The sequence below is a fragment of the Phocoena sinus genome, chromosome 20, assembly GCF_008692025.1.
Source record: "Phocoena sinus isolate mPhoSin1 chromosome 20, mPhoSin1.pri, whole genome shotgun sequence".
NCBI lineage: Eukaryota > Metazoa > Chordata > Mammalia > Artiodactyla > Phocoenidae > Phocoena > Phocoena sinus.
This window is the reverse complement of record NC_045782.1, coordinates 25,948,145-26,020,233: the sequence shown is the minus strand read 5'-3', so window position 1 is coordinate 26,020,233 and position 72,089 is coordinate 25,948,145. Positions and strand designations below refer to the sequence as shown.

At 40.4% G+C, this 72,089-nt stretch overlaps 1 protein-coding gene across 1 annotated transcript; it reads right to left on the bottom strand.

The window, feature by feature from the left end:
• Positions 1 to 25,287: 25,287 nt before the first annotated feature.
• Positions 25,288 to 52,719, bottom strand: LOC116745858 (phosphatidylcholine transfer protein-like). The gene is given in 7 exon segments (XM_032616950.1): positions 25,288 to 25,923; positions 26,907 to 26,974; positions 27,856 to 27,984; positions 27,987 to 28,026; positions 30,507 to 30,586; positions 33,285 to 33,396; positions 52,579 to 52,719. Coding segments are annotated over 7 exon segments (636 nt in total). The 3' UTR covers positions 25,288 to 25,857.
• Positions 52,720 to 72,089: the final 19,370 nt, after the last annotated feature.

The window sequence follows — 72,089 nt, the reverse complement described above, 5'->3', positions numbered from 1 at the left end:
AATACTAAATCTATCCTAAAAGAAAGATTAAAGGGTCTTCTCTAAGTAGAAAAGAAATAAGAATCTATAGGAAAGAGAAAATCAAAATTGGAAATTAAATCATTTAGATATGCCAGTACACAGATTTTTTAAAAATAAAAAAAATTCCATGACAGCAGTGATAATCACATGAATAGCAAAGTGATAAACATGAAGATGTAAAAGAGGATATCAAAATCGTAAAGTATGGGAGAGGAGAGTAAGAAAACGTAGATTTTTTTTTTTTTTTTTTTTTTTTTTAGAATGTGTTTGAACCTATATGACCATCAGTCAAAAACAAGTAGATATAGTAAGGAGTTAATATACTTGGAAAAAGGGTAACTACAAATCAAAAACATACAATAGATTCACAAGAAACAAAAAGAAGAGAACACAGCATAATACAAAAGAAAACCACAAAAGGAAAAACAAAAAGAAAAAGAAACTAACAAAGAAGAAATACAAAATCCACTGGAAAGCAAGCTTTAAAATGGCAATAAATACGTATCTGTCGATAATTACTTTAAATGTCAGTGGATTAAATGCTCCAATGAAAAGACATAGAGTGACAGATTGGATAATAAACCAAGAGCCTACAATATGCCTTCTACAAGAGACTCACATTAGGGTGAAAGACATCCATAGATTGAAAGGGGATGGAAAAAGATATTTCATGCAAATGCAAATGACAAGAAAGTGGGGGTAGCAATACTCATATCAGACAAAATAAACTTTAAAACAAAGTCTATAAAGAAAGATAAAGAAGAGGACTATATAATGAGAAAAGGATCAATACAAGAAGAGGATATTACACTTGTTAACATATATGCACCCAATATAGGAGCACCCAAATACGTAAAACAAATACTAAGAGACATAAAGGGAGACATTGGTGGGAATACAATAATAGTAAGAGACTTTAACACCACACTGACATCAACAGACAGATCTTCCAGAAAGAAAATCAATAAGGCAAAAGAGATCCTAAATGAAGCAATAGAACAGTTAGGTTTAGTTGATATTTTCAGGATATTATATCCAAAAAATACAAAAAAACAAGAAAAAACAGAATACACATTCCTTTGAAGTACACATGGAACATTCTCTAAGATTGACCACATACTAGGATACAAAACAAGCCTCAACAAATTTAAGAGTATAAAAATTATTTTAAGCATCTTTTCTGACCACAAGGACATGAAACTAGAAATCAACAACTGAAAGAGAAATGAGAAAAAAATGATTACATGGAGACTAAACAACATGCTGCTAAAATACCAATGGGTCAGTGATGAAATCAGAGAGGAAATTAAGAAAATACTTTGAAACAGATGACAATGAAAACATACAAAATCTATGGGATGTAAAAAAGCAGTTCTTAGAGGGAAGTTCATGGAGACACAGGCCTTCCTCAAAAATCAAGAAAAATGTCAAATAAACAACCTAACCTAACACCTAAAAGAATTAGAAAGAAAAAACGACAAACAAAACCTAAAGTCAGCAGAAGGAAAGAAATAATAAGGATTAGAGAGGAAATTAATAAAATAGAGATTTTAAAACAATAGAAAAATTAATAAAACCAAGAGCTTGTTCTTTGAAGGGGTAAAAAAATTGACAAAGGGGGGACCTTGAAGATGGCGGAAGAGTAAGACGCGGAGATCGCCTTCCTCCCCACGGATACACCAGAAATACATCCACACGTGGAACAACTCCTACAGAACTCCTACTGAAGGCTGGCAGAAGACCTCAGACCTCCCAAAAGGCAAGAAACTCCCCACGTAACTGGGTAGGGCAAAAGAAAAAACAGAGACAAAAGAATAAGGACGGCACCTGCACCAGTGGGAGGGAGCTGTGAAGGAGGAAAAGTTTCCACACACTAGGAAGCCCCTCCGCGGGCGGAGACTGCGGGAGGCAGAGGGGGTTGTTTCGGGACCGCGGAGTAGTGCACAGCGACGGGTGCGGAGGGCAAAGCGGGGAGATTCCTGCACAGACGATCGGTGCCGACCAGCACTCACCAACCCGAGAGGCTTGCTGCTCACCCACCGGGGCGGGCGGGGCTGCGAGCTGAGGCTCGGGTTTTGGTTTTGGACGGAGCTCAGGGAGAGGACTGGGGTTGGCGGCTTGAACATAGCCTGAAGGGGTTAGTGCACCACGACTAGCCGGGAGGGAGTTCGGGGAAAAGCCTGCACCGGCCGAAGAGGCAAGAGACTTTTTCTTCCCTCTTTGTCTCCTGGTGCGCGAGGAGAGGGGTTTAAGAGCGCTGCTTAAAGGAACTCCAGAGACGGGCGCGAGCCGCGGCTGAGGGCGCGAGCCCCCGAGACGGGCGCGAGCCGCGGCTGAAAGCGCAAACCCCAGAGACGGGCGCGAGCCGCGGCTGAGGGCGCGAGCCCCCGAGACGGGCGCAAGCCGCGGCTGAAAGCGCAAACCCCAGAGACGGGCGCGAGCCGCGGCTAAAACCGCGGACCCCAGAGACGGGCGGGAGACGCTAAGGCTGCTGCTGCCGCCACCAAGGGGCCTGTGTGCGAGCACAGGTCACTCTCCACACCCCTCTTCCGCGGAGCCTGTGCAGCCCGCCACTGCCAGGTTCCCGGGATCCAGGGACAACTTCCCCGGGAGTACGCACGGCGGGTCTCAGGCTGGTGCAACGTCACGCCGGCCTCTGCCGCAACGTCACGCTGCCTCTGCAGCTGCAGGCCCGCCCCGCACGTAGTGCCCCTCCTACCCCCATCCCCCAACCCCCGGCCTGAGTGAGCCGGAGGCCCCGAATCAGCGGCTCCTTTAACCCCGTCCTGGCTGAGCGAAAAAACAGACGCCCTCCAGCGACCTACACGCAGAGGCAGGGCCAAATCCAAAGCTGAGCTCCTGTGAGCTGTGAAAACAAAGAAGAGAAAGGGAAATCTCTCCCAGCAGCCACAGAAGCAGCGGATTAAAGCTCCACAATCAACTTGATATACCCTGCATCTGTGGAATACCTGAATAGACAAGGAATGATCCCAAATTGAAGAGGTGGAATTTAGGAGCGAAATCTATGATTTTTTTCCCTTTTCCTCTTTTTGTGAAGGTGTACGTGTATGCTCCTGTGTGACATCTAGTCTGTATACTCTAGCTTCCACCATTTGTCCTAGGGCTCTATCCGTCCATGACTTTTTTTTAAAAATTCTTTTTCTTAATAATTAAGTTTAATTGTAATAACTTTATTATACTTTACCTTCGTTCTTTCTTTCTTTCCTTCCTTCCCTCCCTCCTTTAGACAACGAATCACCCCAAATTGAGGAGGTGGTCTCAGGGAGCAGGATTTATGATTTTTCCCCCTTTACCTCTTTTTGTGAAGGTGTATGTGTATGCTTCTGTGTAAGATTTTCTCTGTATAGCTTTGCTTCCAACATTTGTCCTAAGGTTCTATCCGTCCCTTTTTTTTTTTTTCTAAATATTTTTTAATTCAATAACTATATTATACTTTATTTTATTTTTACTGTATCATCTTTCTTTCTGTCTTTTTTTCCTTCTTTCCCTCCTTCCTTCCTTCCTCCCTCCCTCCCTCCCTCCCTTTCTTTCCTTCTTTGCTTCTTTCTTCCTTCCTTCCTTTCCTCCTTTCCTTCTTTCTTTCCTCATACTTCTACTAATTCTCTCTACTTTTTCTCCCTTTTATTCTGAGCCGTGTGGATGAAAGGCTCTTGGTGCTCCAGCCAGGAGTCAGGGCTCTGCCTCTGAGGTAGGAGAGCCAACTTCAGGTCACTGGTCAACAAGAGACCTCCCAGCTCCACATAATATTAAACAGCGGAAATCTCCCAGAGACCTCCATCTTAACACCAGCACCCAGCTTCACTCAACGACCAGCAAGCCACAGTGCTGGACAACCTATGCCAAACAACTAGCAAAACAGGAACACAACCCCACCCATTAGCAGAGAGGCTGCCTAAAATCATAATAAGGCCACAGACACCCCAAAACACACCACCAGACGTGAACCTGCCCACTAGAGAGACAAGATCCAGCCTCATCCAGCACAACACAGGCACTAGTCCCCTCCACCAGGAAGCCTACACAACCCACTGAAACAACCTTAGCCACTGGAGACAGACATCAAAAACAACGGGAACTACGAAAGTGCAGCCTGCAAAAAGGAGACCCCAAACACAGTAAGATAAGCAAAATGAGAAGACAGAAAAACACACAGCAGATGAAGGAGCAAGATAAAAACCCACCAGACCTAACAAATGAAGAGGAAATAGGCAATCTACCTGAAAAAGAATTCAGAATAATGATAGTAAGGATGATCCGAAATCTTGTAAGTAGAATGGACAAAATGCAAGAAACAGTTAACAAGGACCTACAAGAACTAAAGATGAAACAAGCAACGATGAACAATGCAATAAATGAAATTAAAATCACTCTAGATAGGATCAATAGCAGAATAACTGAGGCAGAAGAACGGATAAGTGACCTGGAAGATAAAGTAGTGGAAATAACTACTGCAGAGCAGAATAAAGAAAAAAGAATGAAAAGAACTGAGGACAGTCTCAGAGACCTCTGGGACAACATGAAACGCACCAACATTCGAATTATAGGGGTTCCAGAAGAAGAAGAAAGAAAGAAAGGGACTGAGAAAATATTTGAAGAGATTATAGTTGAAAACTTCCCTAATATGGGAAAGGAAATAGTTAATCAAGTCCAGGAAGCACAGAGGGTCCCATACAGGATAAATACAAGGAGAAACACTCCAAGACACATATTAATCAAACTGTCAAAAATTAAATACAAAGAAAGCATATTAAAAGCAGCAAGGGAAAAACAACAAATAACACACAAGGGAATCCCCATAAGGTTAACAGCGGACCTCTCAGCAGAAACCCTACAAGCCAGAAGGGAGTGGCAGGACATACTGAAAGTGATGAAGGAGAATAGCCTGAAACCAAGACTACTCTACCCAGCAAGGATCTCATTCACATTTGATGGAGAAATTAAAACCTTTACAGACAAGCAAAAGCTGAGAGAGTTCAGCACCACCAAACCAGCTTTACAACAAATGCTAAAGGAACTTCTCTAGACACGAAACACAAGAGAAGGAAATGACCTATAGTAGCGAACCCAAAACAATATATAAAATGGAAATAGGAACATACATATCAATAATTACCTTAAATGTAAATGGACTAAATGCTCCCACCAAAAGACACAGATTGGCTGAATGGATACAAAAACAAGACCCTTACATATGCTGTCTACAAGAGACCCACTTCAGAACTAGAGACACATACAGACTGAAAGTAAGGGGATGGAAAAAGATATTCCATGCAAATGGAAACCAAAAGAAAGCTGGAGTAGCAATTCTCATATCAGACAAAATAGACTTTAAAATAAGGACTATTAAAAGGGACAAAGAAGGACACTACATAATGATCAAGGGATCGATCCAAGAAGAAGATATAACAATTGTAAATATTTATGCACCCAACATAGGAGCACCTCAATACATAAGGCAAATACTAACAACCATAAAAGGGGAGATCAACAGTAACACATTCATAGTAGGGGACTTTAACACCCCACTTTCACCCATGGACAGATCATCCAAAATGAAAATAAATAAGGAAACACAAGCTTTAAATGATACATTAAACAAGATGGACTTAATTGATATTTATAGGACACTCCATCCAAAAACAACAGAATACACATTTTTCTCAAGTGCTCATGGAACATTCTCCAGGATAGATCATATCTTGGGTCACAAATCAAGCCTTGGTAAATTTAAGAAAACTGAAATTGTATCAAGTATCTTTTCCGACCACAACGCCATGAGACTAGATATCAATTACAGGAAAAGATCTGTAAAAAATACAAACACATGGAGGCTAAACAATACACTACTTAATAATGAAGTGATCACTGAAGAAATCAAAGAGGAAATAAAAAAATACCTAGAAACAAATGACAATGGAGACACAACGACCCAAAACCTATGGGATGCAGCAAAAGCAGTTCTAAGGGGGAAGTTTATAGCAATACAAGCCCACCTTAAGAAGCAGGAAACATCTCGAATAAACAACCTAACCTTGCACCTCAAGCAATTAGAGAAAGAAGAACAAAAAAACCCCAAAGCTAGCAAAAGGAAAGAAATCATAAAAATCAGATCAGAAATAAATGAAAAAGAAATGAAGGAAACAATAGCAAAGATCAATAAAACTAAAAGCTGGTTCTTTGAGAAGATAAACAAAATAGATAAACCACTAGCCAGACTCATCAAGAAAAAAAGGGAGAAGACTCAAATCAATAGAATTAGAAATGAAAAAGGAGAAGTAACAACTGACACTGCAGAAATAAAAAAAATCATGAGAGATTACTACAAGCAACTCTATGCCAATAAAATGGACAATCTGGAAGAAATGGACAAATTTTTAGAAATGCACAACCTGCCAAGACTGAATCAGGAAGAAATAGAAAATATTAACAGACCAATCACAAGCACTGAAATTGAAACTGTGATTAAAAACCTTCCAACAAACAAAAGCCCAGGACCAGATGGCTTCACAGGTGAATTCTATCAAACGTTTAGAGAAGAGCTAACACCTATCCTTCTCAAACTCTTCCAAAATATAGCAGAGGGAGGAACACTCCCAAATTCCTTCTACGAAGCCACCATCACCTTGATACCAAAACCAGACAAGGATGTCACAAAGAAAGAAAACTACAGGCCAATATCACTGATGAACATAGATGCAAAAATCCTCAACAAAATACTAGCAAACAGAATCCAACAGCACATTAAAAGGGTCATACACCATGATCAAGTGGGGTTTATTCCAGGAATGCAAGGATTCTTCAATATACGCAAATCTATCAATGTGATAAACTATATTAACAAATTGAAGGAGAAAAACCATATGATCATCTCAATAGATGCAGAGAAAGCTTTCGACAAAATTCAACACCCATTTATGATAAAAACCCTCCAGAAAGTAGGCATAGAGGGAACTTTCCTAAACATAATAAAAGCCATATATGACAAGCCCACAGCAAACATCATCCTCAATGGTGAAAAACTGAAAGCATTTCCACTAAAATCAGGAACAAGACAAGGTTGCCCACTCTCACCACTCTTATTCAACATAGTTTTGGAAGTTTTAGCCACAGCAATCAGAGAAGAAAAGGAAATAAAAGGAATCCAAATTGGAAAAGAAGAAGTAAAGCTGTCACTGTTTGCAGATGACATGATACTATACATAGAGAATCCTAAAGATGCTACCAGAAAACTACTAGAGCTAATCAATGAATTTGGTAAAGTAGCAGGATACAAAATTAATGCACAGAAATCTCTGGCATTCCTATATACTAATGATGAAAAATCTGAAAGTGAAATCAAGAAAACACTCCCATTTACCATTGCAACAAAAAGAATAAAATATCTAGGAATAAACCTACCTAAGGATACGAAAGACCTGTATGCAGAAAATTATAAGACACTGATGAAAGAAATTAAAGATGATACAAATAGATGGAGAGATATACCATGTTCTTGGATGGGAAGAATCAACATTGTGAAAATGACTCTACTACCCAAAGCAATCTACAGATTCAATGCAATCCCTATCAAACTACCACTGACATTTTTCACAGAACTAGAACAAAAAATTTTGCAATTTGTATGGAAACACAAAAGACCCCGAATAGCCAAAGCAATCTTTAGAACGAAAAAAGGAGCTGGAGGAATAAGGCTCCCTGACTTCAGACTATATTACAAAGCAACAGTAATCAAGACAGTATGGTACTGGCACAAAAACAGAAAGATAGATCAGTGGAACAGGATAGAAAGCCCAGAGATAAACCCACGCACATATGGACACCTTATCTTTGATAAAGGAGGCAGGAATGTACAGTGGAGAAAGGACAGCCTCTTCAATAAATGGTGCTGGGAAAACTGGACAGGTACATGTAAAAGTATGAGATTAGATCACTCCCTAACACCATACACAAAAATAAGCTCAAAATGGATTAAAGACCTAAATGTAAGGCCAGAAACTATCAAACTCTTAGAAGAAAACATAGGAAGAACACTCTATGACATAAATCACAGCAAGATCCTTTCTGACCCACCTCCTAGAGTAATGGAAATAAAAACAAAAATAAACAAATGGGACCTAATGAAACTTCAAAGCTTTTGCACAGCAAAGGAAACCATAACCAAGACCAAAAGACAACCCTCAGAATGGGAGAAAACATTTGCAAATGAAGCAACTGACAAAGGATTAATCTCCAAAATTTACAAGCAGCTCATGCAGCTCAATAACAAAAATACAAACAACCCCATCCAAAAATGGGCAGAAGACCTAAATAGACATTTCTCCAAAGAAGATATACAGAATGCCAACAAACACATGAAAGAATGCTCAACATCATTAATCATTAGAGAAATGCAAATCAAAACTACAATGAGATATCATCTCACACCAGTCAGAATGGCCATCATCAAAAAATCAAGAAACAATAAATGCTGGAGAGGGTGTGGAGAAAAGGGGACACTCTTGCACTGCTGGTGGGAATGTGAATTGGTTCAGCCACTGTGGAGAACAGTATGGAGGTTCCTTAAAAAACTACAAATAGAATTACCATATGACCCAGCAATCCCACTACTTGGCATATACCCTGAGAAAACCAAAATTCAAAGAGAGTCATGTACCAAAATGTTCATTGCAGCTCTATTTACAATAGCCAGGACATGGAAACAACCTAAGCGCCCATCATCGGATGAATGGATAAAGAAGATGTGGCACATATACACAATGGAATATTACTCAGCCTTAAAAAGAAATGAAATTGAGCTATTTGTAATGAGATGGATAGACCTAGAATCTGTCATACAGAGTGAAGTAAGTCAGAAAGAAAAAGACAAATACCGTATGCTAACACATATATATGGAATTTAAGGGGAAAAAATGTCATGAAGAACCTAGGGGTAAGATAGGAATAAAGACGCAGACCTACTGGAGAACGGACTTAAGGATATGGGGAGGGGGAAGGGTGAGTTTTGACAGGGCGAGAGAGAGTCATGGACATATACACACTAACAAACGTAGTAAGGTAGATAGCTGGGGGGAAGCAGCCGCAAGGCACAGGGATATTAGCTCGGTGCTTTGTGACAGCCTGGAAGGGTGGGAAGGGGAGAGTGGGAGGGAGGGAGACGCAAGAGGGAAGACATATGGGAACATATGTATATGTATAGCTGATTCACTTTGTTGTGAATCAGAAACTAACACACCATTGTAAAGCAATTATACCCCAATAAAGATGTTTAAAAAAAAAAAAAAAAAATTGACAAAGATCTGACCAGGCTCACCAGGAAGAAGAGAGAGAGGACCCAAATAAACAAAATAAGAAACAAGAGAAGAGAAATAATAACCAATATTGCAGAAAGATAAAAACAATAAAACAATACTATGAAAAATTATATGCCAACAAATTGGACAACCTAGAAGAAATGGACAAGTTTCTAGAAGCATACACCTCACCAAAACTGAATCAAGCATAAAGAGATAATTTGAATAGACAGATCACTAGAAGTGAAATAGGATCTGTAATAAAAAATAATAATAATAATCCCTACAAATGAAAGTCCAGGACTAGATGACTTCACTTGGGAATTCTACCAAACATACAAAGAAGAACTTATACCAATTCTTCTCAAACTCTTTCAAAAGACTGAAGATGAGGGAACACTCCCAAAGACATTCTATGAAGCCACTATCACCCTGATACCAAAACCAGACAAAGACACTATCATAAAAGAAAATGACAGGCCAATATCTTTGATGAATATAAATGCAGAAATTCTCAACAAAATATTAGGAAACTGAATCAAACAATACATTAAAAAGTTCATACACCACGACCATGCTGGATTGGATCAAGTGTCACAAGAATGGTCCAACATATCCAAGTCAATCAATGTGATACACTACATCAACAAAAGGAAAAACAAAACTGACATGATCATGTCTAAGTTGTAGTTCTCCACCTCATAAGGTTGTTGGAAGGATTAAATAATGTAGTATATGTCAAGAAACTATCACAAAACCTAGAACCCAGGAAGCATTATCAGGATCATCATTATAAATCCATTACTCTAACCAACAATGTATGTATCATTATCACTAATATCTACTTTATTTACTATTAACATTTTAAGAGTTTGCAATAAGATAATGGATATGAGAATGATTCTTGCCAAAAAAATAGTTATAAATAGCTTAAAAGTGTTGACATTTATTTTACTCTGAGTTGAAAAATATATTTTTAAATGGAATAAATTGAATTTAAGGTAATTGTACATTTCACAAATTTCTTGAAAATCATCTCTTCCAGGGTCTTAACTCCTGAGAATGCTGAAAGATGATTTCAAGTGAAAAAACAAAGACATTTCACCAATCTCTCCAGGCCATAATGTTTGTCTTTATAAAGTTCAGCTGTATACTTATTGCTCAGTTAATCACTGGTTTCATGCAGAAGCTTAGTTCAATCTCCTACACTGCATTTTATCAACATGGATGGGGTAGCAGGAGGAGATTTACTATCTTATACAAGACAGGGTTTTCTTAAACTTACAAATAGGGATAAAAGTCATAAGTATCCAAGGATTTTCTTTGTGTCCAGAGGAGATGGGAAGGAAAAGAAGAGAGCCCATCTTCAACCAAAATTGTAGATACAGTTCTGATACTTATGTCAGTCCTTCCAGGCTCCAAGTGAGAAAAGAATAGAGAGACTAGGACACCCCAGAATGCTGATGACTAGTTTCTTCCAGTAGAAATCTCTGAGTTGTATTAGTTCTATGAACATGTGAAAGCTCAGCACTTCATGAACACAGCTACTGTAAACCTAGTGGTTTCCAAGTAACAGTCATGGTGATGATGATACTGATGATTAAACAAATCATCATAACCCATCAGCATGATTTTATTGCCCTAAAGCTTTGTTCACAGCTCATTGTTGTAGACTCCATTATGGCCTAACTCCAACATCAAAGGGAATTTCTGGAAAAGAATGAAAGACTACCATCATCAAAATCACTCTCCCCCTCATGGCTATTCTTCACATGTTCTGATATACCTTGTTTTCCTATACATGTATGTAAATTTAATTTTAAACACAGGGAAAAGTGTACCAAATGCCTCCTGAGTCATTAACAGAGTAATGTTCATCCCTGACCTGTGTGGAACGTAAGAATATACGTTCTGCAAATGTCACTACTTCTGGGACTCAACTTGGGAATCCCTGTCTCTTCCACAAACCTATTTTTTTATGATGAAGATGAAAATATTTTCATGTTCCTTAAAATATACAAAATGGAAGGGACTATTCATATTATTTATATAAATATATATATTTATATTATTTATATTATTTCTACAAACAAAAACGTTGTAGCGGAATATTAACACTGCCATCCAAAACTTAGAGTATTGGGACTTCCCTGGAGGGCCAGTGGTTAAGACTTCACCTTCCAATGCAGGCAATGCGGGTTCGATCCCTGGTCAGGGTACTAAGATCCTGCATACCTCATGGTCAAAAAACCAAAACATAAAACAGTAGCAATATTGTAACAAATTCAGTAAAGACTTTTAAAACGGTCCACATCAAAAAAAAAAAATCTTTAAAAAAAGTGTGAAAGAGGCTGCTCTAAAGAATTTGCCCACCCATCAAAAAACAAACAAAAAAATAAACCTCAGAGTATCTTCACAGGTTCCTGTCCATCCTCAGACTTAGGTAGGAGCCTTGCTTTCTTATTCCTCACTGCCCTCAGTAGGTGTACAGTGATCCTCCTGAGACATGAGAGAATTTTCAAGTACTGAAGGGATTTATCTCCATAGGGTTGGGTGTTGTTTCCTACCCTTTTGCAGACAGAATAATAGATTGGGGTCCACTGTGGGCACAGATAGAATGATGTTTCCAATTACACAATGACTGAATAAAATAGTGGCTGAATTTCAGTAATGGAGTCAGGTTCCCCAGTGGGTTGTGTCTCCAATAGGCAATCTACCTTGGCAAACAGTCATGTGACTGAGAGGATGGAGTTTTTTTCCTGATCCTGTGTAGTCCCTGGGCATCAGACAGTATTCCTCAGGTAGTGGTATAGTGGTAGCTATAAAATAGCTTCCCTCAAAAATGTCCTGATTTGTAACATTTGCTAATTTCTGTGGTGTGAATAATCTTAACACAGGTGATTTTAACCTACTAATGTGATGTTACTGAACTTAGAGTTGGGAAGAGATGCACACAAAAGGCTCTTGGGAGCCAGAATGAACCAGTAGCTCCAGCATAATCCTGTGATAATATCCTTCTCCTGGTATGCTACGTCTGCACTCGCCGTAGGGGGTCCCCTCTCAGGTATGGCATCCAGGTATCCAGATGTTTGAGTTCCAGTCCCTTATTTCTCCTTTCTCACTTGGCTTTCTGAATGCAAAATCTCTCTTTGTGCTTCTATTTTCTAATAATAGGACTCAGTGGTCCATTTTAAAGAAGTTAATGGCACTTTGAAAAAGAATCCAAGCACTTGGTTTCTTATTTATCCTTCTAGAATGAAAAGGAGAACCCCTTGCCTAGAAACACTGTAGCCTGCTTGCCTTTATTTAGAGGAGAATAAAAATGTTTTCATTCTTCCAGATGTATTACTCTCCGATAAGACCAAAGAGATTTCTGTAAAATCAACAGAACAAAACAACAAATGCACCTGGACTTATGCTGTCTCAAAAACAAAATCAAACACAGTCAAATCTGGTACCAAAAGAACACAAATTTCCTGATTGTAGAGCGCAGACCTATATTATTCTTGAACATGTCTGCTTGTTTTTTTTGGTTTTTTTTTTTGTGGTACGTGGGCCTCTCACTGCTGTGGCCTCTCCCGTTGCGGAGCACAGGCTCCGGATGCGAAGGCTCAGTGGCCATGGCTCACGGGCCCAGCGGCTCCGCGGCATGTGGGATCCTCCCAGACCAGGGCACGAACCTGCGTCCCCTGCATCGGCAGGCGGACTCTCAACCACTGCGCCACCAGGGAGGCCCTGTCTGCTTGTTTTACATGTCCTGAAAGAGGTATATTAAAGTTTCCCACTATGATGCCAGGTCTCCTTCTATTTCTGTCAATTTTTTCGTTATAAATTTTGAAGTGATATTACTGGGTGCATGAAAATTTATGATTGTGCTATCTTTCTGGTGGATTGACCCCTTTATCACTACGAAATGTTTTTTAAAAATCAAAATTAGCGATTTTGCCTTAAGGTCTATTTTGTATGATATTCCTTGCCATCTCTCTTTATCTAGGTTTTTACTTTCAACCTTTCTATATTTAAACTGTGCTTCTTGTAAGCAGCATATTGTTAGTTTTTATTTTTCTACTCTGAAAATCTTTATGTATTAGTTTGAATATTTAATCCATGTACATTTCAAGTGTTATACACATACCTGTGATTAACTAATTATCTATGTATTTTTTCATTTCACTCATTATTATTCCAATTCTACCATCTATTATCTTATTAATTATACATTCTTTAAGAAATTCTTTAATGTGTTTCCTTTATAATAAAACATGAATGCCTGATTTATTAGTCTAATATAAATATAACATTTTATCACTTTAAGACAATGCAAAAAAATTAAAACAGTTTACCTCCTGCTCTCTTTTGTGCTAGTTTTATAATTTATTTTAATTATACACGTATTTTAAATCCCATGTGGCATTGTTATTATTGTTTTATCCAGTCAACATTCACTGAGATTTAAACACAAATTTAATCTTTCTGTTGCTGTTCATTCTTTTCTGCATTTTCCTTTGTTAATCTGCAATCATTTTACCTCTATGCAAATATATCCTTTTAATATTCTATCTACTATGAGTTTGATGAACTCCCTAGGATTGTGCTTTTGAAAATGCTTTTAATATAACAAATTTATGAAGAATATTTTTCAGTGTACAAAGTTCTAGATTGGCAGGTTTTAATTTTTATTCTTATAATATTTTGAAAATGACTATCAGTTATCTCTGGCTTCCATAATTTCAGTTAAGTATTTCTTTTTTCCCTTTGACAGCTTTTAGTACTTTATTTCATCAGTTAATACTGTGATGAATTGAAATGTGGTTTTATTTGTATTATTTTCCTGTGTGTAACACTTTTCAAATCTATAGCTTGATGTCCTTCAGCAATTTTAAAAGATTTTCCATGACTATCTCTTTAACTATTGCCTCTGCCTTACCATCTCTTTCCATCCTTATTGTATCACACTTACATGTATTTTAGATGTTTTCTTCTTGTTCCATATCTTTCTTAGACTATTCAGTATTTCCCATTCTTCTGTTATCTCAGTGATTCTGTATATTTTCACATTCTTTAATTCTCCTCTTACTTGTGTGTAATCCGTTGTTATGTTCCTATATTGAGTCCTTAATTTAAGTTTTATTTTTTAATTTCCATGATTTTATTTGATTTTTAAAAATATATTCTAGTCTCAGCTAAAATTTTTCATCTCATCTAATATTTTGAACATACAAACCCCCATTTAAAAAAAAAGTCTAAGTCTTATAAAAGAAGATCTGAATATCATACAGACCTTCTACTCTTATCTGATTTTATTCTTCTTTTTCAGTCATTAGGTCTTATATCCTTGCAGAGCTGGTAAATTATTTTGAAAGGTATTTTGTCAGAAAAAGATGTAGTGATAATATGAGTTTCTGGGTGATATGCTTTTACTCCAGAGAGGATAAAATTTTGCTTCTATCTATAGTAGAGGTAGGTCACAATACAATTCTGGATTGATCTATTTTAAAGCTGGAATTTGTGAAGGATGATCTAGTTCCAGATTTATTTTACTGTTTGTAGATAACTCTTCAAGTGTCCTAAAAGAGTCAGGAGTAGCGTGAGCCAAATGAGGCAAGTAAAGCCCATGATTTAATAAGTGGGTGCCTCCTAACATTTTGCACAATACACACCAAATTTGCTTCATCCTAGTCCTGGCTTTGGTACGAACTGAAAATCTGTGGTATTTACCAAGCATTTTTTCCTTGACATGTTCTAAATTCCAGATTTAGCTTCTCAGATGCCTTAAGACTTCCTAAGCTCTGCTTAGCTTCTCAATTTCTTTGCCTTGACTTATAAATAAGCAAAAACCTCAAGAGGAAATATAAAGTTTTTTTATTTTTAATTTTTTTTTCTGTGGCTGTGCCATGGGCATGCGGAATCTTAGTTCCCCAATCAGGGATGGAACCCATGCCCCCTGCAGTGGAAGCTGGGAGTCTTAACTACTGGAACACCAGGGAATATGAAAACCTTTAATATCAGGTTCATCTACCCGTACTTCTCCCTGGATTTTTCCCTCGTAAGTCACCACTTTCTCTGTAGTTCTCCCATGCTTTCAAGCAGAGTTTTAAAAATTTAATCTACCTTTTCCAGTTATTCCCTGAAGAATGGCTGGTGGAAACAAGCTAGTCTATCATGGCCAGAAATGGAAATCCTTTCTGTTTTTCTATATGTGTGTGATAATGACAGGTTGAGAGACAATTTCACATTTTTCTCAAATTGTAAATATTCTTGTGGATGTTTTAAATCATCCACATGGATCTTCATTTTCTTCTGACCATTATTTAAATGTTGGTGTTCCTCAGCTTTTCTGCTTGAGTGGTACTATACATACAAGGCATGAAATGCTGCCCATATTCTGATGAATCTCAAGTTTATAAATCCATCCCAGAACATTCATCAGGACTTCAACCCCAGACTTCAAATACTTCATGGAATACCTCTCTCTGGATATCTTCTGTGCTCCTAGAACTCAATATGGCCAATAATGAAATCATCATCTTCCTTTCTACCTCCTTATTCTCTCAACGTATCTTTCTTCTTCTATTTCCTGTCTTAATTAATGATGGTTGTTTCCCCAGGATCTTATCTTACACTACAAACTTTATAAAGTCATTCTCTATTCTTTTATATTAAACCTCACATGTTTCATCAAGTCGTCTATATGCAGAAGTATATATGATATATGATATAATAGCATATTTAACATATTTAGTATATATAGTATAAAATATTTAAATATGATCCCCTCACCTACCACGTACACACTGAGATTGCCCTAAGTTAGGATTTTGATTTCCACCTAGGCTCTCCCAACATCCTGCTAATTCAGGGATGGCAAAAGCTTAAGTCGTGCCTGCTGCCGCTCTCTCTTATTTCTCTTCTTACATTAATGACAAGCATCACTTCCTTATTATTGGATATGTTCCTGCTGAGTCCAGGTACAGTTCTGAAGTCCTTCTCAAAGCAGCATTCCATACAGACACTAGTAGACTTGATAAGAGAGTGGAGTCTCATTTGTCATCATCTTTCTATCTTTCTCATACATACAGATGGTATGTAGCTAGTATAGCTAGTGCCACCAGAGATACATCATTAAGGGAGAACTGATCATGCCACTTCCATGTTTAAAAAATCAATGAGGGTCTCCTCTTGCTTATAAAAGAAGGTAACAGCTCACTGTTTGTGTGTATAAAGCCATTTACAATCCAATTCTAATGGAAAAGTTCAGACTTACTTGTTACTGACACAAGTATTCTACACTTTCATGGAAACACATCTCATTTTTGTAATCTGAAGGTCATTTATGTTTCTTTTTTTTAAACATCTTTATTGGAGTATAATTGCTTTACAATGGTGTGTTAGTTTCTGCTTTATAACAAAGTGAATCAGTTATACATATACATGTGTCCCCATATCTCTTCCCTCTTACATCTCGTTCCCTCCCACCCTCCCTATCCCACCTTTCTAGGTGGTCATGAAGCACTGAGCTGATCTCCCTGTGCTATGTGGCTGCTTCATACTAGCTATCTATTTTACGTTTGCTAGTGTATATACGTACATGCCACTCTCTCACTTTGTCCCAGCTTACCCTTCCCCCTCCCTGTATCCTCAGGTCCATTCTCTAGTAAGTCTGCGTCTTTATTCCCATCTTGCCCCTAGGTTCTTCATGACCATTTTTTTGTTTGTTTGATTTAGATTCCATATATATGTGTTAGCATATGGTATTTGTTTTTCTTTTTCTGACTTACTTCACTCTGTATGACAGACTCTAGGTCCATCCACCTCACTACAAATAACTCACTTTCACTTCTTTTTATGGCTGAGTAATATTCCATTGTATATATGTGCCACATCTTCTTTATCCAGTCATCTGTCAATGGACATTTAGGTTGCTTCCATGTCCTGGCTATTGTAAATAGACCTGCAATGAACATTTTGGTACATGAGTCTTTTTGAATTATGGTTTTCTCAGGGTATATGCCCAGCAGTGGGATTGCTAGGTCGTATGGTAGTTCTATTTTTAGTTTTTTAAGGAACCTCCATACTGTTCTCCATAGCGGCTGTATCCATTTACATTCCCACCAACAGTGCAAGAGAGTTCCCTTTTCTCCACACCCTCTCCAGCATTTATTGTTGGTAGATTTTTTGATGATGGTCATCCTGACTGGTGAGAGATGATATCTCACTGTAGTTTTGATTTGCATTTCTCTAATGATTAATGATGTTGAGCATTCTTGCATGTGTTTGTTGGCAATCTGTATATCTTCTTTGGAGAAATGTCTGTTTAGGTCTTCTGCCCATTTTTGGATTGTGTTGTTTGTTTTTTTGATATTGAGTCACATGAGCTGCTTGTAAATTTTGGAGATTAAACCTTTGTCAGTTGCTTCATCTGCAAATATTTTCTCCCATTCTGAGGGTTGTCTTTTGGTCTTGTTTATGTTTCCTTTGTTGTGCAAAAGCTTTTGAGTTTCATTAGGTCCCATTTGTTTTTTTTTGTTTGTTTGTTTTTATTTCCATTTCTCTAGGAGGTGGGTCATAAAGGAATAATTTATGTTTCTTTTGTTCATGCCATAATTTTTTCCTAAAATTATCTTCCCTATTCATTACAAGCCTGTTTAACTCCTATAGTCTTATTCTTTCCTAAATTTCTCTGAGCATAATTAGTTGATCGTTTCTCTGGATCTCCAGAACACTTTTAAAATCTTTAATAGTGAACATAGCACTTTTCATTATTATGTTTTTTTATTAGTTATACATATGTCTGGGAGAGCATTCCCTTTAACAACTGTGTCCTCACTCAACACAAATTGCCTAGCAGGTGCTCAATCAATATATGTTAAAATAGTAAATTCAATGGGCAACCCTCTTTTTTCTTTAGGAACAGTGTCAACAGTGTTTGCTTATTTCTCTTTACTCATTTATTCAACAAATACATTTTTGAATATCTACTATGTGTTATTCATTGAGCCACATACATAACAGAAATCTGCCTTTTCAAGCAAAGCATCACACTGCACCTAAAGCAACAGGAACCAATTGAGAAACTACTAAGTAGTTTTTAAACTAACATTTCAATCTGTTGTGCTCCTTTCCATGGATGAAGGAACTGAAATGAAGTATTTGGCTTTCACAGAGTTATGGCACAATTCTTGACTCAGTTTGATAAATATTGATCTTGTATAAATTACTCAGGAGAGGCGGTCAATGGTTCCCTGAACAACACACACACACAGCCCCCACTCCCTTCTACGCAAAGACATAAATCATTAATGAATAGAGCCCCACATGCTCTATGAATAAGTCCCTTGGATTCAAAGATGACTGATACTCAAGCATTTTCTCATTTGAGTGCAGACCTAAATTTAAGTAGGCAGTCAGAGTACATGAAATTACAATGCCCATTTGTTCACTGTAAGGTAGAAGATGCATAATATGTTTTCAAGGGTAAACATGCACACTTCCAAGTAAACACCATTAAGCACAACTGCACATTTGTGCCTTTAATAAAATTGAAAACAAAGGGGATAGCTCTTTAGAAACATCTCATGTCATGATCATTAAGTTTTAAGTTTCAGTTGCTGGTGGAAAGTGGAGGGTTAGTGTATGTACATGTGCGGAATTGTGTAGAATTCCTTTTCTTTGACTACGGTTGAAACAAGGCTTTGGTTTCACCTGCAAAGTGTGAATAGCACAAGGAGTGGTCTGTGTGGGGTAAGGAGTCATTAAGATTGAAAACCAAAGGGCAGAAAACATTGGTTTCTCACAGTTTTTAGTGGTAAGATTACTAATAAAAGTGTTTACCCTCCAGGGACTTCACTGAAGGGACAGGAGGGAGGATAAAGAGAGGGACTGAGAAATACCTTGTAGTCACTTGGCAGGACCTGGAATTTGTCATTCGAACTCACACAAGGGGTCAAAATGGTAAAAACTTCTTGGGAAAAATAAAGGAATGTGACATTTTCTTTTGATACCTTGATTCATGTGACTTTTCCCACCTTGAATGTTTTTTGCCTGGATAATGGCACTATGGGCCCTCCCACTCTCAGTGGAAACTGGGGGACAGTGAGCCTCAGGAGTAGCTCCCACACCTCCTCTAAGGAAGCAGAAAGTTGAATTGGAATCTCAATTGCAAAGGTGAGCACCAAATGAGGAAATACCAAACATCCAAGAAAAGTCTATAGCATAAAAAAGAGACAATAAATTCAATAAACAGACCTTATACCCAAAGAAATAGAGTTAATATTAGTACAATAATTAGAACCAGGTTTGTGGAACAGAATAGTTATGTTCTTTATTATTTCTGAAAGTAAAGGAAAGGTCAATAGATGAAAGTAATAGGAAGTTAGATTTCAGTACAGTGTGAAGTAAGAAATTTTCAAATAATTGTGATCATCCATCATGGGACTTCAAGCGAGCACATACAAGCTCTAGCCTTGACAAAATGTTTGTATTTTACTTAAATACTCAATTAAAGGCATAGAAATGTGCATTATCAAAACAGAGCAATTTAACAACGATAACAAGGAAAAACAATAATTAGCCAAGAGACTAAAATTAAACAGCCCAGACACCAGGGAACAAGAAGAAATAACCCATGGTCACTGGACCTGGTATATAGTAGCCCTAAAATAAGTATTTGTCAAATAGACCTAAGCACCATCAGGGCGAATATATATTCATCTTATTTACCAGCAAAATGACAGACATCGTTTCCATTCAATTTTCATTCTAGTAGGGAAGCTAGCTAATAAATAAATACATAATATATAAGTAAGTAGTGATAATTTCCATAAGGAATAATGCCGATGGGGGTAAGGGGATAGAGAATAATGTGTGATCACTTTTGTTGATTTGCTTAGTTTTGGAGGTGAAACGGGAGACATTTGAGCAGAGACCTGAGTAAAGTGAGATAGAGGATTAGTCACCTAACGCTGTACCAAATTATGTCAGAACTTATTGGCTAAAAATAACATTTCTTATCTCAGGATTTCAGTGTTTGGGGCCTGGGTGTGGTTGAGCTGGTTCCAGTGTTATTTTTTAATTAATTAATTATTTAAAAAAAATTTTTGGCAGCGCCACACGACATATGGCATCTTAGTTCCCTAACCAAGGATCGAACCCATGTCCCCTGCAGTGGAAGTGCAGAGTCCTAGCCATTGGACAGCAAGGGAAGTCCCAGATGTGATTTTAGACATGTTCCTATATTGCTGGGAACTTAGAGTTTTCTGAGCTGTGACAGATTCAGGATGCCACTAGCCATTCTCAAGGTAGTTTCTGCTGGCAGGTGGAAGCTGCAACTTTATGGCTTCAAGGTCTCCCCTTGTAACTATTATATTTTAGACAATATAATTGCTTTAGATTAGCAGAAAAAGAGAGATATATGTGTAGTGGCCAATAGCTCCTGTTACGTGTAATACCACATCAGAAGTTTAGACCTACTTAGATAAAATTAGACAACTGGATACCTGGCTAAAAGTCTCCTTGAAGTGATAGATCCAGACTGGGTTTCAGGCTTATTCTCTTGAATTCATATGGTAATGAGATCTATTTTGTCCATTAACGTTCAGGTTGTCACTCCTCCTACTTCTTATTGGGCCTGTTGCACCAAAATGGCAGATCAAGGGACTGAGATCCTGATCATACAAGATCCCAGGATCTGGAAGTCAAGAATATTTTCAATTTGGTGTCCATTCTCCAAACTGAGGCAGGATTATGCCCCGTTTCAGCAGGAAGTAGCCACAGCAGTTGGCCTGTTGTTCCCTGAAAGATTTGAGTAAGGTTGAAACAGGAGTGGGGCTTGAATCCAAGTCCCACTAAAACTGAGCTTGTCTGCCAAGTTTATGATCAGCCTTTCTATTCAAACGATTATTCCTTCTCTTGACCAGCACCTGTTCTCCTCAAGATTGAGAAGTGTCAAAGAAAAGTCTGGTTCCTTTTGCTCCAGGGGGTCTTCAAGGGCCTCCTTCAGCTCCTTTTTCTGACACCAGAACTGTTAAAAGATAAACTGAGACACATTAAAAATCAATTTGAATCATACAGCACACAACCTGTCAGATGGAAAGGAACTTCAGGGAGCTGTACAAAATGAGAGAGCTTTATAGGCAGAAGGGAGCAAGAATAGAAAGTTATATTTTAAAAAAGTAGGTTGGTTATTGCAAAGTTACTTTCCTTTAGAAGAGGGCAGGGGTCTATCAGGAAGATTAACTAGTGCTGATCAGACAATTCCTGATTGACTGGTTTGAGATTCCATTTCTGGGAGAGCTGAAACTGTATGTAAGTCTGTCTTGCTTTGGATGTGGGGCTTAGCATAAGTGACTCCATCTGGGGCCTGTGGTCTTATTTTTAAGGGCAGTTATCCACAGACTCTTAAAATATTATATATTTTCCATATAAAAGGTGGTAATCTCATTCTCTCATTATAAACTGGGCACATATTCCATGTCCTCTGTAGTCTGCTAATTCCTTAAGGGAAAAATTTGTTCACTTTTATGAACTCCACTGCCTAGCATTGAGCCTGGCACATCATGTAGAGAACTTTCAAAGTTACTCACATAACATGCTGCCTAGTTGTTGTTCCATTATTATATCTTATGAAATGGAGCATATATCATATGTATCCAAGCAGACATACACAAAACTACATATAAATAGATTAGCAATATAAATAATTTTATGAAGCCGTCTTATTTTGTTGGTTCTAAACTCTGAGAACCTCAGAATACAATGTGCTTCTGTGTTCTCAAGAAAAAAATATATATATATACATATATTCTTCCTTGTAGTTGGGGAGGAGTGTAGAAACATAAACTTTGGGGAGGCAGACCTGCTTGCATTTTGTATGTCCTTCCTTTCTCTCTGCCACTTCTGGCTCCTGCAGTGGCTCTGCTCTGACAGGGTGCATGATGCAGTCACACTGAAGGGCATGTTGACAATAGTGTGGGCCAGGAGCATCAGAAGTTGTGTCCATGGGTGTTCCCTGCTCCCCTTTATCTCTGGTCAAACTTCAGAGGCTGATGCTCCACTTTGGAAACTAGGTTTGGGTGTGGGATACTCAGAGCGCTGCCTCAGAGTGAGGAGGATTCAAAGTGACAAGGCTTAGAGCACCTTGGAGAGCACCCCCATGCCATGTTGGAGGGATGTTAGAGATGGTGAAGAACCATGGGGGAAACGAGCTGCTGTTAGGAATGAATATGTCTTATCAGGTCACCGTTCAGCCTAAAATCCTTCAAAGCTTACTGGTTTTCTGGGTATGAAATTCAAAATCCTTGCCATAGTTCTCAGGGTCTCCCACGGCCTCACTGCCTCCTTCTTCAGCCACATGTGAGATGCCTTCCTTCATTTTCATTGCTCAGACCTACTGGACTTTGGTAGTTCTTCAGAGACTGGTTCTCCTGCCTGAGGGGTTTTGTGGAAATGGTTGCTTCCATGCGGAAGTTTTCTTCTCCAACCTTCATCCAGCTAAATCCAACGTGCACTCCCCTGATCCCTCAAATTTGGTTAGTGCCCCCAGGTTTAGATTCTAGCCCCCTCTACTTGCCCTTTCTCACAACTCATCACCTTTCAACAGCTTGTCCATTGTGTTTTCTTCACTGGATAAGCTCCATGAGAGCGAACACCAAGTCTGTCTCACTCATCCCAGGAACTGCCATGCCTGTCCCCTTGTCAGATGGACACCAGACCATTAAGAAATATCTGTGAAGTGAACACACATCTTAAAACTTTTAAAGATAATTCTCTGAGCCGACTGGGTGGTGCTACCAGAAACATGAGAACCAAATGGGCTCTGCCTGCTTTCTTTCTCTTTCAAACCCAGCTGGGAAACAGGAGGATTGAAGGGCAGGCAGTAGAGGTGGGGATTCTGGGTGAGGAATCTCAGCCAGGGAGCCAGGCCAGGACCCTCATTGTGAAATAGGAACATTTTCAAGGAAGTGACCCTCTGCTGGAATTCCTCAGTTCCAAGGTGGTCATTAACTTTGAACTGTTATGCAGCGTGAATAATTTGCCTGTGGAAAAAATTTAGCACCAACAGTAATGCTACGTTCATCATGAGAATCCTGAAATCCTGACTAATCTCAGCTGGACTCAGTCCAGATTGTGCCATTTCCATAACATGTAAGTATAACCCATAGCCACACCAGCAAAGCCACCCCTTAACAAATAAAGGACCTGGTGCTCTCATGGAAAGACCAATGGGAACCTGAGGAATCTTGAACCCCTAAAATGACTTGGGGAAATAATTTGGATTGAATTAAGTTATTAAACATTAAAGTAATATTTAATGTAATGAATTCAAACCTCTATATTTGGATGGGTTGAGCCTTCTGGGTGTGTGTCATTTGGTCAATCTTCTCCAAATCATTAAAGGCACTCATTTAGTTACCATTTGAGTGCCTAAGATACATTCCCTTAGGGAGCAGTAATAAAAGTGAAAGAAGGGTTTCTATCCACAAAGATTTTATTGTCAATTCAGAGAGACAGACATGGGGAAATAAGTGAAACAAAGTGCTAGAATAATGAGAATATATTTATACCTTTCAAATTCCAATGATACTTTCAGCCCCTGTGGAGAGGCAGACCTTGAAGAATTCAGCACAACCTCCAAAGTAACAGTTCTATGTTTTTTGGGCCTCTGACACTTACTATTGACTCATGGGTTCTCAGTTTCCCAGGTAATCTCATATATCAATGCTGTGTAGGACTATTTTCTCCAAATTAGCAAGCGTGAATGTGAAAGGGTCTTAACTCTACTAATTATAGCAAGCTACGTGACTTTGTAAACTGCCTTAGCTAAAAACTCAGAATTCTTATTATTCTCAGTGTTCTTAGCAGATTATCAAACAGTGTTTAAAGGTATGGTTTGCATGACATTATTTTATGTTGGTTCTTTGCTCAAAGACTGTAATCCTAGTGCTTGTGTTTCAATGACTCTATACATAAAATGTCAACATGACCTTTATTACATGAGACATTTAGAGTTAGTTTACCTAAAATTCCAGCTATATTACTGATAGTGATATTTTAATGATAAATTTATGAAGTATTCACTTTTTTGCATAATTCTATACATGTGATCACAATGACTGGGGCAGGGATTGCCACATGGTTTTGAGGGAACCATGGGATAGTTTGGGATCAACTGGAAAGAAATGCTGTCTTTTTTTGACTTGGCATGAACCTGGGAAGATGCAGGCCTACTTTCTTCTCTTAGCAGCCATCCTGCAATCAAACACAGCCTAATATCAAAGATAGCTTGAATAAGAACAGAACTGATTCCTAATGTCAAGTTAAGCACCTGTACCATTCTCTACCTGAGACTACTCTACACCTGGCCTTGCATGTAAGTGAGCCTGAGATTCCTTTTTATGTTCACGTCCATGAGTAAGGCCTTGAGATTCCACTGTTTAGGGCTGAATCCCATCTCTGCCTCTCACCAAACCTGGCCACCTCAGGTGCTGGTGGGAGCAAAGCAGCCACAGGAGAGCACAGGCATCAACATGTCAGCTGAGGTGACTACTGGTGAACAATTTTCCTCCTTGAATCATTTTTTAGAGTAAGAACAGCCAGGAATGATTAGCAATAATTTGAACATGGAGAACCTAGAACAAGCCCATGATGACTGCCAGACCCTATGTAGACAAAGATTCTAACAGGAGAGAACTAAACAAGTAAAAAAAAATACACGCATACCTGTTACTGAAGTAAAACTCAGTTATTATCTTTTGAATAAAAAGTAATATTTTATTTGCTTCTGGTAACTGCCAGAGCAGTCTTGATGCCTCAGTGTCCAGTAAAATGCTGAACTAGTGGGGTACGGACAGACTTCCCCAGGGGCATATGGGAAAGAGAAAAACCCAGACATGGATAATGAGAAAAAAATGTTATCACACTGTGTGCTTGGTCAGGCCTGCAATGTTTTTCAAAATAGTTTCATATCAAAACAACTCATGATCCTCCACAAATAGGAATGGGGAGAGACAGTGGATTATCATCTCAAATCATGCAAATCAAGTCAGCAAAGCATAAGGCAAATGGACATGAGTCTTCCAAGTCTGGGTGCACTGAGAGTCAGCTCTGAAGGCAAAGCAACTTCAGCAGGGACTCACCCTCCTGGGTTACAAGAACTCACATGTGGGAAGGAGCCAGCTTGCTGGGATCAGTCAGTCTTAGGTGGTGTTGCCAGTCCTCCACACATGACCCCCCAAGAATGGCACAATGAAATGACTTTTTTCCCTACTGAGGACTCCCTTTTAAAAAAATAAACAAGCAAAGTTTCCCTATTTTGAGCCACATTCAACATCGGAAGAAGGCAGTGGGTCCTGGGGTGGGGAGAGTGGGAAAGGAAGGCAGGAGTCAGGCAAGCATGCTTGGGGATAAGGTGATGGAGAGTGTGAAGCAGGCCTCTGAGGACTGAAAAGGGAAAGGCAGGCTGAGCATCAGTAGTTGTGGCACTTCCGGAGACATCATTCCATGGACACAGAGCTCCCAATTTTCTCTCTTAGGATCTCCTGGGATAGTTATCACAGGTATTCACCATGTTTTTCAAGTAGGTAGGAACTCCTTTCTGCAAAGGAAAGAAGACTGTCACTTCTATGTCCTCACAGTGATTACTCCTGATTCTTTGGGATGTGGCAAAGGTAAAGGAAGATGGCTTTGGGAATAATACATATGACCATAGGGCCCCTGACAAGATTTCAACAGAATGTTGCTATAGATAGTGACAAAAGGTAAGATGCAGGGCACAGGTAAGGCTGGATGGTAGGGGCCACTGTTATAGGACCTTGTTGTATATTTTGGCTTTTGCTAGTAAAAATCTAAGATATTTTTAAGACACCATTTTTGGAAAAGAAAAAATTAAAAACAGGAAATGAGATTGGCTTGGGCTGTGGGATTCTTCCAAAGAAATGAAAGAAAGGACTTGCTTTACAGATTTAGACAATGGTAAGGACTGGGGGCAAGGGGCAGGATATGTCATCCTTAAATCAGTGTTGAACATTGCCCAAGACTTTCCCCAAACATAGTTCTATTTACTCCTTCTCTACAGGGTGAGAATATCCATCTCCATTTTTAAAAGGGAAAAAATTGATGGCTTCCCTAGATTACCCAGTTAGAAGCAGGGCCAGGATTCAATATATGATGTTTGACTCAAAGCCTATGTGCTTTTCCACTCTCCCAGGGAATTGGTGAGCCTTCCAGCCAGTAAGTAGGACCTTACAAAGCAGAAGGAATGGTCGCCATGATTCCAGGTCCTAGGAAGTCCCTAGTGATCTGAGTACCACTGCTCTGGAGGTTCCAGAGAGTGATCCTGGTAGAGTCTTGGGGCAAAGCAAGGAGGGGCTGGCATTCCTCCTAAAGATTATTTGTCTTTTGTCCCAGCCTCTGTGCTGGGTATTGGCAATCCCAGTCCTAACCATAGTCACTCAACAGAGTAGCTTCATAAAATAGCATCATGAAGCCTAAGACAGTGCATCTCTTCAGGCTGACAGCCCCACAGATTAAGTCAACATTGGTCAAACACACTTCCCCTCCTGCCTCCTGGGATCTCACCTTGGCAGCCCACTTAAAGAGCCAGTTTGGAACTGGGCAATCCAGGTTATCAAGGTAATACATGAAAACTAGAGAGGGAAAAGAAGGACAATTCAGAAGGAAGAAAAATATTAGAAAGATACAGTACAAACACTGCAAACCTTCCATCTTTATATCCAGGCCCAGAAAGTAAGGAGGGAGGTAACATGGAATTCAAGTGAACTCGCCCCTCGCCTTGCCTTATGGGAGACTTACATGTAAACATTTTGGAAAACAGCCAAAGAACATTCTACTGCTATTTATTAAACGCCTGACAAGTACTAGACACTTGGATATATCTCTCATTTAATTATTTCTCTCATTAATCATCTCAATCCTAAGGAGTTGATGAAATTGAACCCCAGTTTATAAATGATAAAATGGAGACTCAGAAGAGTGGGGTGACATGCCCAAGGTGGCAGATCTAACACACGTCACCACTAAGTTCAGATTTTGCTGCAGCCTTAAGGCCACACTGATTCCAGTCCAGCAGGTGGCCACATGGACCCCTCTCAGCCTCTCTCCAGAGGCTGGAACTCAAGGCAGGCAGGTTCTGAGTCCCTGGGTTTTTGCTGAGCAGGAGCTGCCTCCTCAGAGATGGTCCCACCAGCCCTCCTGCCCCGCCTTGGCCAGTGTGTGCATGGACAGGACCAGCCTGAAGTGAGCTTCTAAACCTTCTAGTTCACTTGGATGTTCTGATTTCATCGGAACAATGCAAGAGTCGGTAAAGAATGAATTGATCAGATTTAAACATCCACCTTGCATTGTAGCCAAGCTTCTGGGGTGAATTGAGTCTCCCTTGCTTTTTTGCACCCATGCCCAGTCCCTGACCTCAGGGAATAAAGCATCCTGCATTTTATGTGTCTTGCAGTCAGCCTGGCCTTCACATGGGTGGTCCTGGCTGGTGCGCCAACACGTGCCCCCTTTTTACCTTTGCTTCCCCTCTTGCCATTGCTCTGGATCGCCAGCCTCTGTTTGAACTGCCTCACCTGGATCACACACAACTTCTCTGAACACTGCGGCATGGAGGTGCTCTGGGCCAGGATCACATGGATCTTCTACCCTTAAAGTCCAGCTCCTGCCACTGATGCACATAAACGTACCACACCGCCAGTCAAGGCATGACATTGAGGCCAGCATCTCAGATGGGCAGAAGGAAAGCCCACAAGCCAGAAGCAAAGGGAAATGATTCTGTTCCTCCACTTGGCATTTGCTCCCTTGCACTGTTACTTCACTTCCTGACCTGTCTGCCTACTTGCTCTGCAAAACTGTGGCTCCTCCCACCTGGTGTTCTCATTTGAGAGCATGTGTTACCCAACTGTGAATGGTTCCTTGCTGCTTTAATTATGTGGGGAACCCACTTCTCCTTTCTCCAAGATGGCAATGAGATTTCAGAGGATTGGTAACTTATCAGCTGTGTGATCCTGGGTAAGTTACTCAACTCTTCTGAGACTCAGTCCTTACCCAGGGAAGGGGGCGTCACACTGCCCCAATGGGGCCATTTCTCTCTGTCCTCCCCCTAAGCCCCAGTCACTGACCTCTATGCACAGAGGATGGTCAGGCAAGGTTACTTACACCTGGAGATCACAGGAAGACACATGAATATCTGAATATTTAGTAGGCAGAGATCCTCACTTGTTCTGGGTTACCAAGAATAACAAAGCCATTTCATCTCAATAAATACTCACAGAATGACCACTATGTCTATGGTACTATTATAGGGAAGATAATTCAATCCTGAGAAACGACAGGAGTCACCACTTACTGAGCCCTTACCATGTACATACTTCATGTGTTTAACATGAAGCATCAGTATTGATCCTGAGAAAGTCCCTGTGAATCCTCCATTAAGTATCTCCATCTTACAGATGACAAAATTGAGGCTCTCAGAAGTAAAGAAACTTGCCAAAGATTCCATAACCCAGCTGAGGTGATGTAACCTGAATTTGAACTCAGATCAGGCTCCAAAACCTGGTGAGATTTTCACGGCTGTACAGGGCTCAACTCTTTAATGTGCTCATTAAACTTTTCAATGGCAGAATTTTAGATTTCACAATAGAAGGAATTAAAGCCTAAAATAATCCAAAAACTCACTCTAAGTTTAACACAGTTACACTTACTACAATAGCCGCAACCACAGCCCCAGGCCAGCTCGGAGCCTCTACAGCACCCACGGTGGGCTGCCCCTCCCCCAGGAACTGCAGATAGTCTATTGTGCATATATGTGACATATGTGTATATACAAAGACTAAGAAACTCATTATGGGATTGTGTGGCACTAGAAAGACAATGAAATAGACTTCAAGCAGACCTAAGTGTCCACTGAGAACACCCCCCAGGAGTGTCCCTGTGAGGTCAGAGAGTGGTGTTTCCCTGGTCCAGATCACCTACTCTGGTCACAGCTGGACCTGGGCCCAGGCCTCCCTCTGCCGCCCACTAGTGTTGAGAACCTGATGAGAACCTGAGCAGGGCTCTGAACTTCCCTTTGCCTCAGTTTCCTTCCCTGACTGATGCGGATGATGGCTCCTACCCTGCACAGTTGTTGGCAGGAGGAGAGAAAACCACATAAAATCTACCACAATCTTGAATTACCTACCACCTGTATCTAGCAGTCTGTGGGAACTTGGTCAAAAATAATCCCTTATGGAGTCTGTAATCTAGCTGGGCCAGGGTAGACACATACACACAAAACACACAGAAATAATACCCACAAACCACCCCCATGCCCCTTCTCTATCTAAATAACAATTATTTAGGAACATACAGGCTTACAGAATATTAGAGCTAGAAAAGATTCCGGTGATCACCCAGTTCAGTGGTTTCCAAGCTTTTCTTTTTTAATTCCACAGACCCTTTGTTAAAAGGATCCTTTATGGAAATTCAGTGTGTAGAACATTCAGACGCTAAGACTGAAGAGAACAGTGGAATGGAAATCTCACCTGTCCCCGCCTATATTCTACCCCATCTGCCCCCCCAGCAAATGTCCATCAAACATCTCCAGGCTGGCCCTAAGGGGGCCTCATAGAGCCTTGGAGTGTCAGCTAAGACTCCTCACATCCATTCAACTGCTTCATATCGTAATCAAGGAAACTGAGGGGAAGAAACATACACACAGTGTCCAGATCCAATATTTGAGGAGGAGGGAAGGTGGAGGGAGCTGGAAATGTGGAGCCTGAGTCCCAGCCCCCAGTCTGCTGCTAACCACCTGAGTGTGAGCCTCTGTCACATTGCCCCTCTGGGTCCCTACTTCCTCTCCTATAGATTGAGAGAGTGTATTGAATACTCTTTATGAAAAGTTGCTTTCAGGTCCCCAATTCTGTGTCCCAACAATTTCAATCCCTAGAAAACTTCTCAGGAAGGTATTATCTGCCTTCCCATGACCACAATTACGGATGCTGCACATGGAAATCACACTCTGAGGTCTCTGAAAGCCACACAGGAAGCAACAGCTGTTAGCAGATGCCTCTGAAAGAGTCAAAGACGATATTGTCCACACCTGCTGGACATACACCATTGGGTGATGGTCACAGGGTGCAGAAACACTTTGAAAGCTGAGTAATGGTGCCTCTCTGGAAAGGATACATCTCTGTTGAACTTGGGAGAAGGGCTCTCCACTTCCCAGTAGACCACTGCCTCTCTGCTGCATTCTCTTTCATAAAGTTCTAAGGAGAACAAAAGAAGTTACTGCATCTGGAAACCTATGTGGCTTCAATTAACAAGAAGCTTTGATATGATGATCTCATAGAGAATGATAAACCACTGACTTATAAGGCACAGAATTCTAGAAAAAGACAGATTCATTACCACTGAAAACTTGTTGCCCAGGGACAGGGTCTAGCAGATATAAAAACACAGTAAAAATAAAAGAACACAACAAAAGTTGTTCAACATATAGCACAAACAACACTCTCAAGTAAACTGCAGTGAAATAAAATTAGGCATTAAAAAATAAATTTTCAGGTTTAAAAATCAGAGAAACCACCAGATGTCACTAGAGTACCAATAGTTTTACTGTTGTGTCCTTATGCCCCTCTTTAGACTTCTCTATATATTACAGGTGTCCTGAGACTAAGCCACCCAGCCTAGTGTGTTCAGTTGGGAAAAAAATGTTCCAGAGAAGGCAGTGTCCTTCCTAAACAGCTAGAAAGTGGCTTAACCATGCTAACCCTAAGTTTCTTGCCTTTCTCCAATGTTACATTATATCACAGCTATAGGGACCAAATCTCCTTAATATCCACCATCCTATTGAATGCAAATAGCATTAGCTCTCAAAGGGGGATAGCAAAGAAATTCTAAGAAGTGCGCAGCCTCTGCCCCCCAAGCTGTGTGGGAAGCTTATAACTAACCATTTAGGGAAGGAGCCAAGCTAAGGTTGCTGAAGTAACCAAGGGAGTCCCTTAAGGAGATGCTGACTGTGGAAATGTGTTAATTAATTTAGCTTTTGAAAAAAAAGTCTATTAGAAGCAGACCACGGGGTAAAGAGCTTGCCAGCCCATTGGTACAAGAGGCTGAAGATGCCCTTGAAAGGAAGGAAAGGAGTAGACATCTGTTGCTTTCTCCTGCTCAGCTTTGACTCTCCCCTTCTTGGACCAGCATCTCATTCTTCTCCAAGGCATCACCCTTCGCCTACTTCTCCACTATGTGGTTTATGCAGGACTGACTCAGCATTAATTTCAGGGCTGGGAAATTGAGCCAGACATGGCCACAGTGATTAGTTTAGGGAAGGCACTTGTAGACACTCTTGGCTTGCCACTCTAGCAAGTTTAGCCCAAAAAGTGGTTTAGTAAAGGCTCTCAGGTAGCTTGCAGAAGATCTAGGAGGACCAGAGTTAGGTTAGAACCTCAGGATGGCTCCAGAGAAGCCAAACTACTGCTGTCTCTGGACCATACTCCAGAGTGTGGACTGCTGATGCCAAGTACCACACATCAGAGACTCTGCCAATGTCTGTAGCACACGACTGAACCTGGCTGCTAGGGAGGTGGACAGAGAATGTCTGGCTTCTCCCTTGAATAGGTGGCATCACAATTCCCTCTAGATAGGAAGGGTATTTGAAAACACTAAGTGACCCAAAACCATGATAAACATCCCCAGGAAGTAAATATATGATCCATGTTGAGGCTACGAAAGCCAACCTTGGGACTCTGGCTGCATCAGTAGGAAAGTTCCTATTCCTCTGGGGTTACGTACATGGTTAGAATGTAAGCCTGCCTGGCATCTCTGCCATGACACAAGAATCTGCCTGAGAATGAGATCAACACAGAAGAAAACAGAGTCAAGCTGGAAATGAAGTATTGGATGCAGCCGTCCTGGAAGCCAGACACCCATGGATTCTCAGTGTCATGAACCAAAAACACTTTTTCCTTTTCTTACACTGGCATTTGTTAGTGCTTGGTTACTTGCAACCAAAAGTCCCGACCACAGCAAGGGTCTGTCAGAGTTTCTGTGTCCCTGGGCTAGCTGCTGTGTACCTATTCCACTGTGACTGGGATGGCAGAGGCCACTCCCCACTCTAGGTGGCAGGAAGAGCCCCTATCTAATGCCTCTCATAACACTCCATCACTTCTAGGGAAAATCTAAGAAGTGTAGCTGAGTGGCTAGCCTAGGCCCTTGGGGCTCTGGACCCTCCTCCCACTCTAGTTCCAGATTCTGCTACCCCAGCAACTCAACAGCACCAAACTGATCACAGTTTTTTTGTTTCTTTTTCTTTTTCTTTTTTTTTTTTGCGGTATGCGGGCCTCTCACTGTTGTGGCCTCTCCCGTTGCGGAGCACAGGCTCTGGATGCACAGGCTCAGCGGCCATGACTCACTGGCCCAGCCGCTCCGCGGCATGTGGGATCATCCCAGACCGGGGCACGAACCCGTGTCCCCTGCATCGGCAGGCGGACTCTCAACCCTGCGCCACCAGGGAAGCCCCTGATCACAGTTTTTTAACATTCCATGTTGTTTCATGCCGTCCACACTTTAGTCATATTGTTCCCTGGGTCTGGAATGTCCTTATACCACTCACCCCCTCACCCTCTCACCTCTCCACATGTGTCAAGTCTGTAAAATTTTGATTCAACTTCTAAAACAAAGTTTGGACACCACCTCCTCCAAGAAGACTTCCATGGCCACCCAGGTGCATGAGATGACAATAAACTTACAGTAAGAGCAAAGTAGCCCTCAAAGCAAACTGGCGAGTAAATCTAAGAATATGCAAGGAGCAAGTCACATTTCAGCCCAGAACTCCAGATATTTAAGCCAAAATTTAAAATGAAATATAACACTGTAGAAATTAAGCCTATTGCTTTCTATTGGCTAGAGTAAATACCAATAGATTCTACTCTATAACTGATTTTAAAAATTGTAGGTGTCACTCACCTTTAACAAATTCGTCCCACTCTTTTCTACAGTTGAAGTCCATAGAGACATCTGCAAGTAGATCCGGTGGGAAAGCATCCAGAACACCAAAGGCCTTATAATGTCCAGTTGGCTGTAAAAACAGAGCAGGCAGAAACAATCCATTGATTCCCAAGCTGAGATTACACAGCATATGAAGAAACAGCTGTTCATGCAGCACCACTATTGAGCGCCTCCTCTGTGGTTTTGGTGACACCACGGTGAAAAAACAGATGAGACTACTGCTCTCATGGGTCTTATATTTGTCCTTAGGCTTTGGTGGTGGTGACAGCTCTAAATACTATCCAGGTAATTCAAGTAGGATAAAAGAGGGTTATGTGATAAATGGTGCCTGGGTTTGGAGGGCAGGGGTTCAATACTGTCAGGTGGTGGGGAATGGCCTCTATGAGGGATAATATGTATCAGAACAGTTTGGTCTAAATATTAGAAGGATCCAGCCATGGGAAGATGAGGAAAGCCCATTCCTTGTTGGGAGGGGGTCCTAAGGTTGATGGATGGCTTTACTCACAGAAAAGAAAGTCAGGGAGTCCAGAGAACTGTGTTGGGGGAGAGTGGTAGGGGCTGAGGTCAGAGAGGTAGTAGAAGCCATGCCCAAAGGGCTTTGTAAACCGGGATAAAGATGTAAAAAATGTATTCTAACTGCTATGGAAAACCAATGAATGACTTTAAACAGGAGAATGACTTTTCTAAAGGTGATTCTTGCTGCTTTATAGAAAATAGATCATAAGGGAGCAAGGAGATGGGTTAGAAGACCAGGGCAATGGTGCAGATAAGATATGATGGTGATTGGACAGGGAGGAAACAACAGTGATGGGGAGAAGTCGGTGAATTAGGGACACATTTTAGAAGTAATGTCAAAAGGAATGCTGACAGACTGGCGTGGGGAGACAGAAAGCGAAGAATTGAAGATAACTCTTGGAACCTTTCTTAAACAACCAGGTAGATGGGAGATCCATTTGTGGGATGTGTGGTAACCAAGAGTTCTACCTTGGGCAAGTTGAGTCTCAGGTGCTTATTAAACATCCGTGTGGGGGTGTCATCTAGGCAGCTAGCATTCAGGGTTCAGACTACTGTTTTAGATACACATGGGGCATAACGAAACCCAACACATCATTTTACCAATTCCAAGACAGAATTTTTCACCAGCTGCTTCTTTTTTCTGTAAACAACTTGTATACAAAAGAGTGAAAGGAGGAAGAAACACCAGGTTCAAATCATACTAGTCTCTTTTACTCAGAAAAATATACTTTCTAGATTCCTAAGTACAAGAGATTTTTCCTGTTTGCATGTTAAGCCTTATTCTGTGAGGGTTCTGGGCTTGAGCTGGTGACACTACACACTTTACTCTCCACACAATGGCAGCTAACAATTCCTGACCCTCACCTTGCTTAAAGGCTCTACTGTTAAGACTAAACCAATGGCTCTTAGATTAATTTCAGTGCAAAAGCAAACAAAACCAACAAAAGTGAAGCTTTTGGGTATGCTCATACTGCCATGTGCTAACAGAATCTTATTGGCTAGACATGGGGAATCTTTCTAGAGATCCAGAGGCTTCAAGGGTCTCCTGACTCAAGTGGCATAACCCAGGGATAAGCATATCCCAGTTTAGGAATCTCAGATGTATATGAAAGTACCTGGCAGGAAATGGAAGGTAAAATTGAAACTGAATTCATAAGGATGTTTCAGTTCCAAAAGTATGTGGCTTTATACCAAGGGTTTCCAACCAGCAAATGAAAAGCTGGTAGGTGTGACCCCCTTACGTGCTGTGCCATGGATGCCCCATAGGAAGGGCAGGACTCAAGAGAAACAACTCCCTCCATTCCTGTCTCCTCCCCTCAAGCTCACAGATGGGGAGAGAGTGAGGGATTGTACACACCACACATCTACACCCACACATTTTAATGCCTTAGGAGAGAGACAATTAGCTTCTGTTCAGGAATAGTGGGTCCCCATTTTCTACACATACTGAGTAAAAGGGATAATTATGTATAAAGATAATGATCTCCCTAACTTCAAATGAGTTACTTTTGGTTATCTGGATGAATTAAGACAGTTTTCTGGACCTGGTTCCCATCCCTCTGAATATAGTTTCAGCCCTTCGTGACCTCAGTCCTGTAATATTGCAGAAAAGAAAAACAGTACTCTTTCTCTTCAATTATAGTGTTTATCTGCATTTACATCACTAACTACAAGACAGCCTCGATGAATCACATCTCTCTAATCCTGTAAATTCACCTCGAGTGGGCACTGAGTTTTCTTTGCTTCTCATAGAGGAGGTCATTTCCATTTCTCAGGGGCCAGGAAGCCTCCCCAGTCTATGATTGTGGAAGCTGTCCAACTCCCACACTCTGTGGCAAGTAACAGGCTCAGATGGTATGAAAAGTAAGCATTTTTCACTGAGGAGAATCACACCAAATGGCAGGTGTCAAAGAGGCAGGTGCCACTGGGCTGTGTGTACCAAGACTGTATGAAGAAAGACAGCTGAGTAAATCTGATTTAATATTTGAGGTCTCTCCAAAATCAGATGGCAGGTTTAATCCTGAAGGACTACAGAGAGCTAGGTAAGATAACACTGATAGCTAATGCTTATTGAGTGCTTACTAAATACCAGGCCCTGGGCAGACTGTTTTACAGGGGTCATCCCACTTCATCTACCCAATGGTAATATGAGATATGGACCATTGGTAAACTCACCTTGAGGAATGAAGGATTTGGACATTCTGGATCTTTAGACATAACACCATACCAATACCTGGGTGAACTGGGGACTGAACTGGGCCACATGGAGGACGGTTCTTGCTTGGCCTTCCAACCTGCCTTTAATATCAAAATCACCACCTAAGGGCAGGAGGAGAGCTCTAGCAGGCTCTCCAGTGGGAGACACAAGCTCACCACTCCCTGACACTATTTTGGGAGGCTATTTTACCCTTCATGGAAACGATGCAAATGAATATAGTTTTGAAAGAAAGGGAGAATCCATATGAATACCACTGTTTGAATTTTAGCCTGGGACTTTTAATGTTTTTTTTTTTTTTCTTTCTTTTTTTTTTTTTAAACATCTTTATTGGAATATAATTGCTTTACAATGGTGTGTTAGTTTCTGCTTTATAACAAAGTGAATCAGTTATACATATACATATATCCCCATATCTCTTCCCTCTTGCATCTCCCTCCCTCCCAACCTCCCTATCCCACCCCTCTAAGTGGTCACAAAGCACCGAGCTCTTCCCCCTTTGCTATGCAGCTGCTTCCCACTAGCTATCTATTTTACATTTGGTAGTGTATATATGTCCATGCCACTGTTTCACTTTGTGCCAGCTTACCTTCCCCCTCCCCGTGTCCTCAAGTCCATTCTCTAGTAGGTCTGCATCTTCTAGGTCCATCCACCTCACTACAAATAACTCAATTTCCCTTCTTTTTATGGCTGAGTAATATTCCATTGTATATATGTGCCACATCTTCTTTATCCATTCATCCAATGATTGACACTTAGGTTGCTACCATGTCCAGGCTATTGGAAATAGAGCTGCAGTGAACATTTTTGTACATGAGTCTTTTTGAATTATGGTTTTCTCAGGGTATATGCCCAGTAGCGGGATTGCTGGGTCACATGGTAGTTCTATTTTTAGTTTTTTAAGGAACCTCCATACTGTTCTCCATAGTGGCTGTATCAATTTACATTCCCACCAACGGTGCAAGAAGGTTCCCTTTTCTCCACACCCTCTCCAGCATTTACTATTTCTAGATTTTTTGATGATGGCCATTCTGACTGGTGTGAGATGATATCTCATTGTAGTTTTGATTTGCATTTCTCTAATGATTAATGATGTTGAGCATTCTTGCATGTGTTTGTTGGCAATCTGTATATCTTCTTTGGAGAAATGTCTTTTTAGGTCTGCCCAGTTTTGGATTGTGTTGTTTGTTTTTTTGATATTGAGTCACATGAGCTGCTTGTAAATTTTGGAGATTAATCCTTTGTCAGTTGCTTCATTTGCAAATAATATCTCCCATTTGGAGGGTTGTCTTTTCATCTTGTTTATGGTTTCCTTTGCTGTGCAAAAGGTTTTAAGTTTCATTAGGTCCCATTTGTTTATTTCTGTTTTTATTTCCATTCTCTGGGAGGTGGGTCAAAAAGGATCTTGCTGTGATTTATGTCATAGAGTGTTCTGCCTATGTTTTCCTCTAAGAGTTTTATAGTGTCTGGCCTTATATTTATGCCTGTAATCCATTTTGAGTTTATTTTTGTGTATGGTGTTAGGGAGTGTTCTAATCTCATACTTTTACATGTAGCTGTCCAGTTTTCCCAGCACCACTTATTAAAGAGTCTGTCTTTTCTCCACTGAATATTCCTGCCTCCTTTATCAAAGATAAGCTGAACATATGTGCATGGGTTTATCTCTGGGCTTTCTGTCCTGTTCCATTGATCTATATTTCTGTTTCTGTGGCAGTACCACAGTATCTTGATTACTGTAACTTTGTAGTATAGTCTGAAGTCAGGGAGCCTGATTCCTCCAGCTCCTTTTTTCTTTCTCAAGATGGCTTTGGCATTTGGGGTCCTTTGTGTTTCCATACAAATTGTGAAATTTTTTATTCTAGTTCTGTGAAAAATGTCAGTGGTAGTTTGGTAGGGATTGCATTGAATTTGTAGATTGCTTGGGGTTGTATAGTCATTTTCACACTGTTGATTCTTAAAATCCAAGGACATGGTATATCTCTCCATCTATTTGTATCATCTTTAATTTCTTTCATGAGTGTCTTATAGTTTTATGCATACAGGTCTTTTGTCTCCTTAGGTAGATTTTTCCTAGATATTTTATTCTTTTTGCTGCAATGGTTACTGGGAGTGTTTTCTTAATTTCATTTCAGATTTTTCATCATTAGTGTATAGGAATGCAAGAGATTTCTGTGCATTAATTTTGAATCCTGCTACTTTACCAAATTCATTGATTAGCTCTAGTAGTTTTCTGGTAGCCTCTTTAGGATTCTCTATGTATAGTATCATGTCATCTGCAAACAGTGACAGCTTTACTCCTTCTTTTACGATTTGTTTCCGATTTGTTTTCTTCTGTGATTGCTGTGGCTAAAACTTCCAAAACTATGTTAAATAATAGTGGCGAGAATGGGCAACCATGTCTTGTTCCTGATCTTAGGGGGAATGGTTTTAGTTTTTCACCATTGAGGACGATGTTGGCTGTGGGCTTGTCATATACGGCCTTTATACTGTTGCAGAAAGTTCCCTCTTTGCCTACTTTGTGGAGGGTTTTTATCATAAATTGGTGTTGAATTTTGTCGAAAGCTGTTTCTGCGTCTATTGAGATTATCATATGCTTTTTCTCCTTCAATTTGTTAATATGGTGTATCACATTGATTGATTTGCATATATGGAAGAATCCTTACATTCCTGGGATAAAGCCCACTTACTTGATCATGGTGTATGATCCTTTTAATGTGTTGTTGGATTCTGTTTGCTAGTATTTTGCTGAGGATTTTTGCATCTATGTTCTGCAGTGATATTGGCCTGTAGTTTTCTTTCTTTGTGACATCTTTGTCTGGTTTTGGTATCAGGGTGACGGTGGCCTCTTCAAATGAGTTTTGGAGTGTTTCTCCCTTGGCTATATTTTGGAAGAGTTTGAAAAGGATAGGTGTTAGCTCTTCTCTAAATGTTTGACAGGATTCTCCTGTGAAGCCATCTGGTCATGGGCTTCTGTTTGTTAGAAGGTTTTTAATCACAGTTTCAATTTCAGTGCTTGAGATTTGTCTTTTCATATTTTCTATTTCTTCCTGGTTCAGTCTCAGAAGGTTGTGCTTTTCTAAGAATTTGTCCATTTCTTCCCAGCTGTCCATTTTTTTGGCATATAGTTGTTTGTAGTAATCTCTCATGATCCTTTGTATTTCTGCAGTTTCAATTGTTACTTCCCCTTTTTTATTTCTCATTCTATTGATTTGAGTCTTCTCCCTTTTTTTCTTGATGAGTCTGGCTAATGGATTATCAATTTTATTTGTCTTCTCAAAGAACCAGCTTTCAGTTTTATTGATCTTTGCTTTTGTTTTCTTTGTTTCTTTTTCATGTATTTCTCATCTGATCTTTATGATTTCTTTGCTTCTGCTAACTTTGGGGTTTTTTGTTCTTCTTTCTCTAATTGCTTTAGGTGTAAGGTTAGGTTGTTTATTTGAGGTGTTTCTTGCTTCTTAAGGTAGGATTGTATTGCTATAAACTTCCCTCTTAGAACTGCTTTTGCTGCATCTCATAGGTTTTAGGTCATTATGTTTCCATTGTCATTTGTTTCTAGGTATTTTTTGATGTCCTCTTTGATTTCTGCAGTGATCTCTTGGTTATTAAGTAGTGTATTGTTTAGCCTCCATGTGTTTGAATATTTTACATATTTCTTCCTATAATCGATATCTAGTCTCATGGTGTTGTGGTCAGAAAAGGTACTTGATACGATTCCAATTTTCTTAAATTTACCAAGGCTTGATTTGTGACCCAGGATATGATTTATCCTGGAGAATGTTTCATGATCACTTGAGAAGAATTTATATTCTTTTGTTTTTGGATGGAATGTCCTATAAAGATCAATTAAGTCCATCTTGTTTAATGTACCATTTAAAGCTTCTGTTTCCTTATTTATTTTCATTTTGGATGATCCGTACATTGGCGAAAGTGGGGTGTCAAAGTCCCCTACTATGATTGTGTTACTGCTGATTTCCCCTTTTATGGCTGTTAGTATTTGCCTCATGTATTGAGGCGACCCTATGTTGGGTGCATAAATATTTACAATTGTTATATCTTCTTGGATTGATCCCTTCATCATTATGTAGTATCCTTCTTTGTCTCTTGTAATAGTCTCTGTATAAAAGTCTATTTTCTCTGATATGAGAATTGCTACTCCAGCTTTCTTTTGATTTCCACTTGCATTGAATATCTTTTTCCATCCCCTCACTTTCAGTCTGTATGTGTTCCTAGGTCTGAGGTGGGTTTGTTGTAGACAGCATATATATGGGTCTTGTTTTGTATCCATTCAGCCAGTCTGTCTTTTGGTTGGAGCATTTAATCCATTTACATTTAAGGTAATTATCGATATGTATGTTCCTATTCCCATTTTCTTAATTGTTTTGGGTTTGTTATTGGAGGTCTTTTCCTTCTCTTGTGTTTCTTGCCTAGAGAAGTTCCTTTAGCATTTGTTGTAGAGCTGGTTTAGTGGTTCTGAATTCTCTTAGCTTTTGCTTGTCTGTAAAGATTTTAATTTCTCCATCAAATCTGAATGAGATCCTTGCTGGATAGAGTAATCTTGGTTGTAGGTTTTCCTCCTTCATCACTTTATGTATTTCCTGCCACTCCCTTCTGGCTCGCAGAGTTTCTGCTGAAAGATCAGCTTTTAACCTTATGGGGATTCCCTTGTGAGTTATTTGTATTTTTTCCCTTGCTGCTTTTAATATTTTTTCTATGTATTTAATTTTGATAGTTTGATTAATATGTGTCTTGGTGTGTTTCCCCTTGGATTCATCCTGTATGGGCCTCTCTGTGCTTCCTGGACTTGATTAACTATTTCCTTTCCCATCTTAGGGAAGTTTTCAATTATAATCTCTTCAAATATGTTCTCAGCCACTTTCTTTTTCTCTTCTTCTTCTGGGACCCCTATAATTCGAATGTTGGTGCGTTTAATATTGTCCCAAAAGTCTCTGATACTGTCCTCAATTCTTTGCGTTCATTTTTCTTTATTCTGCTCTGCAGTAGTTATTTCCACTATTTTATCTTGCAGGTCACTTACTCATTTTTCTTCCTCAGTTATTCTGCTATTGATCCCTTCTAGAGAAATTTTATTATCATTTATTGTGTTGTTCATCACTGTTTGTTTGCTCTTTAGTTCTTCCAGGTCCCTGTTAAACGTTTCTTGCATTTTCTCCATTCTATTTCCAAGATTTTGGATCATCTTTAGTATCATTTTTCTGAATTCTTTTTCACATAGACCACCTATTTCCCCTTCATTTGTTAGGTCTAGTTGGTTTTTGCCTTGCTCTTTCATCTGTTGTGTGTTTCTCTGTCTTCTCATTTTGCTTGACTTACTGTGTTTGGGGTCTCCTTTTCAGAAGCTGTGGGTTCGTAGTGCCCGTTGTTTTTCGTGTCTGTCCTCAGTGGCTAAGGTTACTTCAGTGGGTTGTGTAGGTTTCCTGGTTGAGGGGACTAATGTCTGTGTTCTGGTGGATGAGGCTGGATCTTGTCTTTCTGGTGGGCTGGCCCACGTCTGGTGGTGTGTTTTGGGGTGTCTGTGGCCTTATTATGATTTTAGGCACCCTCTCTGGTAACAGATGGGGTTGTGTTCCTGTCTTGCTAGTTGTTTGGTATAGGGTGTCCAGCACTGTAGCTTGATGGTCACTGAGTGGAGTTGGGTCTTGGTGTTGAGATGGAAATCTCTGGGAGATTTTCGCCATTTGGTATTATATGGAGCTGAGCTAGTGTCCTGAATTTGGCTCTCCACCTCAGAGGCACAGCCCTGATGCCTGGCTGGAGCCCCAAGAGCCTGTCATCCACACAGCTCAGAATAAAAGGGAGAAAAGAAAGAAAGAAAGAAGATGATAAAATAAAGTTATTAAAATAAAAATTTATTAAAATTTTTTAAAGTAATTAAAAAAAATAAAGAAGAGAGCAGCCAAACCAAAAAACAAATCCACCAATGATAACAAGTGCTAAAAACTACACAAAAAGAAAAAAAAAAAACAAAAACGGACAGACAGACCCCTAGGACAAATGGTAAAAGCAAAGCTCTACAGACAACATCACACACAGAAGAATACACATACACACTCACAAAAAGAGAAAAAGGGAAAAAAATATATATATGTATCATTGCTCCGAATGTTCACCTCATCAGTTTGGGATGATTTGTTGTCTATTCAGGTATTCCACAGATGCAGAGTACATCAAGTTGATTGTGGAGATTTAATTCACTGCTCTTGAGGCTCATGGGAGAAATTTCCCTTTCTCTTCTGTGTTTGCACAGCTCCTGGGGTTCAGCTTTGGATTTGGATCCGCCTCTGCGTATAGGTTGCCTGAGGGTGTCTGTTCTTCCCTCAGACAGGATGGGGTTATAGAAGCAGCTGATTCAGAGGCTCTGGTTCACTCAGGCCAGGGGGAGGGAGGGGTACAGGGTGTGGAGCAAGCCTGTAGTGACAGAGGCCAGCGTGATGTTGAACCAGCCTGAGGTGTGCCGTGTGTTCTCCCAGGGAAGTTGTCCCTGGATCACGGGACCCAGGCAGTGGCGGGCTGCACAGGCTCATGGGAGGGGAGGTGTGGATAGTGACCTGTGCTTGCACACAGGCTTCTTGGTGGCTGCAGCAGCAGCCTTTGCGTCTCATGCCAATATCAGGGGTCCACATGATAGCCGCAGCTCGTGCCCATCTCTGGAGCTCCTTTAAGCAGTGCTCTTAATCCCTTCTCCTTGCGCATCAGGAAACAAAGAGGCAAGAAGAAGTCTCTTGCCTCTTCGGCAGCTCCAGACTTTTTCCTGGACTCCCTCCCTGCTAGTTGTGGCACACTAACTCCTTCAGGCTGTGTTCCCACAGACAACCCAGTCCTAGTCCTGGGATCTCCGAAGCCGGATCCTCAGCTCCCAGCCCCCGCCAGCCCCAGGCGGGTGAGCAGACAAGCCTCGTGGGCTGATGAGTGCTGGCTGGCACTGATCCTCTGCGTGGGAATCTCTCTGCTTTTCCCTCCACACCCCTGTTGCTGAAGTCTCCTCCGTGGCTCCGAAGCTTCCCCCCTCTGCCCCCCCACAGTCTCTGCCCGTGAAGGACCTTACTAGTGTGTGGAAACCTTTCCTCCTTCACAGCTCCCTCCCACTGGTGCAGGTCCCATCCCTTTTTTTTTTCTTTTGCCCTACCCAGGTACGTGGGGATTTTCTTGCCTTTTGGGGGGTCTCTGGTTTTCTGCCAGCATTCAGTAGGTGTTCTGTAGGAGTTATTCCACATGTAGATGTATTTCTGATGTATTTGTGGGGAGAAAGGTGATCTCTGTGTCTTATTCTTCTGCCATCTTGAAGCTCCGTCCCTTTTAATGTGTTTTTAAGACACAAAAAATTTTACAGATATACATAGCTACCTTATCTTTCCTTTTAGTTTAGGAAACACACCATTCCATAGCTACCTTTGGATTTTCTGAATATACCCTAGTAAGAATAAAACTCCAGAATATTCGTTCATGTACCCATTCAAGCAGACTTTCAGGACCTATTATGTGCATGCATTTTGGTAAGCCCTGGTGGTGCCTGAAGAATAAGACAAAGTTCATGCCTTCCATAAGCTTTAAGACAATAAAATAGGCACTTTTTATGCTATGAAGATCTGAGTTCCTGACCTATACCATTTTTTTCCTCCCTGAAAAGCTTCTTTTAACATTTCTTCCAGAACAGGTCTGCTGTTGATGAATTCCTTCAGTTTCTATTTGTTTGAAAAAGTTTTTATTTCTTCTTCACTTTTGAAGAAAACATATTTGGATATAGAATTCTAGGTCAGTGGTTTATCCTTTCAAAACATTTTGTATTTCACTCCACCCTATTTTTGCAGGGTGGTTTCTGATGCGATGTCTGCTGTAATTCTCATCTGTATTCCTCTGTGGTTAAAGCACTCCCCCATCCTTCCTGCTGCAGCTTCTTTCAAGATTTTCTTTTTCTCTTTGGTTTTCTGAGTTTGAATATGATTTATTTAAGATTTTTTTGGTATTTATCTTCTATGCATGCTCAAGATTGGCAGATTTACTTTGAAGGGTGGTCTGGGCTAAAATGGTAAACCACATATGATTCAAACTAAAATATAGAGCCTCATCCGCCAGAGGGCAGAGAGCAGAAGCAAGGAGAACTACAATCCTGCAGCCCGTGGAACAAAAACCACATTCACAGAAAGTTAGACAAGACGAAAAGGCAGAGGGCTATGTACCAGATGAAGGAACAAGATGAAACCCCAGAAAAACAACTAAATGAAGTGGAGATAGGCAACCTTCCAGAAAAACAATTCAGAATAATTATAGTGAAGATGATCCAGGACCTCAGAAAAAGAATGGAGGCAAAGATCAAGAAGATGAAAGATATGTTTAACAAAGACCTAGAAGAATTAAAGAACAAACAAACAAAGATGAACAATACAATAACTGAAATGAAAACCACACTAGAAGGAATCAATAGCAGAATAACTGAGGCAGAAAAATGGATAAGTGACCTGGAAGACAGAATGGTGGAATTCACTGCTGCAGAATAGAATAAAGAAAAAAGAATGAAGAGAAATGAAGACAGCCTAAGAGAACTCTGGGACAACATTACACAACAACATTCACATTATATGGGTCCCAGAAGGAGAAGAGAGAGAGAAAGGACCCGAGAAAATATTTGAAGAGATTATAGTCGAAAACTTCCCTAACATGTGAAAGGAAATAGCCTGCCAAGTCCAGGAAGCGCAGTGAGTTCCATACAGGATAAACCCAAGGAGAAACACGCTGAGACACATAGTAATCAAATTGGCAAAAATTAAAGACAAAGAAAAATTATTGAAAGCAGCAAGGGAAATATGACAAATATCATACAAGGGAACTCCTATAAGGTTAACAGCTGATTTCTCAGCAGAAACTCTACAAGCCAGAAGGGAGTGGCATAATATACTTAAAGTGATGAAAGGGAAGAGCCTACAACCAAGACTACTTTACCCGGCAAGGATCTCATGCATATTCGATGGAGAAATCAAAAGCTTTACAGACAAGCAAAAACTAAGAGAACAAAGGTCTACAACAAAGGCTAAAGGAACTTCTCTAAGTGGAAAACACAAGAGAAGAAAATGACCTACAAAAACAAACCCAGGGGCTTCCCTGGTGGCACGTGGTTGAGAATCTGCCTGCTAATGCTGAGGACATGGGTACGAGCCCTGGTCTGGGAGGATCCCACATGCTGCGGAGCAACTAGGCCCGTGAGCCACAATTACTGAGCCTGCACGTCTGGAGCCTGTGCTCCACAACAAGAGAGGTCACAATAGTGAGAGGCCCGTGCACAGCGATGAAGAGTGGCCCCTCCTTGCCACAACTAGAGAAAGCCCTTGCACAGAAACAAAGACCCAACATAGCAAAAATAAATTAATTAATTAATAAAACTCCTAACCCCAACATCTTCTTTAAAACAAACAAACAAAAACCCAAAACAATTAAGAAAATGGTCATAGGAACATATATATTGATACTTACCTTAAATGTGAATGGATAAAATGCTCCAACCAAAAGACACAGGCTTGCTGAATGGATACAAAAACAAGACCCATCTATATGCTGTCTACAAGAGACCCACTTCAGACCTAGGAACACATAGAGAGGGGATAGAAAAAGATATTCCATGCAAATGGAAATCAAAAGAAAGCTGGAGTAGCAATTCTCATATCAGATAAAATAGGCTTTAAATAAAGAATGTTACAAGAGACAAGGAAGGACAGTACATAATGATCAAGGCCTCAATCCAAGAAGAAGATATAACAATTATAAATATATATATGCACCCAACATAGGAGCATCTCAATACATAAGGCAACTGCTAACAGCTATAAAGGAGGAAATTGACAGTAACACAGTAATAGTGGGGGACTTTAACACCTCACTTACACCAATGGACAGATCATCCAAAATGAAAATAAATAAGGAAACAGAAGCTTTAAATGACACAATAGACCAGATAGATTTAATTGATATTTATAGGACAATCCATCAAAAATCAGCAGATTACACTTTCTTCTCAAGTGTGCACAGAACATTCTCCAGGATAGATAACATCTTGGGTCAAAAGTAAAGCCTCAGTAAATTTAAGAATGTTGAAATCATATCAAGCATCTTTTCTGACAACAATGCTATGAGATGAGAAATCAATTACAAGGGAAAAAAACATAAAAAACACAAACATATGGAGGCTAAACAATACATTACTAAATAGCCAATAAATCATTGGAGAAATCAAAGAGGAAATCAAAAGATACCTAGAGACAAATAACAATGATAACACAACAATCCAAAAACTATGGGATGCAGCAAAATCAGTTCTAAGAGGGAAGTTTATAGTTATACAAACCTACCTCTAGAAACAACAATTATCTAATAAACAATCTAACCTTACACCTAAAGAATCTTGAGAAAGAACAAACAAAGCCCAAAGTTAAAAGAAGGAAAGAAATGATGAAGATCAGAGCAGAAATAAATGAAAAAGAAACAAAGAGAACAATAGCAAAGATCAATAAAACTAAAAGCTGGTTCTTTGAGAAGATAAACAAAATTGATAAACCATTAGCCAGACTCACCAAGAAAAAGAGGGAGAAGACTCAAATCAATAAAATTAGAAATGAAAAACAAGAAGTTACAACTGACACCACAGAAATGCAAAGCATCCTAAGAGACTACTACAAGCAACTCTATGCCAAAAAAATGGACAGCTGGGAAGAAATGGACAAATTCTTAGAAAGGTATAACCTTCCAAAACTGAACCAGGAAGAAACAGAAAATATGAGCAGACCAATCACAAGTAATGAAATTGAAACTCTGACTAAAAATCTTCCAACAAACAAAATTCCAGGACCAGATGGCCTCACAGGTGACTTCTATCAAACATTTAGAGAAGGGCTAACACCCATCCTTCTCAAACTCTTCCAAAAAATTGCAGAGGAAGGAACACTCCCAAACTCATTCTATGAGGCCACCATCACCCTGATACCAAAACCAGAAAACGATATTACAAAAAAATAAAATTACAGACCAATATCACTGATGAATATACATGCAAAAATCCTTAACAAAATACTAGCCAACAGAATCCAACAACATATTAAAAGGGTCATACAACATGATGAAGTGGTATTTATCCCAGGGATGTAAGGATTCTTCAATATATGCAAATCAATCAATGTGATACACCATATTAAAAAATTGAATAAAAATCATATGATCATCTCAATAGATGCAGAGAAAGCTTTTGACAAAATGCAACACCCATTTATGATAAAAACTCTCCAGAAAGTGGGCCTAGAGGGAACCTACCTCAACATAATAAAGGCCATATATGACAAACCCACAGCAAACATCATTCTCAATGGTGAAAAACTGAAAGCATTTCCTCTAAGATCAGGAACAAGACAAGGATGTCCACTCTCACTACTATTATTCAACATAGTTTTGGAAGTCCTAGCCACAGCAATCAGAGAAGAAAAAGAAAGAGAAGGAATACAAATTGGAAAAGAAGAAGTAAAACTGTGATTGTTTTCAGATGACATGATACTATACATAGAGAATCCTAAAGATGCCACCAGAAAACTACAAGAGCTAATCAATGAATTTGGTAAAGTTTCAGGATAGAAATTTAATGCACAGAAATCTCTTGCATTCCTATCCACTAATGATGAAAAATCTGAAAGAGAAATTAAGGAAACACTCCAATTTACCACTGCAACAAAAAGAATAAAATACCTAGGAATAAACCTACCTCGGAAGAAAAAAGACCTGTATGCAGAAAACTATAAGACACTGATGAAAGAAATTAAAGATGATACCAACAGATAGACAGATATACCATGTTCTTGGATTGGAAGAATCAATATTGTGAAAATGACTATACTACCCCAAGCAATCTACAAATTCAATGAAATCCCTATCAAATTACCAATGGCATTTTTCACAGAACTAGACAAAAATTTTTTACAATTTGTATGGAAACACAAAAGACCCTGAATAGCCAAAGCAATCTTGAGAAAGAAAAATGGAGCTGGAGGAATAAGGCTCCTTGACTTCAGACTATATTACAAAGCTACAGTAATCAAGAGAGCATGGTACTGGCACAAAAACAGAAATATAGATCAATGGAACAGGATAGAAAGCCTAGAGATAAACCCATGCACCTATGGACACCTAGTCCATGACAAAGGGGGCAAGAATATACAATGGAGAAAAGACAGCCTCTTCAATAAGTGGTGCCGGGAAAACTGGACAACTACATATAAAAGAATGAAATTAGAACAATTCTTTAACACCATACACAAAAATAAACTCAAAATGGATTAAATACCTAAATGTAAGTCCAGGCACTATAAAACTCTTAGAGGAAAACATAGGCAGAACACTCTATGTTTTGTTTTGTTTTGTTTTTTTCACAGTACGTGGGCCTCTCACTGCTGTTGTGGCCTCTCCCATTGAGGAGCACAGGCTCTGGTTGCACAAGCTCAGCAGCCATGGCGCATGGGCCCATCTGCTCCATGGCATGTGGGATCTTCCCGGACCGGGGCACGAACCCTTGTCCCCTGCATTGGCAGGCAGATTCTCAACCACTGTGCCACCAGAGAAGCCCAGGCATAACACTCTTTGACATAAATCACAGCAAGATCCTTTTTGACCCACCTCCTACAGTAATGAAAATAAAAACAAAATTAAACAAATGGGACCTAATGAAAGTTATAAGCTTTTGCACAGCAAAGGAAACCATAAACAAGACCAAAAGACAACCTTCAGAATTGGAGACTATATTTGCAAATGAAGCAACTGACAAAGGATTAATCTCCAAAATATACAAACAGCTCATGCAGCTCATAACAACAAAAAACAAAACAACCCAGTTAAAAAATGGGCAGAAGACCTAAATAGACATTTCTCCAAAGTCATACAGATGGCCAACAAACACATGAAAAGATGCTCAACATCACTAATTATTAGAGAAATGTAAATCAAAACTACAGTGAGGTATCACCTCACACGGGTCAGAATGGCCATCATCAAAAAATCTACAAACAATAAATGCTAGAGGGGGTGTGGATAAAAAGGAACCCTCATGCACTGTTGCTGGGAATGAAAATTGATATAGCTACTATGGAGAACAGTATGGAGGTTCCTTAGAAAACTAAAAATAGAACTACCATATGATCCAGCAATCCCATTACTGGGCATATACCCAGAGAACACCACAGTTCAGAAAGACACATGCACCCCAATGTTCATTGCAACACTACTTACAATCTAGGGCATGGAAGCATCCTAACAGTCCATCAGCCGAGGAATGGACAAAGAAGATGTGGTCATATATAGAATGAAATATTACTCAGCCATAAAAAGGAAAGAAATCGGTCATTTGTAGAGACGTGGATGGACCTAGAGAGTGTCACACAGAGTGAAGAAAGTCAGAAAGAGAAAAACAAATATCATATATTAACACATATATGTGAAATCTAGAAAAACTGTATAGATGATCTGATCTGCAAAGCAGAAGTAGAGACACAGATGTAGAGAACAAATGTATGGATACCAATGGGGAAGGGGGTGGGTGGAAGGAATTGGGAGATTGGGATTGACATATACATACTCTTGATACTATATATAAAAGAGATAACTAACAAGAACCTACTGTATAACACAGGGAGCTCTACTCGATGTTCTGTGGTGGCCTAAATGGGAAGGAAATCCAAGAATAGGGGACATATGTATACGTATAGCTGATTCACTTTGCTGTACAGTAGAAACTAACACAACATTGTAAAGCAACTATACTCCAATAAAAGTTAATTAAAAATAATAAAATTCTGTGATTTAATAGAAAAAGAGAAAGGGAAAAAGTATCAAAATGTGTATATCAAAAGTAGCCATTTGTCCAAGAACAAGACTCAGAAATATTTGGTTCTACTAAAATGAAGCCACAATCTTTTTATTGTAAAATAAAATTTATTTGTTACATTGCAAACTCTTTCAAGTGCCTCTACACTTATTTCAGTCTTTTCAAAACATGTGATAGTAAGGAAAAGATTGCAATGAAAACCCTGACCTGGAGATTGCCAGAGGGGCCAGGCTTTTCTGGTCTGACCTCCAGTCAGGGACCTGGAGACCCAAGGCCACATGCACATGCGTAGGTAAAATGAGCAGGGAAGTGGGTGGAAGAGAAAGAAGAGGTGCATAATGGCAACAACATACATGGTGGATGAAATCATACTGGCCCATAAGATAGAAAAGGGCAAAGGGCTTTAAGGGAGATAAGTGCAGGTCTAGGCAGTGTGGGACAAGCTGAATTCACTTTTGATGCAGAGTGGTATTCAGATGACAAGATTTATTAACTGGAGATGAGAGGAAATTTTCTTCAAGGAGAAAAAGGATGGGAGTCAACCTGGAAAGAAGATGAGGCTCTAGCAAAATGAGTCTGGCAGCAAATAATGCTCAATATGCTAGAATCCAGTAAAGGTTCTAGGAAAGGGCTTGTACCCTGACCCAGCAGGGCCTCTTGACATTTAATACAGATGGAGATCAAAGTGGGCAGTCCTAGCTCATCCTAGCTACTGAGGCTCAAGGCCAACACCTATAGTAATCGTCTGGCCTCCAACTTATGAACATTTTCTGTAAAGACTTGTAGCTTATATCAAAGTACCATGACTGCCCTCATGCCCAGAACAGGTGGAAATAAGACATATCTTATAAGGTTGGTAGCAATATGAACTATTCTGAATACTACTCACATCCTCCCCAAAGGAGGAAGGTGGGCCCTGCTACATAACAATACACAATGGAAACAATATACAAAACAAAGCCAGTCACTTGGTCTCAGCTCAGGCAGTGGACGTTGTGGATAAAAGGCACAAAAGCAAAAGAGTAAAAAGCCTGTGGGGGTAAGTGGGGGGAGCGATTGGTGTGACTGGAAGACAGGAGGGGTATGGATGAGTCATGGGAGGTAAAGCTGGACCAGCCTAGTTCTGCATGCATAGCCCACATGCCAGCACTTGCTCTCTTTCAAAGAGTCAATGCAGGAACGTATTTGTGGCACAGGTCTGGACCTAGACAGCTGAGTTCCAATCCCAGTTTGAGTCTTCAGCAATCAACTTAACCTTTCTACATACCCATTTCCAAAATGGTAAAAAGGTGATAATCATAGTACCTTACATATGCACACATAGGACCTTACAACATGATACATAGTACCTTACAATATAGGGCTGATGTGAGGATTGAGTAAGTCAGTGTGTGCAAAGCATTTAGACCGTGCCCGGAGCCTAAGAAAGCATGCAATGCATGTTAGCTATTACAGTAGTTATTATTATTATTAATTCTGCAATCAACAGTGCCACTGGAAGGGGCGTGATAAGATCACAACTTTTCTTTCAGGTTCTTGACTGGGCTGTAAACGTATAGGATGGAAGGGATCAGAGAGGTGGAAGGCCAAGAAGCTAGTTAAGAAGTCACAGTAATTCTAGATGAGAGGTGCCACCCAACGTGGCAAAGGGAAAGGGAAAAAAAGGAAGGTAAACAGGCCAGACATCAGATACATCTGAGCATAAAATGACACTTGGCAAATGCCTGGGCATGGCTGATGCGGAAAACGAATGGTCAGAAGGTAATGGTCAGAAAATATGTCTCTTTCTGCACCAGGGTAGCTGCTGGTGGACAGTTGGAAATTAATTCTGCCTGTTTTTTACTGAGTTTCGTGTTCATCTTGCTGTACCAGTGACCCTGGTACTCACAGACATTCAGAGCTTCTCCCTTCTCTAACACTCTAATCTTCTGATCCTCTGCCAGGAAACCTCAACTTCACTTACCTTGTCTAAAGGTGACTTTTAAGCTACTTGCCATGCAGCTACCCGCACACAGAGCAACTGATGACTGGCCATCATTCCACGGGGCTCCAAAAGCCTCCAGGCAGGCCCCCAACTCCATTCCTCCTACCCTTTTAATCTATCTCCCGGGAGGCTTCAGACAAGTTATTAAGTCCAATTTACAAGGAAGTGGGGAGCATCCAAACGAAGCAAGTCAGTAAAATGACTAGAGATGACAGTAGGTCCCTTCTCAGCAACACTCCTGTCCCCACACATATCACCCTGCACATCCGCTCTCTGAAAAGTCCAGTCTTTTTTCTACCTGTATTCAACCCTAAAATACTTCTCACCACACAGACACCACTGGCATCCACCCGGGAGCGGGGCTCCACGTCCCTTGCAGGCAAGTGCATGGAGCTAAGAATCAGCAGACCCACCTTTTAACTCTATCAGTAAGTTGTAACAAACGACTTGCCCTGTCGGGCCTCAGACCTGAGCCTAAATTCTGATGACCTCCCCACTCCCTGAGACCCGAAAAGGGTAAAGCCAGCTGGAGGCACCTCCAGCTCTCAGTCCTCCGAGATCCAGAAGACCCGCGGGATCCGGACCGGGCTGCAGCCCTACACTCCCCGCGGGCAGGGCCCCTTCCCCTCCCGCACGCTGCTGCCTCACGCGGTTTTAGCCCACCAACCACTACTTGGTTCAGCTGCCAATAGATGCTGACGCCCATGCTCCTCACCAGCAGCTCCCAGCGGGCCCCGCCTACCCCGGGCGGCCGGAGCTCCGCGCAGAGATTCCTGAACTGCTCCTCGGAGAAGCAGCAGGCAGCAGAGGCCATCCTTCATTTGCCACAGCAACTGTGCCTGCAGGGGAGGCCGGGGACAGGCTTGGTGTGTGTTAGAGATGTGGGCGAGAGGGTGATCCGGCGTGATTGGCAGAAACACAAAGAGAGACAGGGTAGAAGGCGGGACTTAGCGGGGAGAAGGAGCTAGTGTGAGGAGGCAGCTAGGGGTGGGTCTAGAGAAGTGGACTGGGCTGAGCCAGAGATGAGCGAGGACGGAAAAGAAGTAAAACCAGAGGAACACGGGGCTTGATCTGGGGAAAGATGGAGGTGCTAGAAATGGGGAGGCTTCTACAAAGAAGGGGAAAGGAAGACACCAATGTCATCTCAAAAGCATCTCTTCCCCAACACCATTCTCTTCAAACCTGCTTGCATGTCTCTCCTTTACCTTCTCTGAAGAAGGTTAGGGAAGGTCTCTGAATGGTTTGGAAGACGTGGGAGGCGAGATGCTTGAAAATCTCAAGGGTCAGATGCTAAAACAATATTCCATTCTTTCTGTTATGCACTTTAAAACGCTATTCTGAGAAGAAGTCCGTGGGATTCCCCAGAAGGCCAAAGGGGTCCGTGGCACAAAAAGGATTAAGAAATCTAATCTATAATTGTAATTTGCCACCTGGAGGGTGAAAGATGATCTAAGAAGGTATCATGGTATCCATCCAGGATTTCTGCAGCTTGCATAATTTAGATCTTTTGCACCTCAAACATGTTTCTTTCCTTCAAGTCCCTTGGTTGTTACTATATTTCTTACCAACAGATTGTACTTAGGTTTGAGTAAAATAGACAGTTTAAACATCAATCAGTGTAACATCACATGGTGCCAGTAAACTCTGGCAACCCATGTTTTCAAGCACATAAAATGGTATAAGGATTGTGCAGAACTTTAAAACTGAGGAGGTGACTACAGAAAATAAACATAGAAAGTGTTTGCACAGTGCCTATCAAAGTAAATGTTCATTAAAATGTCCACTTGTTTTACATTTCTATACTGAAATGTTTCTCCTTCTGTACTTGAAAGAAAGCCTTGAAGTTGATGGCAAACTCTGCATTTATGCCAGTTTCCAAGAAGAGAAAATGATCAGACTTGGCAGCATAGATAACTTGCTGCTGTATTCAATTCAAGGCTGGTTCTGTTCTGTTTTATGAGGATGGGAGGACAGATGGGGTAGTTCACTACACTAAATGCACAAGGGATTAGAGACTACAGTTTTATAATGCCTTTTAGCTTCTCTCTTATTTATAAAAATGTATTTAAAATTCAATTGCTTAAAAAAACAATTTCATCAAAAACAATCGGCTATGGAGTATTTTCAAATATTGTAAAGGAATCCCATTTTAAAGGTGAGCTTTGATAAAGCTGCACCTTTATCACTTTATAGCAGTTGATTAATGAAGACAAGCATGAAAGTATAAATGGCATTATGAAAGATATGATATAAGGCAGGAAGTTTATATTGTATTTATTACACGTGTTTAAAAGTATACTAAACTCAGAAGGTAAATGTGTATATATTTAGGTATGTTGAGATTCACAACCATGTTTATTTTATTACAGCTAATGAAGGAAAGAATCACATTAGGAAATAATTTTTATTTTGTGGCAAAAGTCTGGAAAAGGGCTTGAAAGGGGTCTAGAAAGACCTGTTCTTCAGGACTTGTCTATTATAATAGGCCAGCCTATTTCCTTTGTGAAAAACTCTCTAGAGGAACTTGCAGAATATGGCAAGTGGTGAAGAGAGGAATAATATATTTGGAGCTTCCTAAAATTCCAATAGACAAAAGTTCTATGGGCTTGAGTTGGAGTTCTAATACTCAAACATGGACTAAAGATTTGGTGCTGGGCCATAGCTGGTGGGAAGCTGGACCAGGGACTTCTTCATGGAGCCTGGATCCCCTAAGAGCTGCCCCTTCCATTCCAATGAAACCAGAAAATCCCCAGCCTGTAGACCATGGAGCGCTCAAGGAAACTCATGCTTTTCCCGAAGCCTTAGGTAGAAAGAAACAAAAAGGCAACTGGAAGAAACCACACCCCAAGCCTATGCCAGAGATGGAATTTAAATTTACATTACCTGCAACTGAATGGGAGACATAAGGAGATAAATTAACACAAAGGACCATTGAAATGCCTGGGACCCTGCCAGAATCAAAACCAGTGACACTTTCACAACTAGGACACGTGCAATTATCCAAGAGAAAACAACACCCACAAGTAGGTGCATGTACAGAAAAGTGAGTTACAGAGACCTGAGGGAACAACTCTCCATGTCAGAGAGTTAGCAGATGTGCAAACAGGACCATCAGAACCAAAGAACCACAGATAACAGACCAATATGAGAGTAATTATTCAACACGTATTTGTGATAATATAAGAGGTAAAAGAAGGTCTAGAAAAGAGAAAAACAAGAAAGAGATAAATGAATTTGAAAAAGAACCAAAAGAACAAAACCACCTTGTACAAGTAAAAACTGTAAGTCACTAAAATTAGAAAGTTGAAAGAGGAGGTAAAAGAGTTGTCCTGCCACAGTTCAAGAAGGAAATAAGAAGGTGGCTATGAGGAAATTCTTCAGAGGTATAAAGAAATGGAAAACGTGAAGGACTAATTAAGAGACATGAAGGATATACTGAAAAGGTAAAACATTTCTGACTGGAGTTTCAAAGAAGAGAACAGAGAGGATAGGAGGCAAGGTGGATGGGTAGGAGGGAATAGACAAATGCACGTATGGAAACAAAGTGGAACTAAAATTCTAAACAGCAAAAAACAAAAACAGCGGAGGGCAAAGTTACAGTTTTGTGTAGAAGGTAGTTAAGATATATTGATTAATTTAGTCTCTTGTGCATGTTAAAATTTAATGGAATGAATTCTCAAAATGCAGTAATAAAACAAACAAACCAATAAAAATGTGCAAAAGATTTAAATGGAAATTTCACCAAAGAATATATACTGGTGGTAAATAAAAACATGAAAGATACTCAGTATCCTTACTCATTAAGGTAACATAAATTAAAATCACAATGGGATATGATATGCTCTGAAATTAGTAAAAATTAAATTGATTGACCAAAGTAAGTCTTGGCAAGGATGTGGAGGAAATAGAAGTCTCATGCACTGCTGGTCGGAATGCAAGTGGTACAAATACTTTGGGAAACTTTGACGATTTCTTAAAAAGTTAAACATACACTACAATACAATCTAGCCATTCCATTCCTAGGTATTTACCCAAGAGACAAGAAAGTAGCACTGTCGGGCTTCCCTGGTGGCGCAGTGGTTGAGGGTCCGCCTGCCGATGCAAGGGACATGGGTTCGTGCCCCGGTCCGGGAGGAACCCACATGCTGCAGAGCGGCTGGGCCCGTGAGCCATGGCCGCTGAGCCTGCATGTCCGGAGCCTGTGCTCCACAACGGGAGAGGCCACAACAGTGAGAGGTCCACATACTGCAAGAAAACACTGTCCATGTATGCACTAATGTTTATAGCATCTTACTTTGTAATAGCCAAAAACTGGAAACAACTTAATATCCTTCAATGAGTGAACTGATAAAGCAAATTGTGATATATCCATCCATGAAGTACTGCTCAGCAATAAAGTTTTAAATGTTTAAAATGTGTGTATATAAGTGTGTGTGCATATGCATGAGTCATATATATGTACATATATGTGTAATGCATGCAATAAAGCATAAATCATTCAATTTAGAGGTGAAGTAGCATGATACCTGCAATTTACACTCAAATCGTTCAGTTAAAAATTGTGTAAATTTTAGAGAAGCAAAAGTGACAAAATGTAAACAACTGATAAATCTAAGTAAGGGTAGCAATATTTTCTGTTCTATTCCTTCAACTTTCAGAACCACGGCAGAGAACTGGCTTGCTAAGGGAACCCAGCTACAATCAGGAAGTTGCCACCATGACCATATACCATGCCTGTTAAATGGATGTCTCCCTGGCCACTTACCTCAGGTCCTGATGCACAAATGCATCTTATTGGCAGCCCAAATCCTGTCTGGACTCTAGTGCAAAGCCATTTGGGAAATACAAGTATTTAGGTAGTAAACTAGACAACTGTTGGGGAAGACATTGAATAAGACAATCCATTACATGCACCACAGGCAGGCCCGGTACACAGCATTTTCTGAGTTATTTAAGGCCACAGAACCATTTCTCGTAAGAAGTATCTTGAAAGAAAATGTTCCAGGGAACATGCTTTTGGAAATTCTGACCCAGTTCAACTTTCTCATTGATGAGGAAGGAAACTGATGCCCAGAGAGATGGCTGCTTGGCTGATACCACCTAGTGAATTAGCAGTGGTCCTTCCCAGTATTGTTTCGCTGTGCTTACCAAGCCACAAAAAGCTCCCCAGAATATGAGACCAGACATGCTGGGTTCAGACACCACCTCTGCCCCTGCAGTTAACTGTGTGACTTCTGGCCAGTTGCCTAAACTTTTTGAACCTCAATTTCCTTACCTTTCACAATGAGATGACCTCACCTTATGAGGTTAAAGTGAAAGTCACCATGACAGTTAAGCACCTCGCACAAGGTAGGCAAACAATCATAGTATTTCCCTTCTTCCCTCTTTGCCCCCAACCCAGGTACCATGTGAGTACAACAGAGACAGGAGGAATGTGCCTGGAATTAGAGATTTAATGATGCTTCTGGGAAGAGCCAAGGCTGTGGAAAGACAAAGGGAGGGGTGCTATAGAACTTGATCTCTGGCGACACGAGAAATGTGTTAGGGAAGGTGGAGTTGTATTTAAAGAAGCCGGGTTTTTTCCAATGATGGTTTAAAAACAAAAGCAGAAATATAATAGACAGAGGTTTAAGATTTAATATAAGGCCATGCAGTGCTCTCAGAGTTGTAAAGAGTAGACTTTTTCACCAACTACCTTCCTCTGGTTTTAGTAGCTTGCCCAGATGTCACTTCCATTCCAGAGCCTGTGAAGCTTTGACAGACTGTAAGGCGATGCCACTGTCTTTGTAGCCAAAAGATGACTCTTCACCTTCCCCTGGAAACCAGGTGTTAAATCATCACTAGATGACAGTAACATCCAACAATTAATTTTCTAGGAACTCACCAAACCATTTCACCTTTGTTTTTTTCCTTTTGCTTCTCTATGTCACATAAGCATTTATTCAACATAAAATAGAAGCAGCCTTGAGCTTGTCTCATCCTTATTTTGCACTTGACTTGGAGAATCACAGAATTTTTAAAAGAAGGGAATGTCCATTCCTCAAGCTATAAGGAACGGGCTCTCAGAGTTTGTATTAGCAGACTTAAACCCTGTTTGGACTTGGATGAAACTTGACAATGAGTCATATACTTGTCCAACTTGTTATTTTTCTTAAGTAAGAAAAAAGGATACTTTAAAAAATATCTTGGGAATATTTGGGAATGTAGTTAGGAATGTAGTGGAATGTAGTTGGAATAGTTGTGAATGTAGCCAGCTTTCCCAAGGTAAGAGCCATCTGGTTATCTAAACAAGCTTCTTCTTAACTGCACTTTCTCTTCCAAATTCCTCCATCCCACTCCCAAATTCATTTGTACAACCAAAGTCAGGTTTTTTCAAGGACTCACTGGGGTAGGGATGAAAGAAAAATGTAGAAACATTAAAAGGGGCTGGTGATGACTGAAATCCATGCCATGCTCTGGGAACACCAAGGAATCTGGAACTGTGGATCCCAGGATGTTCTAAGAGGGAGTTTAATGGGGCCTTGGATTAGTCCCAGAGAATTTCCAGGATACTCCTGCTTCCTACAGTATTGTTAGGTGAGCTGGGGGTTGGAGAGGGAGTTAGCTTGAAACATGCACACTAAGTTGGGAGACAAGGGACAGCTCCAGAGTACTAGAAATCAGGTCATGCCCAGTGCAGCTCGGGCTGTACCTGTCTCCATCATCATTTTGGAAATGTCGGTACCAACAACTTGCATCCAGTCAGTGGAGCTAGAATTAGACTGGTGGACACTGACCAGTCTAACAGACCAGGTGGACACACTCTCCAAGGTCTTGTGCAAAATGAAAATATCCAAGTTAGTAACTGGGTCACTACCATAGAATCTGGACTAGAGAACTAGAAGTATAAAGTAATTGGACAAAGGAGAGGGCATCAAGGTTGCAGCCCTAGTCTGTGGACTGGGTGAATGTAGGGGAAGAAGGTAGAAGTGAGCTGCAAACCAAGTCTTACCCATCCCTCCTGGTAACCAGTCCTGCTAGAAGATCTCAGATCTAATTAGTGGCAAGCAGTGTGGGAGCCCCTCAGTATTCCGGGGTCATGAATCTTGGGTCTGGGATAATATAATACCAACCTGGAATGGGAGTCATGCTGAATTATTCATCTCCATCTGGAGTAGGTGAAGGGATTGAGACTCTAGCTGGGGAGCATCAGCAGAAGAAGCTGTGAGTAGCTGGGGACTCAGAAGCAGTGAAAGCAAAGCTGGTGCTAATCTAGCATTGAAAATGTTGAACATTTTAACGTGTCCACAGCGGTAACCGTACAGAAGCTCTCTTAATAACTGCCTGGACTGAAATGCACTAAAAATGAGTTTTCCTACCAAAAAGAACTCATATATGACATTGATATGCAGAAATAAAAGGAAGGGGAGACTGGGAACCATCCTTTCATGTTGAAGCAAAAATACAAGGCTCCTGGGTACTTCTTTCATAAGATTCTCTTTTATATATTTACTTTCAAATTTTGCTTTCTCAGTGAATAAAGAATATCTGATGATGAGAAGACAAGGACAAGGAAAGACATATCCACGGAGGAAGCTTTAGCTCCAAATTGTTGTAATCACTTCCCAATCTCCATTTTTTAGTCATTTGGGAAAAAAATTAAGAGATGCATCTCGTTGCTTCTCTTTCTCAAAAGTTTAACTTTGGGCATAAGATGTTATATTAATGGTAAAGACAACATGTTCCATCTGAGGTAACAGTGGGGGTCAAAGTTAAAATTTATCAGTGAAGTAGAATAAATATTTGTAGTACTAGGGTAAAAAGTCTAACAGGGTATTAGAGCTGCTTATAGGAGAAATAAAATAAGTTCTAACTCTCTTTGACCAACTCAGCAGCTGACTTTTAAAAACTTTAGTAATTTAATATTATATGTCCCAAATGACTTTTTTTTTTTTTTTTTTTTTTTTTTTTTTTTTTTTGTGGTACATGGGCCTCTCACTGTTGTGGCCTCTCCCGTTGCAGAGCACAGGCTCCGGACACGCAGGCTCAGCGGCCATGGCTCACAGGCCCAGCCGCTCCGCGGCATGTGGGATCCTCCCAGACCAGGGCACGAACCCATGTCCCCTGCATCGGCAGGCAGACTCTCAACCACTGCGCCACCAGGGAAGCCCATGACAATGTTTTTTTATCCATTGGAATGTGAAGTCCAGGAGGACAGGGGATTTTGTCTATTTTATTTACTGCTGTCTTTCTAATGCATAGAATGTAGTGAACACTCAGTAAATACTGTGAATAAATGAGAGAAACCAACTTGAAAGCATATCTGCATATGGACAGCCTCACACCCATTTCAGTGTTTCAACAAGGGCTCAGCTGTTCCCATGACATCATCCTTGCCTTCCCCTTCCTTCCACTCAATCTATCATGGAGAGTTTGGGTTTACTGACAACTAGAGGATGGCTCTCTGATCTTGAGCATCCCATTTTGTTCTGCTCTGAGTCTAAAGAATCCAGTGGGAAAATCAAAGGATGAGATGAGGCCATAAAAATTCCTGAGAATACTTCAGGATCCACAGAGTAAGAGATTGGGGACAGTCATGGAAAGACAATTCCCCTTCCAGCCTCTGCTCTTGATCACAAAGAACAGAGTAAAAGGATACATTGCTTCCCTTTAGGACTTAAATTCTGTTACTTCAGTTGATTTTCACTCTCTTCTTCAAAAACCCTGTTATCATAACTGTGTTCATAGTTAATACCCCCATTGCAATTTCCATTGACAGGAGGTGCCATTGTGCCACTTCCCACAAAAGGGTGATCATGCCTGTGGCTTAACTTGGACTTGGATCATTGTAAGTTGTTCGGTCACCTTTATCTAAGAAGGAGGAGGCAAGGTCAAGGTACTGATTTTGCCAAGCTCAGTCAAACATCCTGAAATGTTTTCCGACATTGGGAATTTGACAAGATCCCAAGCACATTTGGCTGAGGCCCCTCTTTTCCCCTTAATTGCTGAGCGCAAACAGAAAATGTAATCCATCTGCTTCAGAGTCATTTTCCCAAAACTCATCCAAATTTTCCTTGGTCAGAACTATTTGAAGCCTTTGTCTTCATGAGCCTAACACCTTCCTTCTCATGTTTTATATCTTGGAACTTGGAAGCAGACAGATTCAATAGGAACAGGACTCAGTTTCAAACACAAGACATAATCTGTAAAATCAGATGCTGGGGGTGGGGGGTCGAGAGTCTCACTTCCAGAATTACAGCTGTGACACATCTGAGGGGTAGTTAAGAGAGTCTTACAACAAATGTGTCCTAAGAAGGCCAGAGAACACAGCTAACTGAGCACAGAGTCCTCTCCACCCCGTATCCAGCAGCAACTGGGACCCAACACCTCACCACAGTTCCCTGGTGGGAAAGTTGGGAAGCAGAGGTTTCACTAACTCCTGCTCTTTGGTAGTTGGTCATATTGTAAACACTGAACTTGGAGCACAGAAAGGCTCACAAGATCCACCTAAGACCTTTTAATAAGCCCCTGACACTCAGAGTGAGACAAAAATGGGTCAGAGTCCTAACTCCCAACTATTATGGTACTTACTGGTTTTATGACCTTGGGCAAGTTCCTTAACATTTTGGAATGTATGTGTTTTCATTGTAAATAAATATAATAAAAACCTTCCTGGCATATGGCATTTGGAAAGTACTCAGTTAGTGACAGCTGTGAGTATTGTTGTTGTTATTTTTTATGACAGCTTTATTGAGATATAATTCACATACCATACAACCTATACATTTAAAATGTACACTTCAGTGGGTTTTGGTATATTCAAGGAGTTGTGCAATCATTACCACAATCAATTTAAGGGCATTTTATCACCCCCAAAAGAAACTGAATACCCACTACAGTCACTCTGCATTACCTCCCAGTCCTAGGCGACCACTAGTCTACTCTTTGTCTCTATGGACATTTGGAAAATCAACTGATTTTAACTGAAAAGGTTTATTTCTGACGCTCAATTTTGATCCGTTGATCTATGATTATCCTCATGCCAATATCTCACTGTCCTGATCAATGTTGATTTGTAGTGAGTTTTGACATCAGAAGCTGTGAATCTTCTAAAATTGTTCTTCTTTTCAAGATTTTTTTTCTATATAGAAGGTCATGTCATCTGCAAAAAGAGATAGTTTTACTTCTTCCTTTCCATCTGGATGTCTTTTCTTTCTTTTTCTTGCCTAATTGGTCAGAACCTCCAGTGCAATTTTTGAACAGAAATGACAATAGCAGACAATCTTGTCTGGTTCTTGATCTGTTCATGGATGGTCTTTATAGGGTTGAGGAAGTTCCATTCCTAGTTCGTTGAGTGTATTTATCATGAAAGAATTTTATTGTTATTATATAATACAAAAATGCAGGTGTTCTATTTTGCCCTTGTTTTCTTTTTCCCTTTTTTCCCCTTTTTTTGGTTTCTTTCCAGAACCTGGTAGGACATCAGGATGACATCAGGAAAGAGGAAGCCACGGGCTGCTGTGCATCCATTCCCTGAAGTGCCCTATGAGCAAGTACCTGCCACCCCCTCCCTCCTGTCTGCACTCCTGACCTAATGATGCCCTGTTGTTCTGGCAAGCTGCATCTCTCCCACTTTGATCTGTTTTTCTGGCCTACTATCTCCTGTTTCTGGATCCCTGGCTTCCTGTCACTCTTCTTCAGTGTTCAGATCCTCTTTCTATCTCTTTCCAGGTGTCCTAGGCTGCTTTGGCAGCTACTGGTGTTTGGAAAGCTAAAGGCTGTTTTCCAGGCAGTAGAGTTTCCTTTTAACTCATATGCCCATTTTGATTCCACAAATAATTTATGTGAGCTTTTTAATGCCAGAAGTTGTGCTTTTTGAGTCTGATAATACAATAGTCCCATGATATTGTTCCTAGCCTGGTCCCATTTTTCAGAAGAGGAAAACAGAGGCTCTGTGTGGCTAATTTGTCTAAGATTACGTACATAGTAATTGGCACAGCCACACATTGATTACAGATCTCTCTGTTTAGGGAAAAAGAGAGAGACATGCGTAGAGTCAAAATTCCTAATATAGAACTCAGGACAACAGTTGCCATGTTGGAGGAGCCAGGAAGAGCTAGGAAAAGTACTATGTATCATTTCAAATACAAGGCTTCTATTTTCTGATCTTTGCCAACTTGTCCAACCCATCTTCCAAAAAACACACACCCATCCACCCAAGACACAATGAATCATGTCAGGCTATCTCTATTGCTGTGCTTTTTCATAGGCTTGTATCTCTGCCTGTCTCTTCTACTCAACTGAGAACTTCTAGATGCCTGTCTAACTCCTACTCCTACTTCAAGACCCAATAGAGGAATCACTTCCCCTGGGAAGTTTTTGACTCACCCCAGGCTGTGCTCCATCATATCCCATACCACCTATGTCATAATGCTCTCCTCCTTCTCCCCCACAATCAATCACCAATAAATCATAAGCACCTTGAAGGCAGTAGCCATGGTTAGTTCTCCCCTCTCTCCCAGGACTCAGGATAGTTCCAGGACCAATGTTTCTTGAATTACTAATTTAATCTTAAATGAGCTCCTATTGACAGATGCCCTTTCTGGTAGGTGATTTCAACCACCTCTCTATTCAGGTAGATGAGGGGCTGGGACCATTTCATGTTTCCTTCCACTGTGCAGAATCTGAATCCTAAACCATGGGGCTCAAGTCTGTGAAATCTGAACTTAAAACAGTAAAATCACCTATCCACTCTGAAAAACACAAGTCAATGTCATCAGGTCACCATGAGGCAGATCTCAGGAAAGATGATGATCCAAAGGAAGAAAGCATGGGTCTAACATTAAACTCAGGGTAAGAACACCCTAACGTTCTTAGATACTTCTCAACATCCAAGGATCTAGAGTCAGTGCCAGAGACCGGCTTTAGGTTAAAAAGCACAAGACATTCATGTCTCCAGCTATTAGGCAAAATGATCACTTTACTTCCAAACCAATGCCAACTCAGTGAAAAGAAGCCAGCTGCAAGTGAAGAGATTTCTGGACTCTTCATCACAACTCTGAGAGCAAAGCCTTAATGCAGTCACCTTTTGCTTTCTCTTCAAAGAGAAGGCTGTGAGGTCAGACCCAGGAAGACAATGCCTAACAGCCCCAAAAGGCTCTTGGTATTAGTCCTCGCCAATTTCCCTCCAAGCCCGGGCACATCTTGGGCTGACGGCACACAGGCTATCATCATTTAAGCATGAATGCTGAACCACTGGGTATTTTTTTCTTTTCTGGGATTTCTGATAACTCTGTCTATAAGATGTGGTTTTAAGAAAGATTACTCCTGGTCATTTATCTAACAGACCATGCTGTGGTCTGTAAGCTCATTCTTTCTTAAAGCTTTCACATTCTGTAAACTGAGGAATTTACTCAGACGGGGGACTTCATCTGAGGTGGAAACTGTAAAGTGGCCAATTATTTCTCAGTCATTGGTTGCATATGATCTTCACCCCAAGCTTTGGAAACACAGACAACATTTAGCAAATATTCTGCTCCAAAGCTAATGTTTTGGAAAGAATAACAACATGTTGGGAATAAATTACATGGTCTTTAGTGCATTTTCGTGTTATTGCCTGTTAACAGGCAAAGCGGTGTGCCAGCTCATGAGAGAACGTCAGTCTTCTAAGGAATCGATTTCTGAATTGCTGAGCTTATAGCGTCTCTGTTGTAAAGCTGAACAGGCTGGGAGCACAGAAGGCCATGTCTGTGGGAGTTGACCTAGGGGAAGCTATGAATCTTAGGCTGTCCTTACATTGTAATGATATACAGACCATTAGCCCACTCTGAGTACAGCATTTCAGGCTTTTTAACTAAGACTATCTAGTTTCCCATACCATGGGTTATAGTAATCCTAAAACCAGGTAATCTAATATACCTAATACAAGTAACTAATTTAACCTTAATCAAACATCTACTGGGTTCAAAGTCTTTTTCCAGGTTCTCTGGAAGAAAAGTGGGAGCTTTAAATGAGCATTGATTTCCTTTCTATGAAATGTTCAGAACAGGCAAATCCATAGAGGCAAAAATTAGATTAGTGGTTTCCTAGAGCTGGGAGGATGGGGGAACTGGGGAGTGCTGGTTTAAAGGATGTGGGGTTTCTCTGGGGGGTAATAAGATGTTTTAAACCTGATTGTGGTGAGGGTCACACAACCCTGTGGATACACTAGAAGCCCTTGAACTGTACAGTTCAAATGGACAAATTGCATGGTATGTGAATTACACCTCAATAAAGCTGTTAAAGAAAACATAAAACCTGGCCCTCACAGAGAGAGAAAACATGTTAACAATTGGAAGCAGGAAGAACTAAAGTCAGGTACCACATGGGCTGAGGGAGAGCCACACAGCACAGAGTCCTTCCGGCTTGGGCTTTCCTTTCATCTGGAGCTGTCACTCTCTCTCGGCACATGTTTAGGTCTGGGAGGGTGGGAGAGAGGGACTTATAGGAGCAGGAAGACAGCTTCTAATAACTGACTAGAGATGAAATCCATGAGGAGATGGTGAAGGATGTCATGGGAACAGAAATACCAGACCTGAGACTCTCGGCGGGGTCGGTGGGCTCCTAATGCAGGTCCTACCCCCTGGACAGCTGGTCGCAAGTACAGTGTCTTCTTTAAAGGAGGGAGGGTAATTCCTTCAGCTGAGAGGTGTCTCCTGTTACCTTAGCCTATCCATCCTAAAGACAAGTTCTCCAGAAAAGCATCATTCCCACCCCCACACAGGTTTCCATGCTCCTGGAGCAAAGGGCTCTGAAATCAGGTCTGTCCACAAAAAAAATCAATAAGAACTAGCGCTGAAGCAACTTATATGTCTAAATATTGCCCCCCACACAAACAACCAAAACCTATATTTCAGGCCATGTAGGCTGTCATAGAAATTCTTTAGGAAGAAGAAGAAATTGTATTACATGCTTAAGGGATTTATTTTTTATTGGGGTGGGCTTATTTTATTTAAAAAGATCCATCACCATCTTCATCTTCTACATATACCCTCTCGCCACCAGTTTTGTTTGTTCTCCAATTTCCAATATTTAGTCAAAAGCAAAATTAACAGCTGTATTTAATATAAATAATTCCAAGTAATTTCAAATGTGATAATACTTTTTAAACTTTTACACTAACTATAAATATTATAAGTGATAAATTGCTTTTGTGGGTAATATTAAACTGTCAAGCAGTGCTGTATATAAGCATTTTAAAGAAAAAGTTCATCAAGAGATTATACTTCACGAATGTGACCCTGAGTTCTAGGTTTGGTGTACTCTGTACCTGTGGACCTCTGCCTCTTCACTCTTGCAATGAGGACCCTCTACCGCTTTGTGCTATTCTTGTCCCTACATTCTTGTGGTGGGAAGAAAGGCTGAGCTGAGTGCTGAGTTAAGGAGATGGTGGAGCAGGGGACCCAATCATTCCTCTCCTCTTGGAAGTGCCTGCAACCGGGTTATAGTTGTGCAGGTTTCATACCTGAGTTCTTTGGAGTTCGTGGGTCAAACTAAACTGAGTGACGTGGTGTCACTCCTGCTCCACTGATCCCTGTTTCCCTGGAAGAACCAAGGAGAAAGAGCTTCCTTTTCCAGTGCGTGCCTCCATCCACCTTCAATGACAAGGCAAGTATTGCCTCCGGGAAACTGCCAAGATTCTGGGGTGGGACTTGAACTCTTGGACTCCCAGACAAAGGTAATGATGCTACTAGCTGAGTGACACAGACCTACTTCCCGAGTCAGTGACTAAACACAGACAAAGGAATATGAGGCATTTCTTTCCCTCCCCCTTGGCCAGCCTTGGCAAGGCTGCTGGTGCAGGCAGAGGTGTCCTCCCCTGGGAGTAGCTGCTGGGCCACTCCAAGGCTGCAGAGTGCAGAGCTGATCCTCAGCTTGTTGGTGAGTTTCTTCACCTTTGGTTTTCATAACTTGAATGAAAGCTCATCTTAAAAAGCTCTTTTTACCTCATTGTTTTACTTCTCCCTTCTCCTTTCTAACAGCTGTCTTATTTTTAAGGGAAGTCATGACTATATGACAGAGTAGAAAAAAACAAAACCCAAAGTTAGGAGAAGGAAAGAAATCATAAAGATCAGAACAGAAATAAATGAAATAGAAACAAAGAACACAACAGCAAAGATCAATAAAACTAAAAGCTGGTTCTTTGAGAAGATACACAAAATTGATAAACCATTAGCCAGACTCATCAAGAAAAAGAGGTAGAAGACTCAAATCAATAAAATTAGAAATGAAAAAGGAGAAGTTACAACAGACACCGCAGAAATACAAAGCATCCTGAGAGACTACTACAGGCAACTCTATGCCAATAAAATGGACAACCTGGAAGAAATGGACAAATTCTTAGAAAGGTATAACCTTCCAAGACTGAACCAGGAATATAGAAAATATGAACAGACCAATCACAAGTAATAAAATTGAAACTGTGATTAAAAATTTTCCAACAAACAGAAGTCCAGGACCAGATGGCTTCACAGGTAAATTCTATCAAACATTTAGAGAAGAGCTAACATCCATCCTTCTCAAACTCTTCCAAAAAACTGTGGAGGAAGGACCACTCCCAAATTCATTCTATGAGGCCTCCATCACCCTGATACCAAAACCAGAAAAAGATACTACAAAAAAGGAAAATTACAGACCAACATCACTGATGAATACAGATGCAAAAATCCTCAACAAAATACTAGCAAACAGAATCCAACAACACATTAAAAGGATCATACACCACAATCAAGAGGGATTTATCCCAGGGATGCAAGGATTCTTCAATATACACAAATCAAACAATGTGAAACACCATATTAGCAAATTGAATAAGAAAAATCATATGATCATCTCAATAGATGCAGAAAAAGCTTTTGACAAAATTCAACACCCATTTATTATAAAAACTCTCCAGAAAGTGGGCATAGAGGGAACCTACCTCAACCTAATAAAGGCCATATATGACAAACCCACAGCAAACATCATTCTCAATGGTGAAAAACTGAAAGCATTTCCTCTAAGATCAGGAACAAGACAAGGATGTCCACTCTCACCACTATTATTCAACACAGTTTTGGAAGTCCTAGCCACAGCAATCAGAGAAGAAAAAGAAATAAAAGGAATACAAATCGGAAAAGAAAGTAAAACTGTCACTGTTTGCAGATGACATTATACTATACATAGAGAATCCTAAAGATGCCACCAGAAAACTACTAGAACTAATCAATGAATTTGATAAAGTTGCAGGATACAAAATTAATGCCCAGAAATCTCTTGCATTCCTATACACTAATGACAAAAAAGCTGAAAGAGAAATTAAGGAAACACTCCCATTTACCACTGCTACCAAAAGAATAAACCACCTAGGAATAAACCTACCTAGGGAGACAAAAGACCTGTATGCAGAAAACTATAAGACACTGATGAAAGAAATTAAAGAGGATACCAACAGATGGAGAGATAAACCATGTTCTTGGATTGGAAGAATCAATACTGTGAAAAAGACTATACTACCCAAAGCAATCTACAGATTCAGTGCAATTCCTATCAAATTACCAATGGCGTGTTTTACAGAACTAGAACAAAAAATCTTAAAAATTTGTATAGAGACACAAAAACACCCCGAATAGCCAAAGCAGTCTTAAGGGAAAAAAAACGGAGCTGGAGGAGTCCGACTCCCTGACTTCAGACTATACTACAAAGCTACAGTGATCAAGACAATATGGTACTGGCACAAAAACAGAAACATAGATCAATGGAACAAGATAGAAAGCCCAGAGGTAAACCCACGCACCTATGGTCAACTAATCTCTGACAAAGGAGGCAAGGATATACAATGTAGAAAAGACAGTCTCTTCAATAAGTGGTGTTGGAAAAACTGGGCAGCTACATGTAAAAGAATGAAATTAGAACACTCCCCAACACCATACACAAAAATAAACTCAAAATGGATTTGAGACCTAAATGTGAGACCAGACACTTGAAAACACTTAGAGGAAAACATAGGAAGAAAATCCTTTGACATAAATCACAGCAAGATCCTCTTTGATCCATTTCCTAGAGTAATGGAAATAAAAACAAAAATAAACAAATGAGACCTAATGAAACGTCAAAGCTTTTGCACAGCAAAGGAAACCATAAAGAAGACAAAAAGACCACCCTCAGAATGGGAGAAAATATTTGCAAACGAATCTATGGACAAAGGATTAATTTCCAAAATATATAAACAGCTCATGCAGCTCAATATTAAAAAAAACAAACAACCCAATCCAAAAATGGGCAGGGCTTCCCTGGTGGCGCAGTGGTTGAGAGTCCGCCTGCCGATGCAGGGGACACGGGTTTGTGCCCCGGTCTAGGAAGATCCCACATGTCGCGGAGCGGCTGGGCCCATGAGCCATGGCCACTAAGCCTGCGCGTCCGGAGCCTGTGCTCCACAACAGGAGAGGTCACAACAGTGAGAGGCCCGCGTACTGCAAAAAAAAACAAAAACAAAAATGGGCAGAAGACTTAAATAGACACTTCTCCAAAGAAGACATACAGATGGCCAAGAAGCACATGAAAAGCTGCTCAACATCACTAATTATTAGAGAAATGCAAATCAAAACTACAATGAGGTATCACCTCACACCAGTTAGAATGGGCATCATCAGAAAATCTACAAACAACAAATGCTGGAGAGGGTGTGGAGAAAAGAGAACCCTCTTGCACTGTTGGTGGGAATGTAAATTGATACAGCCACTATGGAGAACAGTATGGAGGTTCCTTAAAAAACTAAAAATAGAATTACCATATGATCCAGCAATCCCACTACTGGGCATATACCCAGAGAAAACCATAATTCAGAAAGGCACATGCACCCCAATGTTCATTGCAGCACTATTTACAATAGACAGGTCACGGAAGCAACCTAAATGCCCATTGACAGACGAATGGATACAGAAGATGTGGTACATATATACAATGGAATATTACTCAGCCATAAAAAGGAAAGAAATTGGGTCATTTGTTGAGACGTGGTTGGTTGGATCTAGAGATTGTCATACAGAGTGAGGTAAGTCAGAAAGAGAAAAACAAATATTGTATATTAACGCATATATGTGGAACCTAGAAAAATGGCACAGATGAACCAGATTGCAGGGCAGAAATTGAGACACAGATGTAGAGGACAAACGTATGGACACCAAGGGGGTAAAGCGGCAGGGGGTGGGGGTGGGGGTGTGATTAATTGGGCGATTGGGATTGACATGTATACACTGATGTGTATAAAATTGATGACTAATAAGAACCTGCTGTATAAAAAAATAAATAAAATTTGAAAAAAAAATTTAAAAATATATATACTCCCCCACAAAAGAAAAGCTCTTTTGACCTTTTTTTTTTTTTTTTTTTACTTCTCCCTTCTCCTTTCTAACAGCTGTCTAATTTTTAATGGGAGTCATGACTATATGACAGAGTATAAAAATTCATTTTTCCCCTGACTTTCAGGCTTTTTGCAGCCTGTGGAGTGTATATGAATAAGCTCTCATTCTAGAATGGAGACACAGACATCAAAGATGTCAATGAAGGGCTTCTCTGGTGGCGCAGTGGTTGAAAATCCGCCTGCCGATGCAGGGGACACGGGTTCGTGCCCCGGTCCAGGAAGATCCCACATGCTGCGGAGCGGCTGGGCCCGTGAGCCATGGCTGCTGAGCCTGCGTGTCCAGAGCCTGTGCTCTGCAATGGGAGAGGCCACAACAGTGAGAGGCCCATGTACCGCCAAAAAAAAAAAAAAAAAGATATCAATGAAGAGAAGACAGAAAGAAGTAATAGGTCTGGGTAATCCACACATTGAGTTATTGTCTAATAAATATTTTTAAGAATATGGGACAGCATGGAAAAACACTCATTCTAGTCTATGACTACAGACACATAAAAATGGACAATATATGAGCAAATTCTAGCAAAGAACATACAGAATGAAAGTAGAATGTGAGTAGTTTCTTTGTTAAACTTCTAATGATGTTATAATATTGTTTAAATGATGCCTTTTTGTATTGAGGGAAAGGAAAATGTGTAACAAATAATATACTCACACAAAACTAATATAAAACTAATCCTCAATCTGCCATTCCTCTTTCTTCCCTTTTTCTCTTGTCAGGCATGACTCTATTGTCAATCATTATGCAAGGAGAATCCACTGCTCTCTTGGGGAAGAATGACAATCCCCATGGCTGCAGAGGGCACACCACTGGTTCATTTCCAGAAGGGGTGTCAAAACGCTACTAACCTAAGGGTCCTTCTCATATCTCAATAACAGGGTTGTGAATGTTCAAAGGCTGAGGCATCCACCCACATTTCCTCCCCAGTTGCCTCCCAATCAAACGGGATAAGAAGGACTTCCTGACACAGGTAACTGGCCTGGGCATCCTGACCTCCAGGCCAGGTGACGCTGCATCTCAATATCTCCACCATCTGCTCCAGAGTCTGTCTGCAATTTTCCTAACTCAGCCTTAGAACATGGAGATAAGGGTTGAGAACTGTGACTTTGGTTGAATGAGTTCTGTTGGCAATGTTGGCAGTCTGACCTATTTTCTGAAATTGATTATCTCACCCCTTTCTTGATGCTCACCCTCAAGATCCAGGGCAGGGGAAGAATCCAATTCAGAATCCACATATTGTATGTTTATGTATAGCTGTTACAACAAGCTATAGTGACAAAATGCCTGGACTCAATCTTGGCACTATTGTTTGTTATCTTGGTCTAATGACAACATCCCTGAGCATCGTTTTCCTTCTTTGTAACATGAGGGAAGTACTGGAGCCTACTTCACATGGTTGTTGTGAGGATGAAATGAAATGATGCTTGTAAAGTGTTCCCATGGTGCCCAGAACATGGTGAGAACTCAATAAACGTTAGCAGTGATGTTTGTTATTATGATCATCATGTTGGTTATATTTCCCCTCCACTCCACTTTATTCACTGAAAAATGAGCTGGAAGCACCCTGATGTAGCAGCAAAAGCAGGGAACTTGGAATTGGATCCCTTCCATTCTAGTAGCTGAATGACTTTGACAAGTACTTAGCACATCTGAATCTACTGACCCATCTGTAAAGCATGGATCACGACACTCACCCTACAGGGCCCCTGGGATGATCCACTGTAATAAGATACAGGGAAGTGTTTGATATATACTAAGTGCTCAGTAA